At 50.6% G+C, this 72,089-nt stretch overlaps 1 protein-coding gene across 2 annotated transcripts; it reads left to right on the top strand.

The window, feature by feature from the left end:
- Nucleotides 1–12,563: 12,563 nt before the first annotated feature.
- LOC137333958 (hyaluronidase-4-like) lies at nt 12,564–43,353 on the top strand. 2 transcript variants are annotated; one of them, XM_067998322.1, is made up of 4 exons: nt 12,564–12,758; nt 28,108–29,122; nt 37,447–37,536; nt 42,228–43,353. In XM_067998322.1, exons 2-4 carry the CDS (start codon nt 28,124–28,126, stop codon nt 42,621–42,623), a joined length of 1,485 nt encoding a protein of 494 aa, XP_067854423.1. In that variant the 5' UTR covers nt 12,564–12,758; nt 28,108–28,123; the 3' UTR covers nt 42,624–43,353. The 2 variants fall into 2 exon arrangements, with proteins under 2 accessions (XP_067854423.1, XP_067854424.1); XM_067998323.1 differs by lacking the exon at nt 12,564–12,758 and adding an exon at nt 13,984–14,722.
- The last annotated feature ends 28,736 nt before the right edge of the window (nt 43,354–72,089 follow it).

Below are 72,089 nucleotides of genomic sequence, written 5' to 3' on the forward strand. Positions count from 1 at the left end.
AGGCTTGTATGAGGTCAGTAGATGAGCCAATCATCGCAGGGTACCCAGCCTGTGTCCTGCTCCTGTAGTCACGGTGTTGATATGGCTGGTCAGAAATGGGAGAGTTGGCCTCCTACTGCTCCTAGTTTCTATGTTACTATGTTTCTATGTTACTATGTTTCTATGTTACTATGTTACTATGTTTCTATGTTTCTATGTTACTATGTTACTATGTTTCTATGTTACTATGTTTCTATGTTACTATGTTTCTATGTTACTATGTTACTATGTTTCTATGTTACTATGTTTCTATGTTTCTATGTTACTATGTTACTATGTTTCTATGTTACTATGTTTCTATGTTACTATGTTTCTATGTTACTATGTTTCTATGTTACTATGTTTCTATGTTACTATGTGTCTATGTTACTATGTTACTATGTTTCTATGTTTCTATGTTACTATGTTTCTATGTTTCTATGTTACTATGTTTCTATGTTTCTATGTTACTATGTTTCTATGTTACTATGTTACTATGTTTCTATGTTTCTATGTTACTATGTTTCTATGTTACTATGTTTCTATGTTACTATGTTACTATGTTACTATGTTTCTATGTTACTATGTTTCTATGTTACTATGTTTCTATGTTACTATGTTACTATGTTTCTATGTTACTATGTTTCTTTGTTTCTATGTTACTATGTTTCTATGTTACTATGTTTCTATGTTTCTATGTTTCTATGTTACTATGTTTCTATGTTACTATGTTACTATGTTTCTATGTTACTATGTTACTATGTTTCTATGTTTCTATGTTTCTATGTTACTATGTTACTATGTTACTATGTTTCTATGTTACTATGTTTCTATGTTTCTATGTTTCTATGTTACTATGTTTCTATGTTACTATGTTTCTATGTTACTATGTTACTATGTTACTATGTTTCTATGTTACTATGTTTCTATGTTACTATGTTTCTATGTTACTATGTTACTATGTTTCTATGTTACTATGTTTCTTTGTTTCTATGTTACTATGTTTCTATGTTACTATGTTTCTATGTTTCTATGTTTCTATGTTACTATGTTTCTATGTTACTATGTTACTATGTTTCTATGTTACTATGTTACTATGTTTCTATGTTTCTATGTTTCTATGTTTCTATGTTACTATGTTTCTATGTTACTATGTTACTATGTTTCTATGTTTCTATGTTACTATGTTTCTATGTTACTATGTTTCTATGTTACTATGTTACTATGTTTCTATGTTACTATGTTTCTTTGTTTCTATGTTACTATGTTTCTATGTTTCTATGTTTCTATGTTACTATGTTTCTATGTTACTATGTTACTATGTTTCTATGTTTCTATGTTACTATGTTTCTATGTTTCTATGTTACTATGTTTCTATGTTACTATGTTACTATGTTTCTATGTTACTATGTTTCTATGTTACTATGTTTCTATGTTACTATGTTTCTATGTTTCTATGTTTCTATGTTACTATGTTTCTATGTTTCTATGTTACTATGTTACTATGTTTCTATGTTTCTATGTTACTATGTTTCTATGTTACTATGTTTCTATGTTACTATGTTTCTATGTTACTATGTTTCTATGTTTCTATGTTACTATGTTTCTATGTTACTATGTTTCTATGTTTCTATGTTACTATGTTACTATGTTTCTATGTTACTATGTTACTATGTTTCTATGTTACTATGTTACTATGTTTCTATGTTACTATGTTTCTATGTTACTATGTTTCTATGTTGCTATGTTTCTATGTTACTATGTTACTATGTTTCTATGTTACTATGTTACTATGTTTCTATGTTACTATGTTTCTTTGTTTCTATGTTACTATGTTTCTATGTTTCTATGTTTCTATGTTACTATGTTTCTATGTTACTATGTTACTATGTTTCTATGTTTCTATGTTACTATGTTTCTATGTTTCTATGTTACTATGTTTCTATGTTACTATGTTACTATGTTTCTATGTTACTATGTTTCTATGTTACTATGTTTCTATGTTACTATGTTTCTATGTTTCTATGTTTCTATGTTACTATGTTTCTATGTTTCTATGTTACTATGTTACTATGTTTCTATGTTTCTATGTTACTATGTTTCTATGTTACTATGTTTCTATGTTACTATGTTTCTATGTTACTATGTTTCTATGTTTCTATGTTACTATGTTTCTATGTTACTATGTTTCTATGTTTCTATGTTACTATGTTACTATGTTTCTATGTTACTATGTTACTATGTTTCTATGTTACTATGTTACTATGTTTCTATGTTACTATGTTTCTATGTTACTATGTTACTATGTTTCTATGTTGCTATGTTTCTATGTTACTATGTTACTATGTTTCTATGTTTCTATGGTCCAGCTCAGCTTCTAGTCAATGGTGACCCCAAGACGTTGATGGTCAGAGACTCAGCTATGGTGATTCTGGTGAAGGTCACATGGCGTTGGTTGGGCTTTATCTTGTTGGAGATGGTCCTTACCTGGCACTTGTCAATCCAAGTCTGGGTGTTATGCAGGGTCTTTATTGGAGGAGTTTTGAATGGAGCTTAACACTGAGGAATTGTCAGTGAACAGCCCCACTCCTGGTCTTACGCTGGAGGGAAGGTCTTTGATAAAGTAGCTGTGATGTTTGGGCTGAGAACACTCCCCTGAGGAACTCCTACAGTGATGTCCTGGGGCTGCAACAATTGACCATTAGATAACCACAACCATCTTCCTTCCAGGTACGACTCCAGCCACTGGAGGGATTTCGCTTTGACTCTCAATGACCTCAGTCTTGCTAGGTCTCCTTGGTGCCACACTCGGTCAGATGCTGCCTTGATGTCAAGGACAATCACTCTCACCTCACCTCTGGAATTCAGCTCTTGCTTCCATGTCTGGACCAAGGCTGTGACTGAATCTGGAACTTAGGTTTTTTTTATTCATTCATGGGATGTGGGCGTTGCTGGCGAGGCCGGCATTTATTGCCCATCCCTACTTGCCCTTGAGAAGGTGGTGGTGATCCGACTTCTTGAACCGCTGCAGTCCGTGTGGTGAAGGTTCTCCCACAGTACTTCTTAGGGAACCCAAACTGAGCATCAGTGAGCAGCTTATTAATGAGTAGGTTGATGCGACAATTGATAATTCCTTCCATCATTTTCCTATTGATTGGTTGAAGGCTGTTAAGGTGTTAATTCCTCCTGTTTTCTACGGATTGGATGTCCCTGAGCAACAACTTCTGGAACACGTTCTTCAGCTGGGATATTGTTGGTCCCATAGCCTTTGTTGTATCCAATTAACTCAGCCGCTTCTTAGTGTCATGGGGAGTGTAGCCAATGGCCAGACACTGGTATCTATGATGGTGGAGATCTCGGAGAAGACCGAGTAGAATTGTCCAATCAGCACTTTTGGCTGAAGACATTTGCAGTCTTCAGGCTTGTCTCTTGCTCTCATGGACTGGGCTGCACCATGCTTTGAGGATGGGGGTGTTCACGGTTCCTCCTCCCCTTAGTTGCCTGGTTGTCCTCCACCATTTTTGACCGTGCATGTTCGGGCTCCAGAGCTTTGCTCTAATTGGCTGGTTGTGGGATCCCTTAGCTCTGTTTATAGCCTGCTGCTTTAGGTATTTAGCATACAGATAGGCCTGTGTTGGTACCTCATTCTAAGGGATGCCTGGTGCTGCTCCAGGCACATCCCCCTGCATTGGACCAGGGTTGGTCTCCTTGCTTGATGACGATGGAGGAGCGAGGGATACGTCGGGTCACAATGTTACAGATCGGTGATATACAATTCTGCTGCTGATGGATTGCGAGGTCTCTCCCACTTTGCACGATGGTAGTGCCACATTATACGAGGGAGGGTGTCCTCATGGTGGAGACAAGACTTTGCCTTGTGTGGTGTTCATTCCTCTCAATTCTATCGTGGACAACGCTGTAGATTGATGAGGACAAAGTCAAGTAGGTTAGTCCCTCATGTTGGTTCTTTCACCTCCTGCCACAAGCCCGGTCTGGTATTTGTGTCCATCAGGCCTCGGCCAGCTCGGCCAGTGGTGGTGCTACCGAGTCACTCTTAGTGATGGGCTTTGAAGTCCCCCCTCAGAGTACATTCTGTGCCCTCGATACCCTCAGTGCTTCCTCCAAGTGATGGTCAACATGGTAGATTACTAACATGTCCAGTTGACTGGGGAGGGTGGTAGGTGGTAATCAGCAGGAGGTTTCCTTGCCCATGTTTGACCTAAAGCCACGAGACTTCATGGGGTCCGAAGTCAATGTTAAGGACTCCCAGGGCCACTCACTCCTGACTGTATATCACTGTACCGCCACCTGTGGTGGGTCTGTCCTACAAGTGGGACAGGACTCTCCCTGGGGTACAATTCCACTGGTGCCAACTCTCACTGGGGCACATTCCGGGGAGGAGGGGTCCCAGGAGAAAGGGGGTCATGGGGAGAGGGACTCCCAGGGAGAGGGGTTCCTGGGGAGAGGGAGTCCCGGGGAGAGGGGGTCCTGGGGAGAGGGAGTCCTGGGGAGAGGGACTCCAGGGAGAGGGGGTCCGGGGGAGAGGGAGTCCTAGGGGAGTGGGGCTCTCGGAGAGGGGGTTCCTGGCGAGAGGTGGACCTGTGGAGAGGGGGTCCCTGGGGAAGCAGTCCTTGGGGGAGGGGACGAGGGAAGAGGGGAACCTGGGGGGAGGGAGTCCCGGGGGGGGCAGGGTCCCAGGGGAAGGTGTTTCTGGGGGGATTGGGACCTGGAGGAAGGGGGTCCCAGGAGGAGGTGGGTCCTGTGGGAGGTGGTCCTGGGGGGAGGGGGACCCAGGGGGAGGGAGGGGGTCCCTGTGGAGTTGGCCACAAGGGGGGGGAGTCCCAGGGGGAGGGCATCTCAATGGGAGGTGGTCCCAAGTGGGGGGGTCCCAGGCGAAGGGGGTCCCAGTGGAGGAAGTCCCGGGGAAGTGGGTCCCGGGGGGTGGGGGCCTGGGGGATGGGGGTCCTAGGGGGAGGAGGTTCCAAGGGGAGGGGTACCCAGTTGGAGGTGGTCCGAGGGGAGGAGGTCCCAGGAGGGGGGTCCCTGGGGAGGAGGCCTGGGGAGAGGGGGTCCTGGGGGGTGGGGGTCCCAGGGGGAGGGAGTCCCAGGGGAGGGAATCTCTGGGGAGGGGGTCCTAGGGGAATGGAGTCCCAGGGGAGGGAGTTTCAGTGGAGAGGGTCCCGGGGAGAGGGTCCCAGGGGAGAGGGTCCAGTCAATATTCACTTTCTTTAACCTTGTAGGTAAGTCCCAGGAATAACTGAAGCTGTTCAGCGGGTATTTACACTGAGTGGGTCATGGGGAGATCACGAATGAGCACATTCCATCCTCAGCCTGTCGCAGTCTCCAAGGGCGGTGCCTGGCAGGCTCCGGGGTGGAGGGCAGTGAGAGGTGACGCAGGTACAGGTATCTCTGATGGATTACAGCGGTTTAAATGTGGTCACAGAATCCAGGAACAGAGTCAGACAGCCAGGTGTGTCGTGCAGGTTTGACAACTCGCTGCAGATCAGAAGAGGCATCGCCCTGTGCCCCGTATTCTCTGTGTGAGCCTCGATTGTCGAGCACAAACTCGCAGTGTGTTCCGATTACTCCCGCCAAAGGCTGTCGGCCAGTCTCCAACAAATTTAAAAGTAAATTGGAAACCAAACATCTGCTTTAAAATAAGGCAAACTTTTTGACTTTCTTTACACCATTTCATCCCTCCACCCCTCAAGACACTGACTCTCACCGGGGGACAGTTCCACAGACACTGACTCTCACTGGGGGACAGTCCCACAGACACTGACTCTCACTGGGGGACAGTTCCACAGACACTGACTCTCACTGGGGGACAGTCCCACAGACACTGACTCTCACTGGGGGACAGTTCCACAGTATCACCTCCAGACAGGGAATGTGAGCAGACTATTTTACCATGGAGGGCATCACAGGAGGCCAATCTTCCCCTCATCTAATACCCACACTACACACAGCTGTAGAATGTTACAGCACAGAAAGAGGCCATTTGGCCTGTGAGAAACTCCTGCCCAATAATTAATGGAGTATGAAGGGCTTTTGGCTTTTTGGAGGTGATACAATGTGTGACTCAGACACAACAGGGTCACTATCCAGTGATCATAATCTGCATAATCTCCCCCTCCCAAACCCAGAAATACCGAAGCCCCAAAGACTGATCCGTGGGGACAGCCCGAGGCAGCAGAGAGTGGGCATTGACCCCGGGACCTGCTGCTGAACAGGGGTGGGATTAGCAGCCTTGGAGAGGGCTCTTGTATTCACAGGGTTAATGTGCACTGGGGCACTTTTATAAAGTTTCTTTGTGCTGCTGGAAACACTCCACATTCTGCACAATCACTGTGACAAACGTTCAGCTCACATTTCCATCATTCATGGGCAACACAAAGGTAACATGAGGCTGTCCGTGAAGCAGATGGCAGATGGCTGATGGCTGGGGATCTGTCAGCAGATGGGCCCCAGTGAGGGAGGAGCAAAAGGGACAGGGGAGGAGAGCTCGCTGATGGGATGAGGGAGAGGTTCAATTCTCCGGACAAGCCGTTGATTGAATGATGTGGGATTCAGAGGACGGGTCAGTGCAGGACACGTTTGACAAACGGTCAGGGAGAGCATTGACTTAAATTAAAGGGACAGTTTGTCCACGACAATGAAACCCAATCATTCTTGGGATTTCGCCAAATCAAAGTCATTCTTGCTCACTCAAAATAATTCTCCCAGCTGCCTGAACACATTTCATGCGTTGCTCCCTCTGTATCTGAATGTATTTCCTCTCTGTAACTCGACACGCTTGATTTGGGATCCCAAAGCCTCCCTGTTCTTGGCTCCTCTGATCAATTGCTCTCCACCTACAGATCTCAGTGCCTCAGGTCAGTTATAGCCCATTCACTCACCCTCTCACTCAGATATAACTCAAACTCTCACTCAGATATAACTCAAACTCTCACTCAGATATAACTCAAACTCTCACTCAGATATAACTCAAATTCTCACTCAGATATAACTCAAACTCTCACTCAGATATAACTCAAATTCTCACTCAGAGAAAACTCAAACTCTCACTCAGATATAACTCAAACTCTCACTCAGATATAGCTCACCCTCTCACTCAAATATAACTCAAACTCTCACTCAGATATAACTCACCCTCTCACTCAGATATAACTCACCCTCTCACTCAGTTATAGTCTATTCACTTACCTTGTTCAAAAAAGGGTGTAAGGATAAACCCAGCAACTACAGGCCAGTCAGTTTAACCTCGGTGGTGGAGAAACTTTTAGAAACGATAATCCGGGACAGAATTAACAGTCACTTGGACAAGTGTGAATTAATAAAGGAAAGCCAGCACGGATTTGTTAAAGGCAAATTGTGTTTAACCTGATTGAGTTTTGTGATGAGGTAACAGAGAGGGTAGATGAGGGCAGTGCAGTTGATGTGGTGTATATGGACTTTCAAAAGGCGTTTGATAAAGTGCCGCATGGTAGGCTTGTCATCAAAGTTGAAGCCCATGGAATAAAAGGGGGCAGTGGCAGCATGGATACGAAACAGGAAACAGAGAGTAGTGGTGATCGGTTGTTTTTTGGACTGGAGGGAGGTGTACAGTGGTGTTCCCCAGGGGTCAGTGCTGGGACCATTGCTTTTCTTGATCTATATTAATGACTTGGACTTGCAGATGAAACAAAACTTGGGAGTGTAGTGAACAGTGAGGAGGATAGTGATAGACTTCAAGAGGATATAGACAGGCTGGTGGAATGGGCGGACACGTGGCAGATGAAATTTAATGCAGAGAATTGTGAAGTGATACATTTCGGTAGGAAGAACAAGGAGAGGCAATATAAACTAAAGGGTACAATTCTAATTTGGGGAGGGCAAACAAGGCAAGGGAGTTCACAATAAATGGGAGGATACTGAGAGGTGTAGAGGAAGTGAGAGACCTTGGAGTGCATGTCCACAGATCCCTGAAGGTAGCAGGACAGGTAGATAAGGTGGTTAAGAAGGCATACGGGATACTTTCCTTTATTAGCCGAGGCACAGAATATAAGAGCAGGGAGGTTATGCTGGAACTGTATAAAACATTGGTTTGGCCACAGCTTGAGTACTGTGTACAGTTCTGGTCACCACATTACAGGAAAGATGTGATTGCACTAGAGAGGGTTCAGAGGAGATTTACGAGGATGTTGCCAGGACTGGAGAATTTTAGCTTTGAGAAAAGATTGGATAGGCTGTGGTTGCTTTCCTTGGAATAAAGGAGGCTGAGGGGAGATTTAATTGAGGTGTATAAAATTATGAGGGGCCTAGATAGAGTGGATTGAATTTTTTGAGGGGGTGACTAGGCGTGTGGATGAGGGTAACGCAGTGGATGTGGTATACATGGATTTCAGTAAGGCCTTCGATAAAGTCCCCCACAGGAGACTGGTCAAGAAGGTACGAGCCCATGGAGTCCAGGGTGCCTTGGCACTTTGGATACAAAACTGGCTTAGTGGCAGAAGGCAGAGGGTGATGGTCGAAGGTTGTTTTTGTGACTGGAAGCCTGTGGCCAGTGGGGTACCACAGGGATCGGTGCTGGGTCCCTTGCTGTTTGTGGTCTACATTAATGACTTGGATATGAATGTAAAAGGTATGATCAGTAAGTTCGCTGATGATACAAAAATTGGTAGGGTGGTAAATAGCGAGGAGGATAGCCTCAGTCTGCAGGACGATATAGATGGGTTGGTCAGATGGGCGGAACAGTGGCAAATGGAATTTAACCCGGAAAAGTGCGAGGTGATGCACTTTGGAGGGACTAACAAGGCAAGGGAATACACAATGAATGGGAGGACCCTAGGCAAGACAGAGGGTCAGAGGGATCTTGGTGTGCAAGTTCACAGATCCCTGAAGGCGGCGGAACAGGTAGATAAGGTGGTAAAGAAGGCATATGGGATACTTGCCTTTATTAGCCGAGGCATAGAATATAAGAGCAAGGAGGTTATGATGGAGCTGTATAAAACACTGGTTAGGCCACAGCTGGAGTACTGTGTGCAGTTCTGGTCGCCACACTACAGGAAGGATGTGATCGCTTTGGAGAGGGTGCAGAGGAGATTCACCAGGATGTTACCATGGCTGGAGCGCTTCAGCTATGAAGAGAGACTGGGAAGATTGGGTTTGTTTTCCTTGGAGCAGAGGAGGCTGAGGGGGGACATGATTGAGGTGTACAAAATTATGAGGGGCACAGATAGGATGGATACTAAGGAGCTTTTTCCCTTCGTTGAGGGTTCTATAACAAGGGGACATAGATTCAAGATAAAAGGCGGGAGGTTTAGAGGGGATTTGAGAAAGAACTTTTTCACCCAGAGGGTGGTTGGAGTCTGGAACTCACTGCCTGAAAGGGTTGTGGAGGCAGGAACCCTCACAACATTCAAGAAGCATTTGGATGAGCACTTGAAATGCCATAGCATACAAGGCTATGGACCAAATGCTGGAATATGGGATTAGAGTAGACAGGGCTTGATGGCCGGCGCGGACACGATGGGCCGAAGGGCCTCTATCCGTGCTGTATAACTCTATGACTCTATGACTCTATGACCTATTTCCCTTAGCAGAGGGATCAGTGACCAGGGGGCATAGATTTAAAGTGATTGGTAGAAGGATTAGAGGGGAGCTGAGGAGAATACATTTTCACCCAGAGTGTGGTGGGGGTCTGGAACTCAATGCCCGAGGGGGCGGTGGAGGCAGGTTCAATCGTGGCTTTCAAAAGGGAATTGGATAAATACTTGAAGGGAAAAAATATGCAGGGCTACAGGGAAAGAGTGGGGGAATGGGACTAACTGGATTGCTCTTACAGAGAGCCTGCACGGGCTCGACAGGCCGAATGGACTTCTGTGCTGTAACCATTCTATGATTCGATTCACTTACCCTCTCACTCAGTTATAGTCCATTCACTTACTCACTGAGGGAGTGCTGCACTGTCGGAGGGTCAGTACTGAGGGAGCGCTGCACTGTCGGAGGGTCAGTACTGAGGGAGCGCCGCACTGTGGAGAGTCAGTACTGAGGGAGCGCTGCACTGTGGAGAGTCAATACTGAGGGAGCGCTGCACTGTGGAGAGTCAGTACTGAGGGAGCGCTGCACTGTCGGAGGGTCAGTACTGAGGGAGCGCTGCACTGTCGGAGGGTCAGTACTGAGGGAGCGCTGCACTGTCGGAGGGTCAGTACTGAGGGAGTGCTGCACTGTTGGAGGTGTCGTCTTTCGGATGGGATGTTAAACTAAGGCCCTGTCTTCCCCCTCAGATGGATGTAAAAAATCCCACAGCCACTATTCAAAGAGCAGGGGAGTTCTCCCCGGTGTCCTGGGCCAATATTTATCCCTCAACCAACATCACTGAAAAACAGATTATCTGGTCATTTATCTCATTGCTGTTTGTGGGATCTTGCTGTGCAAAAATTAGCTGCCGTGCTTTCTACATTACAACAGTGACTACACTGCAAAGCATTTCATTGGCTGTGAGGAATTTGGGACGTCCTGAGGTTGTGAAAGGTGCTGTAGAAATGGGAGTTGATTTTGTGGGGATGAGAATGGAACTAGGAAAAATAAACTGGAAAAAGGATATCGAGGCACTGGAGAAGGTGCAAAAAAGATTCACTCGGATGATACCAGAATGAGAGGTTCTCACCATCGAGAAAGATTGAACAGGCTGGGGCTCTTTTCTCTAGAAAAGAGAAGGCCGAGGGGTGACCTGATTGAGGTCTTTAAGATAATGAAAGGGTTTGATTGGGTAGACGTAGAGAAAATGTTTCCACTTGTGGGGGAGACCAAAACTAGGGGTCATAAATATAAAATAGTCACTAATAAATCCAATCAGGAATTCAGGAGAAACTTCTTTACCCAGAGAGTGGAGGGAGGAGGCTCGTGTGGAGCATAAACACCGGCATAGACCAGTTGGGCCGAATGGCCTGTTTCTGTGCTGTACATTCGATGTAATTCTTTTAACTCTTTCTTTCCCTTTCCAAATCCCAGAGTGGGTCTGGAATTCCCAACCTTCTGACTAAGAAACGAGATGATCCCAACGGCTCCATCGAAAGCCTATTGAGAGTGAATGTGAGGATATGTTTGATGCAGTTAATAAAAGTTATAAAAGGAAAAAGCAGTTTTCAGTGAGTTGAGTGCTGCAGTGTAATCAGGGCAGTTAACAGAGAGTCTAAAGCTCACAGACTCAGACAGATTTCAAATCTATTTAAACACAGAGTGAGTTTATTTTTGAGACATATTAACGCAAATATGTGGGTGTGACAGTCACTCCCAGCGAGAGCAACTGTACTATTCTGGACAAGATATTGAAAGGACAGGGAGGGGTGAGGATGAGGCAATGGAATCGACCTGTTCCGGGCTCCTGTTTCACACTGAACAGTTTATTTATAAACGTTTGCTGGCTGCCTCTTCCCTCCCCCTAGCCCCTGTCGCTTGCCCCTACCCCTGGTACCTGCCCCTGGTCCCGGCCCCCGTCCCCTACACCCAGTCCCCTTGCCCCACCTCCTGTCCCCTATCCCTATCGCCTGCCCCCTATCCCCTGTTCGTTACCCCCTATCCCCTTGTCCCTGTCCCCCTGTCCCTATCCCCAGTCCCCATCCCCCTATCCCCAGTCCCCTTGTCCCAGTTCCCTATCCCCTGTCCCCTATCCCCAGTCCCCTTTACCCCCTGCCCCGGGGGGCTGCCCCTTTACCCCCTGCCCCGGGGGGCTGCCCCTTTACCCCCCTGCCCCGGGGGGCTGCCCCTTTACCCCCCTGCCCCGGGGGGCTGCCCCTTTACCCCCCTGCCCCGGGGGGCTGCCCCTTTACCCCCCTGCCCCGGGGGGCTGCCCCTTTACCCCCCTGCCCCGGGGGGCTGCCCCTTTACCCCCCTGCCCCGGGGGGCTGCCCCTTTACCCCCCTGCCCCGGGGGGCTGCCCCTTTACCCCCCTGCCCCGGGGGGCTGCCCCTTTACCCCCCTGCCCCGGGGGGCTGCCCCTTTACCCCCCTGCCCCGGGGGGCTGCCCCTTTACCCCCCTGCCCCGGGGGGCTGCCCCTTTACCCCCCTGCCCCGGGGGGCTGCCCCTTTACCCCCCTGCCCCGGGGGGCTGCCCCTTTACCCCCCTGCCCCGGGGGGCTGCCCCTTTACCCCCTGCCCCGGGGGGCTGCCCCTTTACCCCCCTGCCCCGGGGGGCTGCCCCTTTACCCCCTGCCCCGGGGGGCTGTCCCTTTACCCCCTGCCCCGGGGGGCTGCCCCTTTACCCCCCGGCCGCTGTGCCGGGTCCCCGGGCGGGGCCTCATTATAATACGAGAATGGGATGTACCACTTTCTCAAGGTGAGCTGCGAGTTTATTAAGTTGGTGACCCCCCTTGTTGTGGTGATGGAGGCGGGTGCTGGGATCTCCCTGTGCCCAGAGCCCAGTGTGAGGGTGGGGGGAGGCGGGTCAGTGCGGGGTGGGGGTCGGGGGTGGGGGTTTGGGGTGTTTTTGGGGGGAGGGTTTCCCCGCGGGGAGCGGGTTGTTTGGCGGCCCCGGGTCCGGGTATGAATGAGGGGCGGGAGGAGGCGCCGAGTCCGCCCGCTCCCCGGGGCAAACTTTCAGTGGCGGGCGGGACATGAGGACGGAGCTCGGACTCTCCCGGTGAACGGCTCAAAGTCCCCGAGGATCCGACCCGAGCACCAGCCGCAGCTTCACATAAACCCACAGCCGCGGCTCAGCGAACTCAGCCCGGCACCTGTAGCGGAGGCGGCGAGAGCAGGTACCGGGCACCGGGGGACTGGGGGACTGGGCACCGGGGGACTGGGCACCGGGGACCGGGCACCGGGGGACTGGGGGACTGGGCACCGGGGGACTGGGCACCGGGGGACCGGGCACCGGGGGACCGGGCACCGGGGGACTGGGCACTGGGCACCGGGGGACCGGGCACCGGGGGACCGGGCACCGGGGGACTGGGCACCGGGGACTGGGCACTGGGGGACTGGGCACCGGGCACTGGGGGACTGGGCACCGGGGGACTGGGCACCGGGGGACCGGGCACCGGGGGACTGGGCACTGGGCACCGGGGGACTGGGCACCGGGGGACTGGGCACTGGGCACTGGGGGACTGGGGGACTGGGCACCGGGGGACCGGGCACCGGGGGACCGGGCACTGGGCACTGGGGGACTGGGCACCGGGCACTGGGGGACTGGGCACCGGGCACTGGGGGACTGGGCACCGGGGGACTGGGCACCGGGGGACTGGGGGACTGGGGACCGGGCACTGGGGGACTGGGCACCGGGGACTGGGGACCGGGCACCGGGGGACTGGGGGACTGGGCACCGGGGGACTGGGCACCGGGGGACTGGGCACCGGGGACTGGGGACCGGGCACCGGGGCACCGGGGGACTGGGCACCGGGGGACTGGGCACCGGGGGACTGGGCACTGGGGGACTGGGCACCGGGCACCAGGGGACTGGGGGACTGGGCACCGGGGGACTGGGGGACTGGGCACCGGGGGACTGGGCACCGGGGGACTGGGCACCGGGGGACTGGGCACTGGGGACTGGGCACCGGGCACCGGGGGACTGGGCACCTGTAGCGGAGGTGGCGAGAGCAGGTACCGGGCACCGGGGGACTGGGCAGCGGGGACTGGGCAGAGGCAGCGAGAGTGGGCACCAGGCACTGGGGTACCGGGTTACTGGCACCATGTTACCGGGTTATTGGGGCTCTGGGTACGGAGGGCTGTAAATCCAGATGTTTCTCCCCACTTGTTGTGGGTGTTTATTCCGGTTATTCCTTTGCTTCGGGTCTTTCGATGGTCCCGGGGCTGAGGTGGGGGGGAGTGAGTTGTGGGGGCTCTGCCCCCTCCTCTCTGCCCCCCCCCCCCTCTGCCCCTCAGGGTCGGGAGTTTGCACAAAGACACCGGGCTCCCGGGGCCGGTTTCCATGGAGACAGTTCAAAGGTTCATTGGGATCCTGGCTGAAAGATTCGCTGCTCCAGGTGCGGGATGTGGATTCTCTCACTCCGGGATTCGGACTAGCCGCTCACTCCCAATGTCTTAACGCTCCTGTCCCACATGAACACCCCATAAATCCCAGAGACTCCCCATAAATCCCAGAGACACCCCATAAATCCCAGAGACAACACGGGCACTGACTACTATCTGGTACCCCACACTTGATGTATGAACCCAGATCCTGAGTGTCAGGCTATTCAACTGCAGGGGCACAACACAGTGAGTCTGACCCCGTCCTCTCCCAACATCAACACAGAGTTTCAGCAGGGGTCACTGGACAGTGATCAGGAGCAGGAACCCTGGCTGATTTCCCCTCTCTCTAACCCAGGGGTCACTGGACAGTGATCAGGAGCAGGAACCCTGGCTGATTTCCCCTCTCTCTAACCCAGGGGTCACTGGACAGTGATCAGGAGCAGGAACCCTGGCTGATTTCCCCTCTCTCTAACCCAGGGGTCACTGGACAGTGATCGGGAGCAGGAACCCTGGCTGATTGATTTGATCTCTGACTAGCCCAGAATTGGCCCTGTTTAGATTCCAGAGTTTGGGATTATTTTTTCGATATGTTGGGTTTTACATGGAGTCACGGAATTCCTCTGGAGTGGAATCTCATGGTGACCTCACCGTTAAATACAGTCATTCACTGGGTGGAGACTCGATCCGAACTGTGAGAAATTCTATCTGATCATCGCTGCTGTGAAGCACCTTGGGATGATTTGCTGTGTTAAAGGTACTGTATAAGTTGTTGTTGAAGTCTCTCACTATCCTCCTCACTGATTATTACATTTCCAAGTTTCGTGTCATCTGCAAACTTTGAAACCATGCCCTCTAAATGCAACTCCAGGTCATTAATATATATCAAGACTATCAGTGGTCCTCATACCGACCCCTGGGGAACACCACTGTACACCTCCCCCCCAGTCTGAAAAACAACCGTTCACCACTACTCTCTGCATTCTGTCCCCGAGCCAATTTTATATCCAGAATCTGCCACACAGAGAGAGAGAGACAGGGACAAAGAGAGAGACAGGGACATGGGATTCAATTTTACTAATGAGTCTATTATGTGGTATTTTATCAAACGCCTTTGAAAGTCCAGAAACACAACATCAACCGCACGACCCCTGTCGACCCTCTGATACCTCATCAAAAAACTCAATCAAGTTAGTGAGACAAAATTTGTCTTTAACATCTGTGCTGACTGTAAGAATTCTGTCTCCATTTGGAAAAAGTCGCCACTTCATTCGTAAAAACCCTTTCAGTTCAGCCTTTTAAGCAGTGGGGTAAAAGTAAACTGTCTGTGTTCTGGAAGCTGAGTAGAATTGTCACAGAGGAAGTGTTTAATACAACTTGTGTGTGGGATCCTGTGAGAACAAGTTATCGAGCATCACAGTCCAGATTCTGAACATACCTTGGCTCTGAATTACTTCACTCAGAGGGTGGTGAACCTGTGGAATTCGCTACCACAGAAGGCAGTGGAGGCCAAGTCATTAAATATATTCAAGAAGGAGATAGATAGATTTCTTAATGCTAAAGGGATCAAGGGATATGGGGAAAAAGCGGGAACAGGGTACTGAGTTAGACGATCAGCCATGATCATTTAGAATGGCGGAGCAGGCCCGAAGGGCCGAATGGCCTACTCTTGCTCACAGTCACACAGCTCGAGTGAACAAAAACAGAACTGCAGTCACAGGAAGAGTTGAGGCTTCACCTTCAGAGCAGACGCCAGTCACCTGTTAGAATATCGGAGCCCCGCCCCCAATCTCACACGATGCTGGACACAAGGTCTAACTGGGTACATGGATCCCACCGACACACTCGCACGCTCTCTGTCTCACGCTCTCTCTGTCTCACGCTCTCTGTCTCACTCTCTCTCTGTCTCACGCTCTCTCTGTCTCACGCTCTCTGTCTCACGCTCTCTCTGTCTCACGCTCTCTGTCTCACGCTCTCTCTGTCTCACGCTCTCTGTCTCACGCTCTCTCTGTCTCACGCTCTCTCTGTCTCACGCTCTCTCTGTCTCACGCTCTCTCTGTCTCACGCTCTCTCTGTCTCACGCTCTCTCTGTCTCACGCTCTCTCTGTCTCACTCTCTCTCTGTCTCACGCTCTCTCTGTCTCACGCTCTCTCTGTCTCACTCTCTCTCTGTCTCACTCTCTCTCTGTCTCACTCTCTCTCTGTCTCACTCTCTCTCTGTCTCACGCTCTCTCTGTCTCACGCTCTCTGTCTCACGCTCTCTCTGTCTCACGCTCTCTCTGTCTCACGCTCTCTCTGTCTCACGCTCTCTCTGTCTCACGCTCTCTCTGTCTCACGCTCTCTCTGTCTCACGCTCTCTCTGTCTCACGCTCTCTCTGTCTCACGCTCTCTCTGTCTCACGCTCTCTCTGTCTCACGCTCTCTCTGTCTCACTCTCTCTCTGTCTCACTCTCTCTCTGTCTCACTCTCTCTCTGTCTCACGCTCTCTCTGTCTCACGCTCTCTCTGTCTCACGCTCTCTCTGTCTCACGCTCTCTCTGTCTCACTCTCTCTCTGTCTCACTCTCTCTCTGTCTCACTCTCTCTCTGTCTCACTCTCTCTCTGTCTCACTCTCTCTCTGTCTCACTCTCTCTCTGTCTCACGCTCTCTCTGTCTCACGCTCTCTCTGTCTCACGCTCTCTCTGTCTCACGCTCTCTCTGTCTCACGCTCTCTCTGTCTCACGCTCTCTCTGTCTCACGCTCTCTCTGTCTCACGCTCTCTCTGTCTCACGCTCTCTCTGTCTCACTCTCTCTCTGTCTCACTCTCTCTCTCCCTCCCTCTGTGTGTCTCTCTCTCTCTCCCTCAGTGTCTCTCTCTCCCTCTCCCTCAGTGTCTCTCTCTCCCTCCCTCTGTGTCCCTCCATGTCTCTGTCTCTCTCTTTGTCCCTGTCTCTCTCTCTCTGTGTCTCTCTCTCTCTCTATCTCTCTCTCTGTGTCTCCCCCTCTCGCTGTCCACTCTCTCTGTCTCTATCTCACTCTGTCTGACTCTCTCTCACTCTCCCATACTCTCTCTCTCTCTCCCACTCTCTCACTCTCTCTCTGTTTCACTCTACCACAGACCAGGAAAGCACCACCTGGTACTGACTCTCACTGGGGTACACGTCCACACACACTGACTCTCACTGGGGGACAGTTCCACAGACACTGACTCTCTCTGGGGGACAGTTCCACAGACACTGACTCTCTCTGGGGGACAGTTCCACAGACACTGACTCTCACTGGGGGACAGTCCCACAGACACTGACTCTCACTGGGGGACAGTCCCACAGGCACTGACTCTCACTGTGGGACAGTTCCACAGACACTGACTCTCACTGGGGGACAGTCCCACAGGCACTGACTCTCACTGGGGGACAGTCCCACAGACACTGACTCTCACTGGGGGACAGTCCCACAGACACTGACTCTCACTGGGGGACAGTCCCACAGACACTGACTCTCACTGGGGGACAGTCCCACAGGCACTGACTCTCACTGGGGGACAGTCCCACAGGCACTGACTCTCACTGGGGGACAGTCCCACAGGCACTGACTCTCACTGGGGGACAGTCCCACAGGCACTGACTCTCTCTGGGGAACGTGTTGGTTCGCTCACCACCTGCCGCAGGCCCAGTTTGGCGGCTATGTCCTTCAGGACTCGGCCAGCTCGGTCAGTAGTGGTGCTACCGAGCCACTCTTGGTGATGGACATTGAAGTTCCCCACCCAGAGTACATTTTGTGCCCTTGCTACCCTCAGTGCTTCCTCCAAGTGGTGCTCAACATGGAGGAGGACTGATTCATCAGCTGAGGGAGGGCGGTAGGTGGTAATCAGCAGGAGGTTTCCTTGCCCATGTTTGACCTGATGCCATGAGATTTCATGGGGTCCGGAGTGAATGTTGAGGACTCCCAGGGCCACTCCCTCCTGACTGGTGGGTCTGTCCTGCTGGTGGGACAGGACATACCCAGGGATGGTGATGGAAGAGTCTGGGACGTTGGCTGAAAGATATGATTCTGTGAGTATGGATATGTCAGGCTGTTGCTTGACTAGTCTGTGGGACAGCTCTCCCAATTTTGGCACAAGTCCCCAGATGTTAGTGAGGAGGACTTTGCAGGGTCGACTGGGGTTGGTTTGCCTTTGTTGTGTCCGGTGCCTTGTGGTCCGTCCGGTTTTATTCTTATTGTGACGTTTTTTAGCGAGATTGTACAACTGAGTGGCTTGCTTGGCCATTTCAGAGGACGATTAAGAATCAACCACATTGCTGTGGGTCTGGAGTCACATTTAGGCCCAGACTGGGTAAGGACGGCAGGTTTCCTTCCCTCAAGGACATTCGTGAACCAGATGGGTTTTTACAACAATCCGGTAGTTTCATGGCCACCATTACTGATACTAGTATTTTAATTCCGGATTTTTATTTAATTAATTGAATTTAAATTCCCCAGCAGCCGTGGCGGGATTTGAACTCATGACTCCGGATTATTAGTCCAGGCCTCTTGATTATTAGTCCTGTAAAATAACCACTATGCTACTGTACCCATATGGAAGTGGTAACAGGGCACTTAGAAAATCATATGATTAGGCAGAGTCAACATGGTTTTATGAAAGGGAAATCGTGTTTGACAAATTTATTAGAGTTTTTTGAGGATGTAACTAGCAGGGTAGATAAAGGGGAACCAGTGGATGTCATATATTTTGGATTTTCAAAAGGCATTTGATAAGGTGCCACATAAAAGGTTGTTACACAAGATAAGGGCTCATGGGGTTGGGGGTAATATATTAGCATGGATAGAGGATTGGTTAACGGACAGAAAACAGAGAGTAGGAATAAACGGGTCATTCTCAGGTTGTCAGGCTGTAACTAGTGGGGTACCGCAGGGATCAGTGCTTGGGCCTCAGCTATTTACAATCTACATTAATGACTTAGATGAAGGGACCGAGTGTAATGTATCCAAGTTTGCTGATGATACAAAGCTAGGTGGGAAAGTAAGCTGTGAGGAGGACACAGAGTCTGCAAAGGGATATAGACAGGTTAAGTGAGTGGGCAAGAAGGTGGCAGATGGAGTATAATGTGGGGAAATGTGAGGTTATTCACTTTGATAGGAAGTATGGAAAAACAGAATATTTTTAAAATGATGAGAATCTATTAAATGTTGGGGTTCAGAGGGATTTGGGTGTCCTTGTACACGGAACACAGAAAGTTAACATGCAGGTGCAGCAAGCAATTAGGAAGGCAAATGGTATGTTGGCCTTAATTGCAGGGGGTTTGGAGTACAAGAGTAAGGAAGTCTTACTACAATTGCACTGGGCTTTGGTGAGACCTCACCTGGAGTACTGTGTACAGTTTTGGTCTCCTTATCTAAGGAAGGATATACTTGCCTTAGAGGCGGTGCAATGAAGGTTCACTAGATTAATTCCTGGGATGAGAGGGTTGTCCCTTGAGGAGAGATTGAGTGGAATGGGCCGATACTCTCTGGAGTTTAGAAGAATGAGAAGTGATCTCATTGAAACATATAAGATTCTGAGGGGGCTCGACAGGGTAGATGCTGAGAGGTTGTTTTCCCTGGCTGGAGAGTCTAGAACTAGGGGGCATAATCTCAGGATAAGGGGTCGGACACTTAGGACTGAGATGAGGAGGAATTTCTTCATTCAGGGTTGTGAACCTTTGGAATTCTCTACCCCAGAGGGCTGTTGGTGCTGAGTCGTTGAGTCTATTCAAAGCTGAGATGGATAGATTTTTGGACTCGGGGGGGGGGGGGGGGAATCAAGGGATATGGGGATCGGGCGGGAAAGTGGAGTTGAGGTTGAAGATCAGCCATGATCTGATTGAATGGTGGAGCAGGCTCGAGGGGCCGAATGGCCGACTCCTGCTCCTATTTCTTATTTTCTTATGTACAATATCACAGACACTGACTTTCACTGGGGGACAGTCCCACAGACACTGACTTTCACTGGGGGACAGTTCCACAGACACTGACTCTCACTGGGGGACAGTCCCACAGACACTGACTCTCACTGGGGGACAGTCCCACAGACACTGACTCTCTCTGGGGGACAGTCCCACAGACACTGACTCTCACTGGGGGACAATCCCACAGACACTGACTCTCACTGGGGGACAGTCCCACAGACACTGACCCTCACTGGGGGACAGTCCCACAGACACTGACTCTCACTGGGGGACAGTCCCACAGACACTGACTCTCTCTGGGGGACAGTCCCACAGACACTGACTCTCACTGGGGGACAGTCCCACAGACACTGACTCTCTCTGGGGGACAGTCCCACAGACACTGACTCTCACTGGGGGACAGTCCCACAGACACTGACTCTCTCTGGGGGACAGTCCCACAGACACTGACTCTCTCTGGGGGACAGTCCCACAGACACTGACTCTCACTGGGGGACAGTCCCACAGACACTGACTCTCACTGGGGGACAGTCCCACAGACACTGACCCTCACTGGGGGACAGTCCCACAGACACTGACTCTCACTGGGGGACAGTCCCACAGACACTGACTCTCACTGGGGGACAATCCCACAGACACTGACTCTCACTGGGGGACAGTCCCACAGACACTGACCCTCACTGGGGGACAGTCCCACAGACACTGACTCTCACTGGGGGACAGTTCCACAGACACTGACTCTCACTGGGGGACAGTTCCACAGACACTGACTCTCACTGGGGGACAGTCCCACAGACACTGACTCTCACTGGGGGACAGTCCCACAGACACTGACTCTCACTGGGGGACAGTTCCACAGACACTGACTCTCACTGGGGGACAGTTCCACAGACACTGACTCTCACTGGGGGACAATCCCACAGACACTGACTCTCACTGGGGGACAGTCCCACAGACACTGACCCTCACTGGGGGACAGTCCCACAGACACTGACTCTCACTGGGGGACAGTTCCACAGACACTGACTCTCACTGGGGGACAGTTCCACAGACACTGACTCTCACTGGGGGACAGTCCCACAGACACTGACTCTCACTGGGGGACAGTCCCACAGACACTGACTCTCACTGGGGGACAGTTCCACAGACACTGACTCTCACTGGGGGACAGTCCCACAGACACTGACTCTCACTGGGGGACAGTCCCACAGACACTGACTCTCACCGGGGGACAGTTCCACAGACACTGACTCTCACCGGGGGACAGTTCCACAGACACTGACTCTCACCGGGGGACAGTTCCACAGACACTGACTCTCACTGGGGGACAGTTCCACAGACACTGACTCTCACCGGGGGACAGTCCCACAGACACTGACTCTCACTGGGGGACAGTTCCACGGCCACCGACTCTCACTGGCTGCTAGTTTACCCTGTTTTTCTTGTGTGACCCTCGATGGTGTATTTGAGCATGGGGGCCCTATCCTGTGCTCACTTGATGTCCTTACTTACACTTTCCAGCAGGAGTCACTGGAGCAGGAAATCTGGTTACATTTTTTCACCCCTGCCCCAGCCCAGGGCACTGAGGCCAATGACAGAACCCTTCCCCCGCCTGAGCTGCGATCAGCTGGCTCTCCCTCGACTTGGTTGTGCTGGTCAGAGTCGGCCAGTTATGTGCTCTGCCCCTTTAAGTGTCTTTGTGTAGATTAAAGCTGGATTAGCAGTCCTGGTGCAGACGCTGGAATATCTGGGCGTGTGGGAACAATGACCTTTTATCCGATCATTTACCAACATCCGAAATTTCATCACTAAATGTTACAGTCGTGTGATTGAGTCCCAAAGCTGGGCTTTGGTTCCGGACTTTCGGGGATTGCCTGTATTCCACTGATCCTGAGAGTGTGGGAGCACATGGAAACCCGCAGATTAATCCAATCCCTTACAATCAGGCTCTGTATTCTCTCTGAGTGATTTCAGTCACGGTGGGTGGGAGACACAGAGCTGACGAAGCCAGCGGGTAGTAGGGAGGCCGATCATTGTGAGGCTCTTTGTGTTCAGGTGACCCCCTGTCCTCAGGTGACCCCCTGTCCTCAGGTGACCCCCTGTCCTCAGGTGACCCCCTGTCCTCAGGTGACCCCCTGTCCTCAGGTGACCCCCTGTCCTCAGGTGACCCCCTGTCCTCAGGTGACCCCCTGTCCTCAGGTGACCCCCTGTCCTCAGGTGACCCCCTGTCCTCAGGTGACCCCCTGTCCTCAGGTGACTCTCTGCGTTCAGGTGACTCTCTGCGTTCAGGTGACTCTCTGCATTCAGGTGACTCTCTGCATTCAGGTGACCCCCTGTCTTCAGGTGACTCTCTGTCCTCGGGTGACTCTGTATTCAGATGACTCTCTGTAAGCTCTGCAGTTCTGCCACATCCAGTCGTGAATGTTGGTGGACAATTAAACAACTAATGGGGGGAGGAGGCTCTGTAAACGTCCCCATCCTCAATGATGACAGAGTCCAGAATGTGAGTGCAAAAGACAAGGCTGAAGCGTTTGCAACCATCTTCAGCCAGAAGTGCCGAGTGGATGATCCATCTCGGCCTCCTCCCGATATCCCCACCATCACAGAAGCCAGTCTTCAGCGAATTCGATTCACTACACGTGATATCAAGAAATGGCTGAGTGCACTGGATACAGCAAAGGCTATGGGCCCCGACAACATCCCGGCTGTAGTGCTGAAGACTTGTGCTCCAGAACTAGCTGCGCCTCTAGCCAAGCTGTTCCAGTACAGCTACAACACTGGCATCTACCCAACAATGTGGAAAATTGCCCAGGTATGTCCTGTCCACAAAAAGCAGGACAAATCCAATCCGGCCAATTACCGCCCCATCAGTCTACTCTCAATCATCAGCAAAGTGATGGAAGGTGTCGTCGACAGTGCTATCAAGCGGCACTTACTCACCAATAACCTGCTCACCGATGCTCAGTTTGGGTTCTGCCAAGACCACCCGGCTCCAGACCTCGTTACAGCCTTGGTCCAAACATGGACAAAAGAGCTGAATTCCAGAAGTGAGGTGAGAGTGACTGCCCTTGACATCAAGGCAGCATTTGACTGAGTGTGGCACCAAGGAGCCCGAGTAAAATTGAAGTCAATGGGAATCAGGGGGAAAACTCTCCAGTGGCTGGAGTCATACCTAGCACAAAGGAAGATGGTAGTGGCTGTTGGAGGCCAATCATCTCAGCCCCAGGACATTGCTGCAGGAGTTCCTCAGGGCAGTGTCCTAGGCCCAACCATCTTCAGCTGCTTCGTCAATGACCTTCCCTCCATCATAAGGTCAGAAATGGGGATGTTCACTGATGATTGCACAGTGTTCAGTTCCATTCGCAACCCCTCAGATAATGAAGCAGTCCGTGCCCGCATGCAGCAAGACCTGGACAACATCCAGGCTTGGGCTCATAAGTGGCAAGTAACATTCGCGCCAGACAAGTGCCAGGCAATGACCATCTCCAACAAGAGAGAGTCTAACCACCTCCCCTTGACATTCAACGGCATTACCATCGCCGAATCCCCCACCATCAACATCCTGGGGGTCACCATTGACCAGAAACTTAACTGGACCAGCCACAAATACTGTGGCTACAAGAGCAGGTCAAAGGCTGGGTATTCTGCAGCGAGTGACTCACCTCCTGACTCCCCAAAACCTTTCCACCATCTACAAGGCACAAGTCAGGAGTGTGATGGAATACTCTCCACTTGCCTGGATGAGTGCAGTTCCAACAACACTCAAGAAGCTCGACACCATCCAGGACGAAGCAGCCCGCTTGATTGGCACCCCATCCACCACCCTAAACATTCACTCCCTTCACCACCGGCGCACAGTGGCTGCAGTGTGTACCATTCACAGGATGCACTGCAGCAACTCGCCAAGGCTTCTTCGACAGCACCTCCCAAACCCGCGACCTCTACCACCTAGAAGGACAAGGGCAGCAGGTACATGGGAAGAACACCACCTGCACGTTCCCCTCCAAGTCACACACCATCCCGACTTGGAAATATATCGCCGTTCCTTCATTGTCGCTGGGTCAAAATCCTGGAACTCCCTTCCTAACAGCACTGTGGGAGAACCTTCACCACACGGACTGCAGCGGTTCAAGAAGGTGGCTCACCACCACCTTCTCAAGGTGCAATTAGGGATGGGCAATAAATGCCGGCCTCGCCAGCGACGCCCACATCCCATGAACGAATAAAAAAATATTCATTTGATTCTCTGTCCTCGGGCGTCTCCGGGCTCCCCGGCCCGCGGGGTCCGCCTCCGGGCTCCCCGGCCCGCGGGGTCCGCCTCCGGGCTCCCCGGCCCGCGGGGTCCGCCTCCGGGCTCCCCGGCCCGCGGGGTCCGCCTCCGGGCTCCCCGGCCCGCGGGGTCCGCCTCCGGGCTCCCCGGCCCGCGGGTTCCGCCTCCGGGCTCCCCGACTCACTGCTATTCATGGGACTTCCTCTTCCTCACCATCACCATTCTCAATTAAATCAATTCTCGACTCAATGTGATCGAGCTGCAGAGCTTTACTCTGATCACTGTTGTGGGATTGCTTAGTTGTGTTTATAACATGTTGCTTTTGGTGTTTAGCAGGGAGGTCAGTCCCAGATTGATACCTTGTTGTAAAGTGTGCTGGTGCTGCTCCCTGCTATTCTACAACCCTCACTCAGCCAGGTCTCCCCACTCGATGGAGATCAGCAGCAGGTTTCCTCAACCTTATTTGACCTAAAGTTTTGAGATTTCATGGGGTCCGGAATCAATGATGAGGATTCCCAGCGCCAAGCTCTCCGAGTGTGTCCCACTGTACCACCACCTCTGGTGGGTCTGTCCTGCCGGTGGGACAGGACATATCCGAGGATGGTGACGGAGGATCCTGGGATGTTGGCTATTTCAGGCTGTTGCTTAACTAGCCTGTGGGCAGCTCCCCCAATGTGGGCACCAGTACCCAAGTGTTGGTGAGAAGGACTTTGCAGGGTCGACCAGACTGAGTTTGCCTGAATCTTATCCTGATCCAATGCCTGGGTCATAACCGAGCAATCTGACTGATAGTCTCCTCCAATTTTGTTCTGTAACAATTGTTTACAGTTGAGTGGCATCGGAGCTCATTAAAACTCAACCACACATGGAGAGTGGGGGTGAAGGTATCTCCTCCCTGGAGGACATCAGTGAACTCATTAATCCGGCAAATTCATCATAACTTTCCTGGAGCAAATCCATGAATTACCAGATTTATTGAATTCAATTTGACGACCATGCTGGGATTAGAACTTGTTATCTCTGGGTTATTAAACCAGTACCCAAACCACCACATCACCCCAACCCACCCCGCCCTACCCCACCCTGCCCTACCCCACCCCACCCCACCCCACCCTGCCCTACCCCACCCCACCCTGCCCTACCCCACCCCACCCCACCCCACCCCACCCCACTCCACCCCACTCCACCCCACCCCACCCCACCCCACCCCACTCCACCCCACCCCACCCCACCCCACTCCACTCCACCCCACCCCACTCCACCCCACTCCACCCCACTCCACCCCACCCCACTCCACCCCACCCCACCCCACCCCACCCCACTCCACTCCACCCCACCCCACCCCACCCCACCCCACCCCACCCCACTCCACCCCACTCCACTCCACCCCACTCCACCCCACTCCACCCCACCCCACTCCACCCCACTCCACCCCACCCCACTCCACCCCACTCCACTCCACCCCACCCCACCCCACTCCACTCCACCCCACCCCACTCCACCCCACTCCACCCCACTCCACCCCACTCCACCCCACTCCACCCCACCCCACTCCACCCCACTCCACCCCACTCCACTCCACCCCACCCCACTCCACTCCACCCCACCCCACTCCACCCCACTCCACCCCACTCCACTCCACTCCACCCCACCCCAACCCACTCCACCCCACTCCACCCCACTCCACCCCACTCCACTCCACCCCACCCCACTCCACCCCACCCCACTCCACCCCACTCCACCCCACCCCACTCCACCCCACTCCACCCCACTCCACCCCACTCCACCCCACTCCACTCCACCCCACCCCACTCCACCCCACTCCACCCCACCCCACTCCACCCCACTCCACCCCACCCCACTCCACCCCACTCCACTCCACCCCACCCCACTCCACCCCACTCCACCCCACTCCACCCCACCCCACTCCACCCCACTCCACCCCACTCCACTCCACCCCACTCCACTCCACCCCACCCCACCCCACTCCACCCCACCCCACTCCACCCCACTCCACCCCACCCCACTCCACCCCACTCCACCCCACCCCACTCCACCCCACCCCACCCCACTCCACCCCACCCCACCCCACCCCACTCCACTCCACTCCACTCCACTCCACCCCACCCCACTCCACCCCACTCCACCCCACCCCACTCCACCCCACTCCACCCCACCCCACCCACCCCACCCACCCCACCCCACCCCACCCCACTCCACCCCACCCCACTCCACCCCACCCCACTCCACCCCACCCCACTCCACCCCACTCCACTCCACTCCACCCCACTCCACCCCACTCCACTCCACCCCACTCCACTCCACTCCACCCCACCCCACCCCACCCCACCCCACCCCACCCACCCCACCCCACCCCACCCCACTCCACCCCACCCCACCCTTCCCCACCCCACCCTACACTCTGCTACTCCACCCTATCCTGAATATCCTCACTCAACCACCTCACCAGAGGATAATCAGGAACTGGAAGCTGATAATTTATCTGGTTTGTGCACGTTAATCCCTGATGTGTGTTTTGGGTGTTTCCCCCATTAATCCCCTATCTCCACCCTCCTTGTTTTGCTGTGTTTGAGAGGTCCCAGTTCAACAGAATGCCTGTAAACTGGCTCAACACCTGCTTGGATTGATATAGCACCTTGGTTCTGTAACCCTCAATACCCAATAATCCATCAATCTCAGTCCTGAAAGCCCCAATTGACCCCCAGCATCAAATGCTTTTTGGGGGAGAGAGTTCCAGATTTCCACTCCCCTTTGTGTGAAGAAGTGCTTCCTGACATCACCCCTGAACGGCCTGGCTCTAATTTTAAGGTTCTGCCCCCTTGTTCTGGACTCCCCCCACCAGAGGAAATAGTTTCTCTCTATCGACCCTATCAAATCCTTTAATCATCTTTTACACGTCAATTGAATCACCCCTTAACATTCTTTATTCGAGGGAATACAAGCCTAGTCTCTGCAACCAGTCCTCGTAATTTAACCCTTTTAACCCCGGTATCATTCTGGTGAATCTGTGCTGCACCCCCTCCAAGGCCAATATATCCTTCCTGAGGGGCGGGGCCCAGAACTGAACCCAGTCTCCAGATGTGGTCTGACCAGAGCTCTGTACAACTGGAACATCACTGCCTCCCCTTTATATTCCAGCTCTTTTGAGATAAAGGCCAACATTCCATTAGACTTTTAAATTATTTTTTGTACCTGTCCACTAGTTTTTAGTGGGTGAGGTGGGGGTGAGTGAGGTGAGGGTGGGAGTGATGTGGGGGTGAAGGTGAGGTGAGGGTGGGAGTGAGGTGAGGGTGGGAGTGAGGTGGGGGTGGGAGTGAGGTGGGGGTGGGAGTGAGGTGGGGGTGGGAGTGAGGTGGGGGTGGGAGTGAGGTGGGGGTGGGAGTGAGGTGGGGGTGGGAGTGAGGTGGGGGTGGGAGTGATGTGAGGGTGGGAGTGATGTGGGGGTGGGAGTGAGATGGGGGTGGGATTGATGTGAGGGTGGGGGTGAGGTGGGAGTGGGAGTGAGGTGGGAGTGGGGTGAGGTGGGGGTGGGAGTGAGGTGGGAGTGGGGTGAGGTGACTGGTCACCACTCCTGGAGAGCATTTGGGAAACTGCATCGCTTTAGGGAAATCCAATAATGGGATCAGACGGTTTAAAGAATTCGTTCCAAAGGTTTGGAAGCTCAGAGTCTTTGGGAATGCTCCCCAGGAGCTGATTGGTCGACCTGGGTCACTCCTGCTCAGCGTCTGATCAAGTTTTATTTTCGATATTCTGGTGAAAATCTCAAGACCTGTGGAGAACAAATCCTGCTCACAATCCAGATATTGAGAGCTCCACTCTGCGTAACCATAGTAACAGAAGGATTAGTACAGTCGCAGGTGATTACTTGGTTACTTGTCACTAGTTGCTTGTTGCCTAGACACAAACTAACAAATTTGCTGGTTGTCCCAGGTAGGCCGAGTGACCGATGGACGTTAGCTGGTATGGACCGGATTGCCAGTGTCATCAGACCAGTTCATCTCCAAGCCGGACATTTCCCGGTTCAGTCGCCTCCTTCACCCTCGTCACGGCGCTCTGCCTTGTGCTGACACTCGACACGGTCCAGTGTAACCCCAGCAAACAAGCAGTGCCCCCTTTTATACAGAACCAGCCTTTCCTGGTTATCTGGAACGTACCAACTGAGAAATGCAGGACTCATCGAGGGGTGGATCTGCATCTAGACAACTTTCAAATAATAACCAATAAAAAGGAAGCTTTTATGGGAGGGAATGTCACAATATTTTACATCGATCAGCTGGGCAAATATCCCTTTTATGAAGATGGCATCGCAGTTAACGGAGGCTGCCCTCAAAATGCAAGCCTCATCGAGCACAGCAACAAGATGGCGGCCGACATCCAGAGGTACATGACCTCCAAATTCTACAAGGGCCTGGCAGTCATCGACTGGGAGGAGTGGAGGCCGCAGTGGGTGCGTAACTGGGGCAATAAAGCAATCTACCGCCAGAAGTCCCAGGAGCTGGTCCAGGCCAGGTATCCCAACTGGCTGCCACAGAGAGTCCTGAAGCAGGCTCAGTGGGAGTTTGATACTACTGCCAAAAAATTCATGACCCAGACTCTGAGAGTGGGCCAGACGATGAGGCCCACAGCCTGGTGGGGTTTCTACCTCTTCCCAGACTGCTACAATTACGATTACAATTCCAACTTCTCCACGTACACCGGGCAGTGTCCTGCCATTGAGATTGAACGCAATAATGAGCTACTGTGGCTGTGGTCTCACAGCAAGGCTCTGTACCCATCCATTTACATGGAGGAAATCTTAAAATCTTCCGAGCAAGGCAAGAACTTTGTGCGGGCACGAGTGCAAGAGGCCATGCGAGTGGCATTGATGACCAACTCCAAGTACGCACTGCCCGTGTTTGTGTACTCCCGCTCACACTACGCCTACACGTTCACACCTATGACACAGGTAGGTGGACACTGAAACAAAGCATCTCCACTCTTCAACTAATGGTTCTTTTATATTGGAAAACTGCATCCGCCCGTTCCACAGCTGCTGGGAGCACGGAGGAGGCAGATTAGTGACGAGAACCAGTCAAGGATAAACAACATAGAATGTGATTTAGACAAAGAGTCTGGGATTTTACTTGATTTACTTTGCAGAATCTCTGCTTCTGCAGGGTCCACGATGTTTCCTTGAGTAAAGGGTCTGCGGCCTGTAGCATTCAGTCTCACAGAGTCAATGGCAGTCTCGTCTGAAATCTGATCTCAGTCAGAAGGTCGTGGGTTTGACTCCCATTCCAGAGACTTGAGCACGAACTCCAGACCAATACTCCCACAGTGCAGTACTGAGAGAGTGTTGCACTGTCGGAGGGTCAGTACTGGGAGTGCTGCACTGTCGGAGGGTCAGTACTGAGGGAGCGCTGCACTGTCGGAGGGTCAGTACTGAGGGAGCGCTGCACTGTTGGAGGGTCAGTACTGAGGGAGCGCTGCACTGTCGGAGGGTCAGTACTGAGGGAGCGCCGCACTGTCGGAGGGTCAGTACTGAGGGAGTGCCGCACTGTCGGAGGGTCAGTACTGAGGGAGTGCCGCACTGTCGGAGGGTCAGTACTGAGGGAGTGCCGCACTGTCGGAGGGTCAGTACTGAGGGAGTGCCGCACTGTCGGAGGGTCAGTACTGAGGGAGCGCCGCACTGTCGGAGGGTCAGTACTGAGGGAGTGCCGCACTGTCGGAGGGTCAGTACTGAGGGAGTGCCGCACTGTCGGAGGGTCAGTACTGAGGGAGTGCTGCACTGTCTGAGGTGCTGTCATTCAGACGAGACGTTAAACCGAGGCCCCGTCTGCCCCTCTCAGGTGGATGTAAAAAATTCCCGCGGCCACTATTGGAAGAAGAGCCGGGGGGAGTTCTCCCCGGGGTCCTGGCCAACATTTATCCCTCAACCAACATCATTAAAACAGATTATCTGGGTCATTTATCACATTGCTGTTTGTGGGATCTTGCTGTGCACAAATTGGCTGCCACATTTTCTACATTATAACAGTGACTACACTTCAAATGTCCTTCATTGCTGTGCGGTGCTTCGGGGTGTCCTGAGGTGGTGAAAGGCGTTGTAAGTTTCTTCTTTATGTAGAAATACATAAAAATTGCAACACCGACACAGGCCATTCGGCCCAACCAGTCCGTGCCAGCATTTACCCTCCACACGGGAAACAAGTTCGAATCACATTTACCTGACCTGTTCCCATGTGCCTTTAACCCTTTTTCCTTCATTCAATTATCTAAAATAATTTTGAATATCGACATCGTTCCTGCCTCAACCACTGGGAGTGAATTCCACGGCCTCACAACTCTCTGTGTGAAGTTTCTCCTGCTCTCAGTCCTGAATCTCTTCTATTTAATCGTGTATCTCCGGCCCCTCGCCCTAGACCCTCAACGACTGGAAACAGTCTCCTTCTATCTACTCTGTCCCATCCTATTATAACTTTGAACACTATCAAATCGACCCGTAAACTGTCTTGTTCCAATGAAAAAAAGACCCAATTTTCAAGCCTTTCTGTATATTTGTATTCCCACACACCAGGCAGCACCCCAGCGAATCTGGGCTCTCCCCTCTCTAAAGCCTCAATATCCCTCCTATAGTGTGGAGCCCAACACTGCACACAGTCCCCTAACTGGGGGATTATTAAGATTTTATCATAATATCGTAGAATCACACAGAAGGAGGCCGTTTGGCCCATCGTGCCTGTGCCAACTCTTTCAAAGAGCTATCCAATTAGTTCCATTCCCCAGCTCTTCCCCTGCAAATTTTTTCGCTTCAAGTATTTGTCCAATTCTCTCTTAAAAGTTATTATTGAATCTGCTTCCAACTCTCTGTGTAAAAAATGTTTCCTCATGTCGCCTCTGGTTCTTTTGCCGATCACCTTAAATCCGTGTCCTCTGGTTACCGACCCTCCTGCCACTGGAAACAGTTTCTCCTTATTTACTCTATCGGAACCCTTCATGATTTTGAACACCTCGATTAAATCTCCCCTTAACCTTCTCTGCTCTAAGGAGAACAATCCCAGCTTCTCCAGTCTCTCCACATAACTGAAGACCCTCATCCCTGGGACCATTCTAGTAAATCTCCTCTGCACCCTCTCCAAGGCCTTCACATCCTTCCTAAAGTGCGGTGCCCAGAATTGGACACAATACTCCAGCTGAGGCCTAACCAGTGTTTTATAAAGGTTTAGCATAACTTCCTTGCTTTTGTACTCTGTGCCTCTATTAATAAAGCCCAGGATCCCATATGCTTTTTAATAGCCTTCTCAACTTGTCCTGCACACCTTGAAAGATTTGTGCACATACACCCCCAGGTCTCTCTCTTCCTGCACCCCCTTTAAAATTGTACCATTTAGTTTATATTGCCTCTCCTCATTCTTCCTACCAAATGTATCACTTCACATTTCTCTGTTAAATTTCATCTGCCATGTGTCTGCCCATTTCACCAGTCTGTCTCTGTCCTCCTGAAGTCTGTTACTATCCTCCACATTGTTTACTACATTTCCAAGTTTCATGTCATCTGCAAACTTTGAAATTATGCCCTTTATACCCAAGTCCAGGTCATTAATATATATCAAAAAGAGCAGTGGTCCTAATACTGACCCCTGGGGAACACCACTGTAAACTTCCCTCCAGTCTGAAAAACAACCATTCACCACTACTTTTTTACATTATAATCCTGAGGTACTGTGAACCTGTTCCCCCCCAAATCCCTCTGCTCCCCCACACCCCAAGCCTGCTCCCATTCATAGTATCATTACTGCTCATCACCTCACACTCACTAACATTGAATTCCATCTGACACTTTTTAGCCCCATTCCCTCATCTTATAAATATCCCTTTGATCTTCTAAAGAATTAACTGTACCTCCTAGTTTGGTATCACCTTCAAATCTAGACCTATACCCAAATCATTGATATACACAGTGACCAGAAGTGGCCCCAGAACTGAACCCTGTGGGACACCACTGCCCACTTACAACCACTGAGAAAATGCCCTCAACTTCTAATCTCTTTTTTTCTCCCTTCTAACCAATTTTTAATCCAGTTTGCTCTCCTCCGCCTCATCCTATACCCCTTAATCTTCTCTAATAATCTTCCGTGTCAAAGGCTTTCCTATAGTCCATGAACACTCCATCCACTGCATTTCCCATCTACCCTGTTTGTTACCTCCTCAAAGAATTTTATCAGGTTTGTCGAGCACAAGGTCCCTGTGATTACCCAGATTAGATCAGTCTCACTTTTTAATAATGGGTATTATACTGGCCATTCTCCAGTCCTCTGGCACACATCCTCACTCAATCAATCCTGGAATTATCATTTCCCTCAGAACCCTGGGATGTATCCCATCAGGCCCTAGCACTCTGCCAGCTAATATCCAAAAAATTATTGCTCATCTCTCTCTCTCAGATTCATCCCCTCTCCAACATCTTTCTCTTCAGTAAAGACCGGTGCAAAGTAATTATGAAATCCCTCTGCAATTTATTATCATCTACGAATTGACCTTCCTCCCCTCTCAGAGGTCCCACCTCACTTTTAAACAACCAGTGGAAAATCAGCCAAGGTCTCTGCTCCAAATCGCTCTCCCCTGTAGAAAGCGTGTGTGCGTGGCGTGTCTGTGTGCTTACATGTATGTTGTAAATCTCTGCCACACTCATTGTCTGGGCCCAATGATAAATGGGGTGCTGGGTGAGAGACTGACCAGGAGCTGGACCCCAGGCCCATCAGCAGTAGAGAGAGAGGGGAGGGGTGAGAATCAGACACAGTGTAAGCCGCACTGTCTGGAGTGCAATCTGTAGAATCCATGTGTTCAGGGTCAGACTGGAGCAGTCACTCTGATATCTTACTGGGTCATGGAGTTATTTCAGAGTTTTAGCATCTTAAAGGAACCTTGTTTATATTCAGCCCCCATTTACATTCAAAAGTGTTTAACAGCTGCCAGTGAGTGAAGGTCATGTCAAGTGCCCTCACTCTGCTTTTATTTATTATACTGGCCCACACCTCACTTTTAACCAATTCAGGACTGCAATCCTCTCCAGCATCTTTCTCTCTTGTACTTTCCACATTCACCTGAGGAAGGAGGAAGCCTCCGAAAGCTTGTGGATTTTAAAATAAAATTGTTGTCTCTCACCCAGCCCCCCACCCCGACATTACTCCTCTAACCAGTAATGCTTGTTTTACTCCTCACCATTCCCAGGGTTTACAGCTTTGAGTTTAATTCATAAAATGTGGATTTTTATCAAAAGCCTTTTGGAATTTGAGGAAATGTGATTCCCACAATCCACTTGGGTAATCACTGCCTTGAAGGAATTGAGGAGACGGGCCAATCAGGATCTTCCCCTTCTGAATCCCTGTTGACTGGGATTTATGTTCCGGATACTCGAGTCTGCGCTAAATTGAAGAGTAAGACCAGAAGACACTGAATTTACCTGTGCTGTTTGGTCCCCTTTTTGAATGTGGGCGTCACATTAACCTGTTTCCAATCTGCTGGGACCTCCCCAGTGCCTATTGCCTATCTCTTATTAATCGTCAGTGCCTCACAAATCTTCACCCTAGTCTCTCAGTATTCTGGCCTAAATACCATCTATTCCCGGTGATCTGTTTGTTTGGCCTGTCTAGAGCTTTTATCTCATTGAAATCAAAGTCATTGATTCCTGGGCTGGAATCTTCAGTCTCAAAGAAAGTGTTAGAGGTGAAGAGAATACTTAAAGGGATAGAGATTGTCGGCCCAGATAGAGTACAGTGCAATGGTACAATCATAGCACATAGAGCCATGGAATGGTTACAGTACAGGAGGAGGCCATTCGACCCGTCGAGTCCATGCCGACTCTTTTTGTAAGAGCAATCCAGTTAGTCCCATTCCCCTTCTCTTTCCCTGCAAATTTTTTCCCTTCAAGTATTTATCCAATTCCTTTTGGAAAGCTACGATTGAATCTGCCTCCATCACCCTTTCAGGCAGTGCATTCCAGATCATAACTACTCGCTGCGTAAAAATGTTTATCCTCATGTTGCCTTTGGTTCTTTTGCAAATCACCTTAAATCTGTGATCTCTGGTTCTCAACTCTTCCACCAATGGGAACAGTTTCTCTTTATTTACTTTATCTTAGCCCGACATGATTTTGAACTCTTCGGTCAAATCTCCTCCCAACTGTCTCTGTTCCAAGGAGAACAACCCCAGCTTCTCCAGTCTATCCACGGAACTAAAGTCCCTCATCCCTGGAATCATTCTAGTAAATCTCTTCTGTATCCTCTCTAAGGCCTTTACATCTTTCCTAAAGTGTAGTGCCCAGATTTGGCCAAACCAATGTTTTATGAAGGTTCAACATAATTTTCTTGCTTTTGTACTCTATGCCTCTATGCCTCTATTTATAAAGCCCAGGATCCCGTATGCTTTTTTAACCACTTTCTCAACCTGCCCTCCCACCTTCAAAGATTTGTGCACATAAACCCTCAGATCTGTTCCTGTACCCCCCCCCCCCACTTTAGAATTGTGCCTTTTAGTTTATATTGCATTTTACCAAACGCCTTTTGAAAGTCCATATACACCACATCAACTGTGTGGTCTCATCGACCCTCTCTGTTACCTCATCAACAAACTCGATCAAGTTAGTTAAACACGATTTGCCTTTAATGAATCCGTGCTGGCTTTCCTTTATTAATCAAAGCTTGTCCATGTGACTATTAATTTTGTCCTGGATTATCATTTCTAAAAGCTTCCCCACCACCGAGGTTAAACTGACTGGCCTGTAGTTGCTGGGTTTATCCTTACACCCTTTTTTGAACAAGGGTGCAGAGCTGAAGCACGGAGCACATTGTGAACAGAGTGGATTGTGAACCTAGTGGGAACTTGAGAATCAGGTGACAGTGGAATTAGGTGTAGAGGGGAAGGACAGTAAACAGAGAGGAGGAGATCTGAGAGACCCGGAATAAAAGGGTAGGTTATCGGGGTAAGTAAATAATAAGCAAATTAATAATAATCGAGTAAAGGGAGTTTAGAAAGAAAATGTTTGTAAATATAATGGACGGGCAACTGAGGCCCATTGCCTGCAATTCCTGCACCTTGTGGGAACTTCAGGACGCTTGCGTGTCCGGGAGGGCCACATGTGCAGGAAATGCCTCCAGTTGCTCGAGCTCAAGCTGAGGGTTTCTGAGCTTGAGGGGCAGCTGGAGTCACTGCAGAGCATGAGGGAGGCTGAAGGTTTCCTGGATCGTGTGTTCCAGGAGGTGGTCACCCCACAGCCACAGAGAGTTCAGGATAGGGTGGCCATCCGAAATGGTAGGAAGAGGCGGACAGTGCAGGAATCAGTCTGGGTGTGTGACACTCTCAAACCGGTATTCAGCACTGAATTACCAGTGAGGGCAACGACACCTCGAAGGAGTGCAGTCCTGAGCATGGCACCATGGGGCAAAGGACTGCACAGGGGGCACAGTGAAATGTGGAAATGCAGTACTCATAGAGGATTCGATAGTCAGGGGGACAGGTAGGCGTTTCTGTAACCGTCGAGGTGTGTCCCACATGGTGTGTTGCCTCCCTGGTGCCAGGGTAAAGGACATCACAGAGAGGGTGCTGAACATTCTGCGGGGGGAGGGGGAACAGCCAGAAGTCGTGGTCCATGTGGGAACCAACAACATAGGAAAGGGATGAGGTCCTGCGGTCAGAGTTTCAGGAGCGAGGGAGGAAGTTAAAAAGCAGGACCTCAAGGGTAGTAATCTCTGGATTACTTCCAGTGCCTCATGCTAGTGAGTACAGGAATAGGAAGATAAGGCAGGTTAATGCATGGCTAGTGATATAGTGCAGGAGGGCTGGCTTCAGATTCTTGGGGCATTGCGACCAGTTCTGGGGCAGGAGGGATCTGTTCAAGACAGACAGGTTGCACCTCAACAGAGCTGGGACCAAAGTCCTCGCAGGGAGGTTCGCGAGTGCTGTGGGGGTTGGGGGGGTTTTTAAACTAATTTGGCAGGGGGATGGGCACCAGGATGTAGCATTAAAAAGGGGAAACAAGGGACACAAAGGGTCAGGAGAGAAGGATAGCACTAGATTATGAAATAGTGCAGTATTAGGAGGGATCAGACTAAGAGAGAGTACAAGAAAGTCTAAGATTGGTTTACAGTGCATGTGTGTAAACGCACAAAGTGCGGTAAACAAGGTCGGTGAGCTGCAGGCGCAAATAGTCACATGGGAATATGATGTCATGGCGATAACGGAGACCTGGCTCAAAAAAGGGCAGGATTGGGTACTAAATATTCCTGGATACAAGGTGTTCAGGAAAGATAGGGAAGGAAAGAAAGGAGGGGATGTCCTGGAAGGATCAAGGACAGAATCTATTTGTTAGAGTTGAGAAACAATAGAGGTGCCATTAAACTACTGGGTGTATTCTATAGGCCACCAACTAGTGGGAAGGAGATAGAGGAGCAAATTTGTAAGGAAATTACAAAGGGCCATTTTCAGTGGGATGAGAACGGATCTGGCCCGGGTAAATTGGAATCAAAGATTGGCAGGCAAAACTGTAATCGAACAGTGGGTGGCCTTTAAGGAGGAGAGGTTTTGGGTACAGTCTGGGTACATTCCCACGAGGGAGAAAGGTAGGGCAACTAAAGCCAGAGCTCCCTGGATGACAAAAGATCGAGAGTAAGATGAAATGGAAGAAAGGGGCATATGACAGATGTCAGGTTGATAACACAAGTGAGAACCAGGCTGAATATAGAAAGTTCAGAGAGGAAGTGAAAAAGGAAATAAGAGGGGCAAAGAGAGAGTATGAGAATAGACTGGCGGCCAACATTAAAGGGAATCCAAAAGTCTTCTATAGGCATATAAAGAGTAAACGGGTAGTAAGAGGAGAGGTGGGGCCGATTAGGGACCTAAAAGGAGATCTACTCATGGAGGCAGAGGGCATGGCTGAGGTACTATGAGCACTTTGCATCTGTCTTTACCAAGGAAGAAGATGCTGCCAAAGTCACAGCAAAAGAGGAGGTAGTTGAGACACTGGATGGGCTAAAAATTGATAAAGAAGAGGTACTAGAAAGGCTGGCTGTACTTAAACTAGATAAGTCACCCGGTCCGGATGGGATGCATCCTAGGTTGCTGAGGGAAGTAAGGGTGGAAATTGCAGTATATAAATCACTGAGGACAACATCATTAAACCACCCGAACAGGACCAGCAGGCCTGGGTTGTTGGGTCACAAATCTACCCCTCACCCCCGGAGCTGGGTCAGATATAACCTGTTCCTTTACTTATCAACTGCCCTTGTGTTTCAGAACGATCTAATCCACACCATTGGGGAAAGTGCTGCCCTGGGAGCCAGTGCAGTCATTCTGTGGGGAGGCATCGAATTCTCTCATACCAAGGTAAGGCACACCCACTGGTCACAGTCACATTCAGTCGGCTTAATCATAGAATCGTACAGCACAGGAGGAGGCCAGTCGGCCCATCGTGCCTGTGCTGGCTCTTTGAAAGAGCTGTCCAATCAGTCCCACTCCCCTGCTCTTTCCCCATAGCCCTGCAAATTTCTCCTTTACAAATATTTATCCAATTCCCATTTGAAAGTTATTATTGAATCTGCTTCCACCGCCCTTTCAGGCAGCGCATTCCGGATCAGAACAACTCGCTGCTTAAAAACCAATTCTTCTCCTCGTCTCCCCTCTGGCTCTTGTGACAGGAGAAAGGTGTGGACATCTGTGCTTTATCGCAGGGAGGATCGAGTAAAGAATCATAGAATTCCTTTTTATCCAATTTCTTTTTGAAAGTTGTGACGGAATCTGCCTCCACCACCCCCTCGGGCAGTGCATTCCAGATCATAACCACTCGCTGTGTAAAAAAGTTTCTCCTCATGTTGCCTTTGGTACTTTTGTCAATCACCTTAAATCTGTGTCCTCTGGTTCTCAACCCTTCCACCAATGGGAACAGTTTCTCTTTATTTACTTTATCTAAAACCGACATGATTTTGAACATTTCTATCAAATCTCCTCTCGACCTTCTCTGTTCTAAGGAGAACAACCCCAGCTTCTCCAGTCTATCCACATAACTGAAGTCCCTCATCCCTGGAATCATTCTAGTAAATATTTTCTGCACCCTCTCTAAGGCTTTCACATCTTTCCTAAAGTGCAGTGTCCAGAATTGGACACAATACACCAGTTGTGGCCGAACTTACTTGAATGATTCCAGGGATGAGGGACTTTAGTAACGTGGATAGACTGGAGAAGCTGGGATTGTTCTCCTTGGAACAGAGAAGGTTGTGAGGAGATTTGATCGAGGTATTCAAAATCATGAAGGTTCTCGACAGAGTAGATAGAGAGAAACTGTTCCCATTGGTGGAAGGGTCAAGGACCAGAGGACACAGATTTAAGGTAATTGGTAAAAGTACCAAAGGTGACATGAGGAAAAAAGTTTTTACACAGCGAGTGGTTAGGATCTGGAATGCACTGCCCGAGGGGGTGGTGGAGGCAGATTCAATCATGGCCTTCAAAAGGGAATTGGATAAGTACTTGAAAGGAAAAAATTTGCAGGGCTACTGGGAAAGGGCGGGGGAGTGGGACTAGCTGGATTGCTCTTGCATAGAGCCGGCACGGACTCGATGGGCCGAATGGCCTCCTTCCATGCTGTAACCTTTCTATGATTCTATGAACCAGTGTTTTATAAAGGTTCAACATAACTTCCTTGCTTTTGTACTCTATGCCTCTATTTATAAAGCCCAGGATCCCGTATACTTTTTTAACCACTTTCTCAACCTATCCTGTCACCTTCAAAGATTTCTGCACATATACCCCCAGGTCTCTCTGTTCCTGCACCCACTTTAGAATTTGCCTTTTAGTTTATATTGCCTCTCCTCGTTCTCCCTGCCAAAATGTATCACTTCGCACTTCTCTGTGTTAAATTTCATCTGCCACGTGTCCGCCCATTCCACCAGCCTGTCTATATCCTCTTGAAGTCTATCACTATCCTCCTCACTGTTCACTACACTTCCAAGTTTTGTGTCATCTGCAAATTTTGAAATTGTGCCCTGTACTCCCAAGTCCAAGTCATTAATATATATCAAGAAAAGCAGTGGTCCCAGCACCGACCCCTGGGGAACACCACTGTACACCTCCCTCCAGTCCGAAAAACAACCGTTCACCACTACTCTCTGCTTCCTGTTACTTAGCTAATTCTGTATCCATTCTGTCACTGCCCCTTTTATTCCATGGGCTTCAATTTTGATGACAAGCCTATTATGTGGCACTTTATCAAACGCCTTTTGGAAGTCCATATACACCACATCAACCACATTGCCCTCATCGACCCTCTCTGTTACCTCATCAAAAAACTCAATCAAGTTAGTTATACACGATTTGCCTTTAACAAATCCGTGCTGGCTTTCCCGAACCATCTCCTCTTTAAAGACCGCCCATTGTTCGATTCCAGTTTTGCCTGCCAATCTTTGATTCCAGTTTACCTCGGGCCAGATTCGTTCTCAAACCACTGAAATTAAGTATTTTTACTCTCGATTGCTTCTTGTCATTTTCCATAATTAATCTAAACCTTATGATATTATGATCGCTGTTCCCTAAATGTTCCCCCACTTACACTTGCTCCACTTGATCTGCCTCATTCCCAGGAACCAGATCTGGTAAAACCTCCTTCCTCATTTGTCTGGAAACGTACTGGTCAAGAAAGTTCCCTTGAACACACTTCAAAAATTCCTCCCCCTCTTTGCGCCTTTACACTGTTACTATCCCAAAGCCTCTCAGGATTATAGAATCATAGAATCGAACAAGGTTACAGCATGGAAGGAGGCCATTCAGCCCATCGAGTCTGTGCCGGCTCTATGCAAGAGCAATCCAGCTAGTCCCACTCCCCTGCCCTATCCCCGTAGCCCTGCAAATTTTAGTAACGGTTTTAAGAGGGTGAATAGTGAAAGCTTATTCCATTGGTTGGTGAATCAGACAACAGGAGAACTTGCAATTCTAGAGCACCTTTCACAAAGCGATTTACAACCAATTAATGATTCTGAAGTGTAATCTGTTCTTTTGTAGGAAAAACATAACAGCCAATTTGCACACAGCAAGATCCCAGCAATGAGATAAATGACCGGTTAAACTCTTTTAGTGATGTTGGTTGAGGAATTAATATTGGCCCAGGATACCAGGGGGATCTTCCCTGCTCTTCTTTGAATAGTGGCCGTGGGATCTTTTATATCCACCTGAGAGGGCAGATGGGGCCTCAGTCTAACATCTCATCCGAAAGACGGCAACTCCGACAGTGCGGCGCTCCCTCAGTACCGACCCTCCGACAGTGCGGCGCTCCCTCAGTACCGACCCTCCGACAGTGCGGCGCTCCCTCAGTACCGACCCTCCGACAGTGCGGCGCTCCCTCAGTACCGACCCTCCGACAGTGCGGCGCTCCCTCAGTACCGACCCTCCGACAGTGCGGCGCTCCCTCAGTACCGACCCTCCGACAGTGCGGCGCTCCCTCAGTACCGACCCTCCGACAGTGTGGCGCTCCCTCAGTACCGACCCTCCGACAGTGCGGCGCTCCCTCAGTACCGACCCTCCGACAGTGCGGCGCTCCCTCAGTACCGACCCTCCGACAGTGCGGCGCTCCCTCAGTACCGACCCTCCGACAGTGCAGGGCTCCCTCAGTACTGACCCTCCGACAGTGCGGCGCTCCCTCAGTACTGACCCTCCGACAGTGCGGCGCTCCCTCAGTACCGACCCTCCGACAGTGCGGCGCTCCCTCAGTACCGACCCTCCGACAGTGCGGCGCTCCCTCAGTACTGACCCTCCGACAGTGCGGCGCTCCCTCAGTACTGACCCTCCGACAGTGCGGCGCTCCCTCAGTACTGACCCTCCGACAGTGCGGCGCTCCCTCAGTACTGACCCTTCGACAGTGCGGCGCTCCCTCAGTACTGACCCTCCGACAGTGCGGCGCTCCCTCAGTACCGACCCTCCGACAGTGCGGCGCTCCCTCAGTACTGACCCTCCGACAGTGCGGCGCTCCCTCAGTACTGACCCTCCGACAGTGCGGCGCTCCCTCAGTACTGACCCTCCGACAGTGCGGCGCTCCCTCAGTACTGACCCTCCGACAGTGCGGCGCTCCCTCAGTACTGACCCTCCGACAGTGCGGCGCTCCCTCAGTACTGACCCTCCGACAGTGCGGCGCTCCCTCAGTACTGACCCTCCGACAGTGCGGCGCTCCCTCAGTACTGCACTGAAGTGCCTGTCTGGATTTTGTGCTCACTTCTCTGGGGTGGGACTTGAACCCACGACCTTCTGACTCAGAGACCAAAGTTCCAAATGAGCCATGGCTGACAATTGAAGAGCAACAAAGTTCTGGGAACAGCCAGGTTTACCCGAAAGGGTTAAATTATGAGGCCAGTTTGCATAGACTGGGCTTGTATTCCCTTGTGTTTAGGAGATTAAGGGATGATCTAATTGGGGTGTTCAAGATGATTAAAGGATTTGATCGGGTCGGTAGGGAACCAAAGCGGCTAGATGGAATCAAGATACAGATCAGCCAAAGGAACATAAGAAATAGGAGCAGCTGTAGGCCATTCGGCCCCTCAAACCTGCTCCGCCATTCAATCAGATCATGGCTGATCTTCAACCTAAACTCCACTTTCCTGCCCGATCCCCATATCCCTTGATTCCCCTCGAGTCGAAAAATCTATCGATCTCAGCCTTGAATAAATTCAATGACTGAGCATCCACAGCCCTCTGGGGTAGAGAATTCCAAAGATTCACAACCCTCTGAGTGAAGAAATTCCTCCTCATCTCAGTCTTAAATGGCCGACCCCTTATCCTGAGACTATGCCCTCTAGTTCTAGACTCTCCAGCCAGGGGAAACAGCCTCTCAGCATCTACCCTGTCAAACCCCCTCATAATCGTATATGTTTCAATGAGATCAACTCTCATTCTTTCAAACTCCAGAGAGGATAGGCCCATGATCTAATTGAATGGCAGAACAGGCTGGTGGGGCTGAATGGTCTCCTCCTGTTCCAACGGATCGCTGGGGCCTTCACCCGCACTGTAAATAATGCGTATATTTCTTTCTCTCTCTGCAGGCTCGTTGCCAGCACGTGCAGAACTACGTGAGGCAAATGCTGGGGCCTTATGTTCTGAACGTCACTATTGCTGCCCAGGTTTGCAGCCACTTTCTGTGCAGTAAACATGGCCGGTGTCGCCGCCGGGACCCTGAGGGCAACACTTACTTACACTTGAACAAAAGGTCCTTTCAGATAATCGAACAGACTGACCACAGCTCGCTGAGGGTTTACACCAAAGGCGAATTAAGCTCTGCAGACAAGCGCCAATTGAAACAAGAATTTATATGTCACTGCTACAAGGGCTGGAAGGGCAAATACTGCGGTCGGCCGAAGAGCCCTGGCCTGAGGTGTCATGGAGGAAGCCCTCTGTTCATTGCTGCTCTGTCTTTGCTGATGATGTGGTTCCTCCCCTGACATATTCACCTTTTACACAATGAAGTGCAATTTCCTGAAACTTGAAAAATTTACCCTGACGTTAACTGTGCCTTAGTGTGTCGGCAGACAGACACACACACACACAGATAGACACACACACACACACACACACAGATAGACACACAGACACACACACACACACAGATAGACACACACACACACACACACACACATAGACACACAGACACACACAGACAGACACACACACATACATACACACACATACATACACAGACACACGCACACAGACAGACACACATACATAGACACAGACACACACACAGATACACACACAGACACATACAGACAGACATACACACAGATACACAAACAGACACACACACAGACACACTAACACAGACATACACACACACAGGCACATAGACACAGACACATACACACACAGACACATACACGCATATACACACACACACAGATACACATAAACACACACAGCAGCAAGTGGTAGATTGAGAGTGACTGATAACCATGCAAATGGTGTGAGTGGAGATGTGATCATGTCGGGTTTCACCTGGATTCAGTTTCTGCCTCTACGCCCGGATAATCTGATTGGAAATTGGATAGAACGAGTCGGGTTTTAAGTAGCTGCGTTTTAAACGTGATTGTGTGTGACTGAGCTGTTGCTTTAAAAACAAATGCCAGAAACAAGTGGATTAAATACCAGGTGGACACCTGGACAAGATCAAAATTTTCCTCGTGTTTGATGGTAATGTAATTCCATGAATTAAAAATGTAAATGAATTGCAGTGGGTAAAGGGAGATGGGCAGTGAGTTACAGAGAGGGTAGTTCACAGATAGCCACAGGTAATGGTGAATATAGTGCACAGTGTAAATCAGATACAGATAATAGTGAACATAGTCCAGAGTATAAATCAGATACGGGTAATGGTAAATTAGTCCACAATGTAAATCAGATACAGATAATGGTGAATATCGTACACAGTGTAAATCAGATACAGATAATGGTTTATTAGTCCACAGTGTAAATCAGATACGGATAATGGTGAATATAGTACGCAGTGTAAATCAGATACAGATAATGGTGAATATCGTACACGGTGTAAATCAGATACAGATAATGGTGAATATAGTACGCAGTGTAAATCAGATACAGATAATGGTGAATATAGTACGCAGTGTAAATCAGATACAGATAATGGTGAATATAGTACGCAGTGTAAATCAGATACAGATAATAGTGAATATAGTCCTCACTGTTAATCAGATACAGGTAATGGTAAATATAGTACGCAGTGTAAATCAGATACAGATAATGGTGAATATAGTAAACAGAGTAAATCAGATACAGGTAATGGTGAATATAGTCCACAGTGTTAATCGGATACGCAAAGAATTGGCGAATATCGTGCACAGTGTAAATCAGATACACAAATTATTGGTGAATATAGTATAAAGTGTAAATCAGGCACAGAATGTATTGCTGAATACAGTACACAGTGACAATCAGATCCAGAATGTATTGGTGAATATAGTACACAGTGTAAATCATATACAGATGATGGTGAACAGAGTAAACAGTGTAAATCAGATACAGATAATGGTGCATATCGTACACAGTGTAAATCAGATACATATAATAGTGAATATAGCGCACAGTGTAAATCAGATACAGAAATATTGGTGAATATAGTGCACAGTGTAAATCAGATACAGAAAGTATTGGTGAATATAGAACATAGTGTAAATCAGATACACATAATGGTGAATATAGCATACAGTGTAAATCAGATACAGAAAGTATTGGTGATTATAGTACATACCGTAAATGAGATACAGATAATGGTGAATATACAGCCCACAGTGTAAATCAGATACAGAAAGTATTACTGAATATAGTACACTGTAAATCAGATACACATAATGGTGTATATAGTACACAGTTTAAATCAGATACAGAAAGTATTGGTGAATATAGTACACTGTAAATCAGATACACATAATGGTGTATATAGTACACAGTTTAAATCAGATACAGAAAGTATTGGTGAATATAGTACGGAGTGTAAATCAGATACAGATAATGGTGTACATAGTACACAGTTTAAATCAGATACAGATAATGGTGACTGTAGCACACAGTGTAAATCAGATACAGAAAGTATTGGTGAATATAGAACACAGTGTAAATAAGATAGAGTAAGTATTGGTGAGTATAGTGCACAGTTTAAATCAGATAAAGTTAAAGGTAAATATAGTACACAGTGTAAATCATGTCCTATAGCACACTGTGTGAATCAGAAACAGAAATTATTGGTAAATTTATTACATACTGTTAAATCAGATACGGATAATGGTGAATATAGTACACAGTGTAAATCGGATACAGAAAGTATTGGTGAATATAGTACACAGTGTAAATCAGATACATATAATGGTGAACAGAGTACACAGTGTAAATCAGATACGGATAATGGTGCATATCATACACAGTGTAAATCAGGTACAAATAATGGTGAATGTAGTACACAGTGTAAATCAGATACAGATAATGGTAAATATAGTACACAGTGTAAATCAGATACAGAAATATTGGTGAATATAGTGCACACTGCAAATAAGATACAGAAATATTGGTGAATAGAGTGCACACTGCAAATAAGATACAGAAATATTGGTGAATATAGTGCACACTGTAAATAAGATACAGAAATATTGGTGAATATAGCGCACACTGTAAATAAGATACAAGAAGTATTGGTTAATAATGTACACAGTGTAAATCAAATACAGAAAGTGTTGGTGAACATAGTACACAGTGTAAATCAGATACATATAATGGTGAGTATAGCACACAGTGTTAATCAGATACAGAAGGTGTTGGTGAATATGAAACACAGTGAAAATCAGATACAGATAATGGTGAATATAGTAAAAAGTGTAAAACAGATACACAAAGTGTTGCTGAACATAGAACACAGTGTATTTCAGATATAGATAATTGTGAATGATAATAGATTGTTGACCAATCACAGCAATCAATCTCCATCGATGATCGACAACAGACCCAGACATAAGGTGATGAAAACCCCCAGTGGGGGAGAGCTTTGGGAACCAGAGGTCCAAAGTCACCTGTTCCTCCCGAGCCTGTTACACTCAACACATTTAGTACGAAAGCAATGGACCTGAGGCTTTCCAGAAGCTGATTGGGTAAATCAGCTGTCATGTGATACCTCGGCACTTGGGTCACGAGTCCCAGGTTCAAGTCCCATCCTGGGCTGCGTTACCAGGTGGACAGGACAGGTAGATGGGACAGGTAGAAGGGACAGATAGATGGGACAGGTAGAAGGGACAGGTAGATGGGACAGATAGATGGGACAGATAGAAGGGACAGATAGAAGGGACAGATAGAAGGGACAGGTAGATGGGACAGGGAGAAGGGACAGATAGATGGGACAGGTAGATGGGACAGGTAGATGGGAGAGATAGAAGGGACAGGTAGATGGGACAGGTAGAAGGGACAGATAGAAGGGACAGGTAGATGGGACAGGTAGATGGGACAGGTCGATGGGACAGATAGATGGGACAGGTAGAAGGGACAGGTAGAAGGGACAGATAGAAGGGACAGGTAGATGGGACAGGTAGAAGGGACAGGTAGATGAGACAGGTAGATGGGACAGATACATGGGACAGGTAGAAGGGACAGGTAGAAGGGACAGGTAGATGGGACAGATAGATGGGACAGGTAGAAGGGACAGGTAGAAGGGACAGGTAGATGGGACAGATAGATGGGACAGGTAGAAGGGACAGATAGAAGTGACAGGTAGAAGGGACAGATAGAAGGGACAGATAGAAGGGACAGGTAGATGGGACAGGTAGATGGGACAGGTAGATGGGACAGATAGATGGGACAGGTAGAAGGGACAGGTAGATGGGACAGATAGATGAGACAGGTAGAAGGGACAGGTAGAAGGGACAGATAGATGGGACAGGTAGAAGGGACAGGTCGATGGGACAGATAGAAGGGACAGGTAGAAGGGACAGGTAGAAGGGACAGGTAGAAGGGACAGATAGATGGGACAGGTAGAAGGGACAGAGAGATGGGACAGGTAGATGGGACAGGTAGATGGGACAGATAGATGGGACAGGTAGAAGGGACAGGTAGATGGGACAGGTAGATGGGACAGGTGGAAGGGAGAGGTAGATGGGACATATAGAAGGGACAGGTAGATGGGACAGGTAGAAGGGACAGATAGAAGGGACAGATAGAAGGGACAGGTAGATGGGACAGGTAGAAGGGACAGATAGAAGGGACAGGTAGATGGGACAGGTAGAAGGGACAGGTAGATGGGACAGGTAGATGGGACAGGTAGATGGGACAGGTAGAAGGGACAGGTAGATGGGACAGGTAGATGGGACAGGTAGAAGGGACAGGTAGATGGGACAGATAGAAGGGACAGGTAGATGGGACAGGTAGAAGGGACAGAGAGATGGGACAGGTAGATGGGACAGGTAGATGGGACAGATAGATGGGACAGGTAGAAGGGACAGGTAGATGGGACAGGTAGATGGGACAGGTGGAAGGGAGAGGTAGATGGGACATATAGAAGGGACAGGTAGATGGGACAGGTAGAAGGGACAGATAGAAGGGACAGATAGAAGGGACAGGTAGATGGGACAGGTAGAAGGGACAGATAGAAGGGACAGGTAGATGGGACAGGTAGAAGGGACAGGTAGATGGGACAGGTAGATGGGACAGGTAGATGGGACAGGTAGAAGGGACAGGTAGATGGGACAGGTAGATGGGACAGGTAGAAGGGACAGGTAGATGGGACAGATAGAAGGGACAGGTAGATGGGACAGGTAGAAGGGACAGGTAGATGGGACAGGTAGAAGGGACAGGTAGAAGGGACAGGTAGATGGGACAGATAGATGGGACAGGTAGAAGGGACAGGTAGATGGGACAGGTAGATGGGACAGGTAGACGGGACAGGTAGATGGGACAGGTAGATGGGACAGATAGAAGGGACAGGTAGATGGGACAGGTAGAAGGGACAGATAGAAGGGACAGGTAGATGGGACAGGTAGAAGGGACAGATAGAAGGGACAGGTAGATGGGACAGATAGAAGGGACAGGTAGTTGGGACAGGTAGATGGGACAGGTAGATGGGACAGGTAGAAGGGACAGGTAGATGGGACAGGTGGAAGGGACAGGTGGAAGGGACAGGTAGATGGGAGAGGTAGATGGGACAGGTAGAAGGGACAGGTAGAAGGGACAGGTAGATGGGACAGATAGAAGGGACAGGTAGATGGGACAGGTAGATGGGACAGGTAGATGGGACAGGTAGATGGGACAGGTAGAAGGGACAGATAGAAGGGACAGGTAGAAGTGACAGGCAGAAGTGACAGGTAGATGGGACAGATAGAAGGGACAGGTAGATCGGACAGGTAGAAGGGACAGGTAGAAGGGACAGGTAGATGGGACAGGTCGATGGGACAGGTAGAAGGGACAGGAAGATGGGACAGGTAGAAGGGACAGATAGAAGCGACAGATAGAAGGGACAGGTAGATGGGACAGGTAGATGGGACAGGTAGAAGGGACAGGAAGATGGGACAGGTAGAAGGGACAGATAGAAGCGACAGATAGAAGGGACAGGTAGATGGGACAGGTAGAAGGGACAGGTAGATGGGACAGGTAGAAGTGACAGGCAGAAGTGACAGATAGAAGGGACAGGTAGATGGGACAGGTAGATGGGACAGGTAGAAGGGACAGGAAGATGGGACAGGTAGAAGGGACAGATAGAAGCGACAGATAGAAGGGACAGGTAGATGGGACAGGTAGAAGGGACAGGTAGATGGGACAGGTAGAAGTGACAGGCAGAAGTGACAGGTAGATGGGACAGATAGAAGGGACAGGTAGATGGGACAGGTAGAAGGGACAGGTAGATGGGACAGGTAGATGGAACAGGTAGAAGGGACAGGTAGAAGGGACAGGTAGATGGGACAGGTAGAAGGGACAGATAGAAGCGACAGATAGAAGGGACAGGTGGATGGGACAGGTCGAAGGGACGGGTAGATGGGACAGGTAGATGGGACAGATAGAAGGGACAGGTAGATGGGAAAGGTAGAAGGGACAGATAGAAGCGACAGATAGAAGGGACAGGTAGATGGGACAGGTAGAAGGGACAGGTAGATGGGACAGGTAGATGGGACAGATAGAAGGGACAGGTGGAAGGGACAGGTAGATGGGACAGATAGATACAGGTAGAAGGGACAGGTAGAAGGGACAGGTCGATGGGACAGATAGATGGGACAGGTAGATGGGACAGGTAGAAGGGATAGGTAGATGGGACAGGTAGAAGGGACAGGTAGATGGGACAGGTAGATGGGACAGATCGATGGGACAGGTAGAAGGGACAGGTAGATGGGACAGGTAGATGGGACAGGTAGAAGGGACAGGTAGATGGGACAGGTAGATGGGACAGGTAGAAGGGACAGGTAGATGGGACAGATAGATGGGACAGGTAGAAGGGACAGGTAGATGGGACAGGTAGAAGGGACAGGTAGATGGGACAGGTAGATGGGACAGGTAGAAGGGACAGGTAGAAGGGACAGGTGGAAGGGACAGATGGAAGGGACAGGTAGATGGGACAGGTAGATGGGACAGGGAGACGGGACAGGTAGAAGGGACAGATAGATGGGACAGGTAGAAGGGACAGGTAGATGGGACAGGTAGATGGGACAGGTAGAAGGGACAGGTAGAAGGGACAGGTAGATGGGACAGATAGATGGGACAGGTAGAAGGGACAGGTAGAAGGGACAGCTCGATGGGACAGATAGAAGGGACAGGTAGATGGGACAGATAGAAGGGACAGATAGAAGGGACAGGTAGATGGGACAGGTAGATGGGACAGGTAGATGGGACAGGTAGAAGGGACAGATGGAAGGGACAGGGAGATGGGACAGGGAGATGGGACAGGTAGATGGGACAGATAGAAGGGACAGCTAGATGGGACAGATAGAAGGGACAGTTAGATGGGACAGATAGAAGGGACAGATAGAAGGGACAGGTAGATGGGACAGGTAGATGGGACAGGTAGATGGGACAGGTAGAAGGGACAGATGGAAGGGACAGGGAGATGGGACAGGGAGATGGGACAGATAGATGGGACAGATAGAAGGGACAGGTAGATGGGACAGGTAGAAGGGACAGGTAGAAGTGACAGGCAGAAGTGACAGGTAGATGGGACAGGTAGAAGGGACAGGTAGATGGGACAGGTAGAAGGGACAGGTAGAAGGGACAGGTAGAAGGGACAGATAGAAGCGACAGATAGAAGCGACAGATAGAAGGGACAGGTAGATGGGACAGGTAGAAGGGACAGGTTGATGGGACAGGTAGATGGGACAGATAGAAGGGACAGGTAGATGGGACAGGTAGATGGGACAGGTAGAAGGGACAGATAGAAGGGACAGGTAGATGGGACAGGTAGAAGGGACAGGTAGATGGGACAGGTAGATGGGACAGGTAGATGGGACAGATAGAAGGGACAGGTGGAAGGGACAGGTAGATGGGACAGATAGATACAGGTAGAAGGGACAGGTAGAAGGGACAGGTAGATGGGACAGATAGATGGGACAGGTAGATGGGACAGGTAGAAGGGACAGGTAGATGGGACAGGTCGAAGGGACAGGTAGATGGGACAGGTAGAAGGGACAGGTAGATGGGACAGGTAGATGGGACAGGTAGAAGGGACAGGTAGATGGGACAGGTAGAAGGGACAGATAGATGGGACAGGTAGAAGGGACAGGTAGATGGGACAGGTAGAAGGGACAGGTAGATGGGACAGATAGAAGGGACAGGTAGATGGGACAGGTAGAAGGGACAGGTAGAAGGGTCAGGTAGAAGGGACAGATGGAAGGGACAGGTAGATGGGACAGGTAGATGGGACAGGTAGACGGGACAAGTAGAAGGGACAGATAGATGGGACAGGTAGAAGGGACAGGTAGATGGGACAGGTAGATGGGACAGGTAGAAGGGACAGGTAGAAGGGACAGGTAGATGGGACAGGTAGAAGGGACAGGTAGATGGGACAGGTAGAAGGGACAGGTAGATGGGACAGATAGAAGGGACAGGTAGATGGGACAGGTAGAAGGGGCAGATAGAAGGGACAGGTAGATCGGACAGGTAGATGGGACAGGTAGAAGGGACAGATGGAAGGGACAGGGAGATGGGACAGGGAGATGGGACAGGTCGATGGGACAGGTAGATGGGACAGATAGAAGGGACAGGTAGATGGGACAGGTGGATGGGACAGGTAGATGGGACAGGTAGAAGGGACAGGGAGAAGGGATAGGTAGAAGGGACAGGTAGATGGGACAGATAGAAGGGACAGGTAGATGGGACAGGTAGAAGGGACAGATGGAAGGGACAGGGAGATGGGACAGGGAGATGGGACAGGTAGATGGGACAGGTAGATGGGACAGATAGAAGGGACAGGTAGATGGGACAGGTAGAAGGGACAGGTAGATGGGACAGGTAGATGGGACAGGTAGAAGGGATTGGTAGAAGGGACAGGTAGATGGGACAGATAGAAGGGACAGGTAGATGGGACAGGTAGATGGGACAGGTAGAAGGGACAGATAGAAGGGACAGGTAGATGGGACAGGTAGAAGGGACAGGTAGATGGGACAGGTAGAAGGGACAGGGAGAAGGGACAGGTAGATGGGACAGGTAGAAGGGACAGATAGAAGGGACAGGTAGTTGGGACAGGTAGAACGGACAGGTAGATGGGACAGGTAGAAGGGACAGGTAGAAGGGACAGATAGAAGTGACAGGTAGATGGGACAGATAGAAGGGACAGGTAGATGGGACAGGTAGAACGGACAGCTGGATGGGACAGGTAGATGGGACAGGTAGATGGGACAGGTGGAAGGGACAGGTAGATGGGACAGGTAGATGGGACAGGTAGATGGGACAGATAGAAGGGACAGGTAGAAGGGACAGATAGATGGGACAGGTAGAAGGGACAGATGGAAGGGACAGGTAGAAGGGACAGGTAGATGGGACAGGTAGAAGGGACAGATAGAAGGGACAGGTAGAAGGGACAGATAGAAGGGACAGGTAGATGGGACAGGTAGAAGGGACAGGTAGAAGTGACATGCAGAAGTGACAGGTAGATGGGACAGATAGAAGGGACAGGTAGATGGGACAGGTAGAAGGGACAGGTAGAAGGGACAGGTAGATGGGACAGGTAGATGGGACAGGTAGAAGGGACAGGTTGAAGGGACAGGTAGATGGGACAGGTAGAAGGGACAGATAGAAGCGACAGATAGAAGCGACAGATAGATGGGACAAGTAGAAGGGACAGATAGAAGCGACAGATAGAAGGGACAGGTAGATGGGACAGGTAGAAGGGACAGGTGGATGGGACAGGTAGATGGGACAGATAGAAGGGACAGGTGGAAGGGACAGGTAGATGGGACAGATAGATACAGGTATAAGGGACAGGTAGAAGGGACAGGTAGATGGGACAGATAGATGGGACAGGTTGATGGGACAGGTAGAAGGGACAGGTAGATGGGACAGGTCAAAGGGACAGGTAGATGGGACAGGTAGAAGGGACAGGTAGATGGGACAGGTAGATGGGACAGGTAGAAGGGACAGGTAGATGGGACAGGTAGAAGGGACAGATAGATGGGACAGGTAGAAGGGACAGGTAGATGGGACAGGTAGAAGGGACAGGTAGATGGGACAGATAGAAGGGACAGGTAGATGGGACAGGTAGAAGGGACAGGCAGAAGGGACAGGTAGAAGGGACAAGTAGAAGGGACAGATAGATGGGACAGGTAGAAGGGACAGGTAGATGGGACAGGTAGACGGGACAAGTAGAAGGGACAGATAGATGGGACAGGTAGAAGGGACAGGTAGATGGGACAGGTAGATGGGACAGGTAGAAGGGACAGGTAGATGGGACAGGTAGAAGGGACAGGTAGAAGGGACAGGTAGATGGGACAGGTAGATGGGACAGGTAGAAGGGACAGATAGAAGTGACAGGTAGATGGGACAGATAGAAGGGACAGGTCGAAGGGACAGGTAGAAGGGACAGATAGAAGGGACAGGTAGATGGGACAGGTGGATGGGACAGGTAGAAGGGACAGATAGAAGTGACAGGTAGAAGGGACAGATAGAAGGGACAGGTAGATGGGACAGGTAGAAGGGACAGGTAGAAGGGACAGGTAGAAGGGACAGGTAGATGGGACAGGAAGATGGGACAGGTAGAAGGGACAGGTAGATGGGACAGGTAGAAGGGACAGATAGAAGGGACAGGTAGATGGGACAGGTAGAAGGGACAGGTAGATGGGACAGATAGAAGGGACAGATAGAAGGGACAGGTAGATGGGACAGGTAGAAGGGACAGGTAGAAGGGACAGGTAGATGGGACAGGTAGAAGGGACAGATAGAAGTGACAGGTAGATGGGACAGATAGAAGGGACAGATAGAAGGGACAGATAGATGGGACAGATAGAAGGGACAGGTAGATGGGACAGGTAGATGGGACAGGTAGATGGGACAGGTAGAAGGGACAGAAAAAAATGGACAGATAGAAGGGACAGGTAGAAGGGACAGGTCGATGGGACAGGTAGAAGGGACAGATGGAAGGGACAGGTAGATGGGACAGGTAGAAGGGACAGGTAGAAGGGACAGATAGAAGGGACAGGTAGATGGGACAGATAGAAGGGACAGGTAGGCGGGACAGGTAGGCGGGACAGATAGAAGGGACAGGTAGATGGGACAGGTAGATGGGACAGGTAGATGGGACAGGTAGATGGGAGTGGTGGAAGGGACAGTTGGAAGGGACAGGTGGAAGGGACAGGTGGAAGGGACAGATAGATGGGACAGGTAGATGGGACAGATGGATGGGACAGGTAGATGGGACAGGTGGAAGGGACAGGTAGATGGGACGGATAGAAGGGACAGGTAGAAGGGACTGGTGGAAGGGACTAGTGGAAGGGACTGGTGGAAGGGACTGGTGGAAGGGACAGGTAGAAGGGACAGGTAGATGGGACAGGTAGATGGGACAGGTAGATGGGACAGGTAGATGGGACGAATAGATGGGACAGGTACAAGGGACAGGTAGATGGGACAGATGGAAGGGACAGGTAGAAGGGACAGGTAGATGGGACGAATAGATGGGACAGGTAGAAGGGACAGGTAGAAGGGACAGGTAGATGGGACAGATAGATGGGACAGGTAGATGGGACAGATGGAAGGGACAGGTAGAAGGGACAGGTAGATGGGACGAATAGATGGGACAGGTAGAAGGGACAGGTAGATGGGACAGATGGAAGGGACAGGTGGAAGGGACAGGTCGATGGGACAGGTGGATGGGACAGGTGGAAGGGACAGGTGGAAGGGACAGGTCGATGGGACAGGTGGATGGGACAGGTGGAAGGGGCCGGCTGGAAGGGGCCGGCTGGAAGGGACAGGTGGAAGGGACAGGTGGAAGGGACAGGTGGAAGGGACAGGTGGAAGGGACAGATAGAAGGGACAGGTAGAAGGGACAGGCAGGGACCCAAGTGAAGGCAGTCCGTGTGGGGTAAACAGCACAGGGTCAGTAACCCAGGGGCCTACAAGGCACATACAGAAGAATTGCCCCCAAAGTGGAAGTGGGGCGATGCAGTGATGCTCTCTGGGATACTCCCGCTGTTTGGGAAAATTAAAGAAGTTCACGGATGGCTGGCAGGACATCAAATCAACAAGGCAAGCTTCATAAACAAATAAGCAGGAACATTCGCACAACAAACGGACTGGGGTCAGAGGATAGGCTGCACCTCAACCGAGGGAACATGGAGAAAGAAAGACGTGCATTCCTGTCACACCTTCCACAACCTCAGGATGTCCCAAAGTGCTTTACAGCCAATGAAGTACTTCTGAAATGTCGTCACTGTTGTAATGTAGGAAACATGGCAGCCAATTTGCGCACAGCAAGATCCCACAAACAGCAATGCGATAATGAGCAGATAATCTGTTTTTAGTGATGTTGGTTGAGGGATAAACATTGACCCCCAGGACACCAGGAGAACTCCCCTGCTCTTCTTCAAATAGTGGCCGTGGGATCTTTTACAACAACCTGAGAGGGGCAGACGGGGCCTTGGTTTAATGTCTCATCCGAAAGACGGCACCTCCGACAGTGCAGTGCTCCCTCAGTACCGACCCTCCGACAGTGCAGCGCTCCCTCAGTACCGACCCTCCGACAGTGCAGCGCTCCCTCAGTACTGACCCTCCGACAGTGCAGCGCCCCCTCAGTACTGACCCTCAGACAGTGCAGCGCTCCCTCAGTACTGACCCTCCGACAGTGCAGCACTCCCTCAGTACTGACCCTCCGACAGTGCAGCGCTCCCTCAGTACTGACCCTCCGACAGTGCAGCGCTCCCTCAGTACTGACCCTCCGACAGTGCAGCGCTCCCTCAGTACTGACCCTCCGACAGTGCAGCGCTCCCTCAGTACTGACCCTCCGACAGTGCAGCACTCCCTCAGTACTGACCCTCCGACAGTGCGGCGCTCCCTCAGTACCGACCCTCCGACAGTGCAGCGCTCCCTCAGTACCGACCCTCCGACAGTGCAGCGCTCCCTCAGTACTGACCCTCCGACAGTGCAGCGCCCCCTCAGTCCTGACCCTCCGACAGTGCAGCGCTCCCTCAGTACTGACCCTCCGACAGTGCAGCGCCCCCTCAGTACTGACCCTCCGACAGTGCAGCGCCCCCTCAGTACTGACCCTCCGACAGTGCAGCGCTCCCTCAGTACTGACCCTCCGACAGTGCGGCACTCCCTCAGTACCGACCCTCCGACAGTGCTGCACTCCCTCAGTACTGACCCTCCGACAGTGCGGCGCTCCCTCAGTACTGACCCTCCGACAGTGCTGCACTCCCTCACTACTGACCCTCCGACAGTGCAGCGCTCCCTCAGTACTGACCCTCCGACAGTGCGGCGCTCCCTCAGTACTGACCCTCCGACAGTGCAGCGCTCCCTCAGTACTGACCCTCCGACAGTGCAGCGCTCCCTCAGTACTGACCCTCCGACAGTGCGGCGCTCCCTCAGTACTGACCCTCCGACAGTGCTGCACTCCCTCAGTACTGACCCTCCGACAGTGCTGCACTCCCTCAGTACTGACCCTCCGACAGTGCTGCACTCCCTCAGTACTGCACCAGGAGTGTCAGCCTGGATTTTGTGCTTAAATCTCTGGAGTGGGACTTGAAGCCACGACCTTCTGACTCAGAGGCGAGAGAGATCCCCACTGAGTCACAGCTGGCCCTACCAGTGCAGTACTGAGGGAGATATATTGAGAGGTATGTACACGGATGGTAAAAGGATTATGAGTAAGATTCCAGAACTGGAGGCTGTTGTGGCAGTTGGGAACTATGGTGTACTGGGAATATCAGGAACACGGCTGAACCCAGGGAATAAAACATTCAGTATTCAGAAAAGACGGAGCGGAGAGAGCACAGCTGTAAATATCAGGGACATCTGGAATGCACTGCCCGAGGGGGTGGTGGAGGCAGATTCAATCATGGCCTTCAAAAGGGAACTGGATAAATACTTGAAGGGAAAAAACTTGCAGGGCTACAGGGAAAGGGCGGGGGAGTGGGACTAGCTGGATTGCTCTTGCAGAGAGCCAGCACAGACTCGACGGGCCGAATGGCCTCCTTCTGTGCTGTAACCTTTCTATAATCACACTGTCATAGGGCTGGAGAGAGGGAGGGGCGAGGCCACGGAGGGATTTGAACATGAGGATGAGACTCTTAACCAAAACAAAAATGTCGGAATTCTATATTTTAAATTGTCTTCTGCATTCGCAGTTTAGATAAAATTGTGCGAAAACGGGAGAAAATCCTCAATCCCGGAAGCGGGAAAAGCGGCCGGCTCATCCTGGCCTCCGCTGGTGGGAAATTATAACAGCAACAATCCTCGAACCGAGTTATCCAGACCCTCAGGAACGGAGGGTCTCCTGAAGCAGGTGAGGGGAGGGGGAGGTGAGGGAGGGGTGGGGGAGGGGTGAGGGAGGTGGGTGAGGTGGGGGAGTGGGTGAGGGGTGGGGGGGAGGGGTGTGGGAGGGGTGGGGGAGGTGGGTGGGGGGGTGGGGGAGGGGTGGGGGAGGTGGGTGTGGGAGGGGTGGGGGAGGTGGGTGGGGGGAGGGGTGGAGGGGTGGGGGAGGGGTGGGGGAGGTGGGTGGGGGAGGGGTGGAGGGGGGAGGGGTGGGGGAGGTGGGGGAGTGGGTGAGGGGAGGGGTGGGGGAGGTGGGGGGGAGGGGTGGAGGGTGGGTGTGGGAGGGGTGGGGCAGGGGTGGGGGAGGGGTGGAGGGGTGGGGGAGGTGGGTGGGGGAGGGGTGCTGCTCCGTGGTCGCTGGTCCCACCTGTTGTGCTGACGTCATGCCGTAAGATAAGGGTTTGTGTACTATCACAGCACTGCGGTCACTTCACACTCACACTCACACTCACACTCATATAGTCACAAACACTCACATGAACAGTTACATGCACACAGTCACACACACAGTGACACTCTCACACACACTCAGTCTCGCACACATAAGAACATAAGAAATAGGAGCAGGAGTCGGCCATTCGGCCCCTCGAACCTGCTCCGCCATTCAATCAGATCGTGGCTGATCTTTGACCTCAACTCCACTTTCCCGCCCGATCCCCGTATCCCTCGATTCCCCAGAGTCCAAAAATCCATCGATCTCAGCCTTGAATATATTCAACGACTCAGCATCCACAGCCCTCTGGGGTAGAGAATTCCACACACAGTCACACACACACGGTCATACACACAGTCACACACACACGGTCATACACACAGTCACACATGCCTATCAAGTCACCCCATGATCTCCTGGGGTGCTGGGCAGCTCGAATATTCATGGGGTCCAGACTAAATGCAGTCAAGAATCTGTAAGGAAATGGGAGCCAAAGAAACGGGTCACCGAGAAACAGCTCACGTTGTTCTAAATCTCTGACTAAATGTCAGAGCGTGGTCCTGGGAATTGTCACTTGGACCATTCTCCATCTGCAGTTGAGAAAAACTCTGGAGTCAGTTAAAAAGAAGAAATTCAAGAGCATGTTAAAGACATGACTTCAGGCCCAGGGGCAGAGTCCAGGCCCAGGCCCAGGCCCAGAGTCCAGGGGCAGAGTCCAGGCCCAGGGGCAGAGTCCAGGGGCAGAGGGGCAGAGTCCAGGTCCAGTCCCAGAGTCCAGAGTCCAGGTCCAGGCCCAGGGGCAGAGCCCAGGTCCAGAGTCTAGGCCCAGGCCCAGAGTCCAGGCCCAGGGGCAGAGTCCAGGCCCAGGGGCAGAGTCCAGGCCCAGGGGCAGAGTCCAGGTCCAGGCTCAGGGGCAGAGTCCAGGCCCAGGGGCAGAGTCCAGGTCCAGAGTCCAGGCCCAGGCCAAGGGGCAGAGTCCAGGTCCAGGCCCAGGGGCAGAGTCCAGGCCCAGGGGCAGAGTCCAGGTCCAGGCCCAGGGGCAGAGTCCAGGCCCAGAGTCCAGGTCCAGGTCCAGAGTCCAGAGTCCAGAGTCCAGGTCCAGGGGCAGAGTCCAGGTCCAGGCCCAGGGGCAGAGGGGCAGAGTCCAGGCCCAGGTCCAGAGTCCAGGCCCAGGTCCAGAGTCCAGGTCCAGGCCCAGAGTCCAGGCCCAGGGGCAGAGTCCAGGTCCAGGCTCAGGGGCAGAGTCCAGGCCCAGGGGCAGAGTCCAGGCCCAGAGTCCAGGCCCAGAGTCCAGGCCCAGGCCGAGGGGCAGAGTCCAGGTCCAGGCCCAGTGGCAGAGTCCAGGCCCAGTGGCAGAGTCCAGGCCCAGTGGCAGAGTCCAGGCCCAGGCCCAGGCCCAGGCCCAGAGTCTAGGCCCAGGGGCAGAGTCCAGGGGCAGAGTCCAGGCCCAGGGGGACAATCCCGGTACAGATATCTGCACAGACACTGCCAGTACCAGTACATTTTGGTAGGAACAATAAGGAGGTCACGCACTGCTTGGATAATAATAGTCTAAATGGGAACAGAGGGATCTGGGGGTAGAGATACACAAATCACTAAAAGTAGCGACGCAGGTTAATAAGGCCATAAAAAACAAACCAAGCATTGGGGTTCATTTCTAGAGAGATAGAATTGAAAAGCAGAGAAGTTATGTTAAACTTTTATAGAACCTTGGATAGACCACACTTGGAGCACTGTGCACAGTTCTGGTCTCCATATTATAGAAAGGATGTAGAGACACTGGAGAAGGTGCAAAAAAAATTCACAAGAATGATACCAGAACTGAGAGGATATCCTTATCAGGACAGGCTGAACAGGCTGGGACTCTTTTCTCCAGAAAAGAGAAGGCCGAGGGGTGACCTGATCGAGGCCTTTAAGATAATGAAAGGGTTTGATCGGGTAGACGTAGAGAAAATGTTTCCACTTGTGGGGGAGACCAAAACTAGAGGTCATAAATATAAAATAGTCACTAATAAATCCAATCAGGAATTCAGGAGAAACTTCTTTACCCAGAGAGTGGTGAGAATGTGGAACTCACTCCCACAAGGAGTAGTTGAGGCGAATAGCGGAGATGGATTTCATAGAATCATAGAAGAATCATAGAAGTTTACAACATGGAAACAGGCCCTTCGGCCCAACATGTCCATGTCGCCCAGTTTATACCACTAAGCTAGTCCCAATTGCCTGCACTTGGCCCATATCCCTCTATACCCATCTTACCCATGTAACTGTCCAAATGCTTTTTAAAAGACAAAATTGTACCCGCCTCTACTACTGCCTCTGGCAGCTCGTTCCAGACACTCACCACCCTTTGAGTGAAAAAATTGCCCCTCTGGACCCTTTTGTATCTCTCCCCTCTCACCTTAAATCTATGCCCCCTCGTTATAGACTCCCCTGCCTTTGGGAAAAGATTTAGACGATCTACCTTATCTATGCCCCTCATTATTTTATAGACTTCTATAAGATCACCCCTTAACCTCCTACTCTCCAGGGAAAAAAGTCCCAGTCTGTCTAACCTCTCCCTATAAGTCAAACCATCAAGTCCCGGTAGCATCCTAGTAAATCTTTTCTGCACTCTTTCTAGTTTAATAATATCCTTTCTATAATAGGGTGACCAGAACTGTACACAGTATTCCAAGTGTGGCCTCACCAATGCCCTGTACAACTTCAACAAGACATCCCAACTCCTGCATTCAGTGTTCTGACCAATGAAACCAAGCATGCTGAATGCCTTCTTCACCACCCTATCCACATGTGACTCAACTCTCAAGGAGCTATGAACCTGTACTCCTAGATCTCTTTGTTCTATAACTCTCCCCAACGCCCTACCATTAACGGAGTAGGTCCTGGCCCGATTCGATCTACCAAAATGCATCACCTCACATTTATCTAAATTAAACTCCATCTGCCATTCATCGGCCCACTGGCCCAATTTATCAAGATCCCGTTACAATCCTAGATAACCTTCTTCACTGTCCACAATGCCACCAATCTTGGTGTCATCTGCAAACTTACTAACCATGCCTCCTAAATTCTCATCCAAATCATTAATATAAATAACAAATAACAGCGGACCCAGCACCGATCCCTGAGGCACACCGCTGGTCACAGGCATCCAGTTTGAAAAACAACCCTCGACAACCACCCTCTGTCTTCTGTCGTCAATCCAATTTTGTATCCAATTGGCTACCTCACCTTGGATCCCATGAGATTTAACCTTATGTAACAACCTACCATGCGGTACCTTGTCAAAGGCTTTGCTAAAGTCCATGTAGACCACGTCTACTGCACAGCCCTCATCTATCTTCTTGGTTACCCCTTCAAAAAACTCAATCAAATTCGTGAGACATGATTTTCCACTCACAAAACCATGCTGACTGTTCCTAATTAGTCCCTGCCTCTCCAAATGCCTGTAGATCCTGTCCCTCAGAATACCCTCTAACAACTTACCCACTACAGATGTCAGGCTCACCGGTCTGTCGTTCCCAGGCTTTTCCCTGCCACCCTTCTTAAACAAAGGCACAACATTTGCTACCCTCCAATCTTCAGGCACCTCACCTGTAGCGGTGGATGATTCAAATATCTCTGCTAGGGGACCCGCAATTTCCTCCCTAACCTCCCATAACGTCCTGGGATACATTTCATCAGGTCCCGGAGATTTATCTACCTTGATGCGCGTTAAGACTTCCAGCACCTCCCTCTCTGTAATATGTACACTCCTCAAGACATCACTATTTATTTCCCCAAGTTCCCTAACATCCATGCCTTTCTCAACCGTAAATACTGATGTGAAATATTCATTCAGGATCTCACCCATCTCTTGTGGTTCCGCACATAGATGACCTTGTTGATCCTTAAGAGGCCCTACTCTCTCCCTAGTTACTCTTTTGCCCTTTATGTATTTGTAGAAGCTCTTTGGATTCTCCTTTGCCTTATCTGCCAAAGCAATCTCATGTCCCCTTTTTTCCCCCCTGATTTCTCTCTTAACTCTACTCCGGCAATCTCTATACTCTTCAAGGGATCCACTTGATCCCAGCTGCCTATGCATGTCATATGCCTCCTTCTTCTTTTGGACTAGGGCCTCAATCTCCCGAGTCATCCAAGGTTCCTTACTTCTACCAGCCTTGCCCTTCACTTTATAAGGAATGTGCTTACCCTGAACCCTGGTTAACACACTTTTGAAAGCCTCCCACTTACCAGACATCCCTTTGCCTGCCAACAGACTCTCCCAATCAACTTCTGAAAGTTCCTGTCTAATACCATCAAAATTGGCCTTTCCCCAATTTAGAATTTTAACTTTTGGGCCAGACCTATCATTCTCCATAGCTATCTTAAAACTAATGGAATTATGATCACTGGTCCCAAAGTGATCCCTCACTAACACTTCTGTCACCTGCCCTTCCTTATTTCCCAAGAGGAGGTCAAGTTTTGCCCCCTCTCTAGTCGGGCCATCCACATACTGAATGAGAAATTCCTCCTGAATACACTCAACAAATTTCTCTCCATCCAAGCCCCTAATGCTATGGCTGTCCCAGTCAATGTTGGGAAAGTTAAAGTCCCCTACTATTACCACCCTATTTTTCTTACAGCTGTCTGTAATCTCCTTACATATTTGCTCCTCAATTTCCCATTGACTATTTGGGGGTCTGTAGTACAATCTTATCAAAGTGATCTCTCCCTTCTTATTTTTCAGTTCTACCCATATAGACTCAGTGGGCGAACCCTCGGATATATCCCCTCTCACTACTGCCGTGATGTTCTCCCTAATCAAGAACGCAACTCCCCCTCCTCTCTTACTTCCTGCTCTATCTTTCCTATAGCATCTGTACCCTGGAACATTGAGCTGCCAGTCCTGCCCCTCCCTTAGCCATGTTTCAGTAATAGCTATAACATCCCAGTCCCATGTACCCATCCATGCCCTGAGTTCATCTGCCTTGCCCATCAGACTTCTTGCATTGAAATAAATGCAGTTTAATCTAGACTTCCCTTGGTCTTTGCCCTGCTTTCTCAGACCATCTGTCCGGTCATGTTCTGTACACTCTCCCTTACTGCCTTTTGTTTCTGTCACCACTTTATTTCCCACTGACTTCCTGCATCGGTTCCCATCCCCCTGCCACATTAGTTTAAACCCTCCCCAACAGCACTGGCAAACACTCCCCCTAGGACATTGGTTCCAGTCCTGCCCAGATGCAGACCGTCCAATTTGTACTGGTCCCACCTCCCCCAGAACCGGTTCCAATGGCCCAGGAATTTGAATCCCTCCCTCTTGCACCATCTCTCAAGCCACGTATTCATCTTAGCTATCCTGTCATTCCTACTCTGACTAGCCCGTGGCACTGGTAGCAATCCTGAGATTACTACCTTTGAGGTCCTACTCTTTAGTTTAACTCCTAACTCCCTAAATTCAGCTTGTAGGACCTCATCCTGTTTTTTACCTATATCGTTGGTGCCTATATGCACCACGACAACTGGCTGTTCACCCTCCCCCTCCAGAATGTCCTGCAGCCGCTCCGAGACATCCTTGACCCTTGCACCAGGGAGGCAACATACCATCCTGGAGTCTCGGTTGCGTCCGCAGAAACGCCTGTCTATTCCCCTTACAATCGAGTCCCCTATCACTATAGCTCTGCCACTCTTTTTCCTGCCCTCCTGTGCAGCAGAGCCAGCCACGGTGCCATGAACCTGGCCACTGCCACCTTCCCCTGGTGAGCCATCTCCCCCAACAGTATCCAAAGCGGTATACCTGTTTTGGAGGGAGATGACCGCAGGGGACCCCTGCACTGCCTTCCTACTCTTCCTCTGTCTGTTGGTCACCCATTCACTATCTCCCTCAGTAATTTTTATCTGCGGTGTGACCAACTCACTGAACGTGCTATCCACGACTTTCTCAGCATCGCGGATGCTCCAAAATGAGTCCATCCGCAGCTCCAGAGCCGTCAAGCGGTCAAACAATAGCTGCAGCTGGACACACTTCCCGCAGGTGAAGGAATCAGGGATACAGGGGAAGCTGGATAAACACATGAGGGAGAAAGGAATAGAAGGATATGCTGATAGGGTGAGATGAAGTAGGGAGGGAGGAGGCTCGTGTGGAGCATAAACACCGGGATAGACCAGTTGGGCCGAATGGCCTGTTTCTGTGCTGTACATTCGATGTAATTCTTCAGGTTCTGCTCATTCGCACCGTGTACAAGACCGGCTGAAACCACAGGCTGAAGGGGTTTGGATCAAACAGCTGACAGGACGTCGTGCTGGATGGATCGGGGCCTTTAGCTGGAATCCCTTTGGGTGGGCCCTTCATTTACACGTCCTCTCTTGGTGCCGCCCACAGACCTTTGTTTGGGCTCAACTTTCTTCAATTGGAACATTTTTTCTATTTCAGTGAATCATTAATATCCTTGGTCTGTTTAGCAGTGTTCATTACTGCTCCTTCCTCTGTCCCACCCCCTCCCCCCCAACTCCTTCCTCCTCCCCCCCCCACTCCCTCCTGTGTCCTTGGAAAATCTCTGTAATGTGACAGATGGTAACTCCTTTAATCTGATGGAAATTAGGAAACGGAACTGAGCTCATTCCTGCTACTGCTCCAGGTACCTGGTCTCTGCAGCCAGTTCTATACAACCATCACTGATTCCCACTAACCTGCTCTAACCATCACTGATTCCCACTAACCTGCTCTAACCATCACTGATTCCCACTAACCTGCTCTAACCATCACCGATTCCCACTAACCTGCTCTAACCATCACCGAATCCCACTAACCTGCTCTAACCATCACCGATTCCCACTAACCTGCTCTAACCATCACCGATTCTCACTAACCTGCTCTAACCATCACCGATTCCCACTAACCTGCTCTAACCATCACCGTATCCCACTAACCTGCTCTAACCATCACCGAATCCCACTAACCTGCTCTAACCATCACCGATTCCCACTAACCTGCTCTAACCATCACTGATTCCCACTAACCTGCTCTAACCATCACTGATTCCCACTAACCTGCTCTAACCATCACCAATTCCTACTAACCTGCTCTAACCATCACTGATTCCCACTAACCTGCTCTAACCATCACTGATTCCCACTAACCTGCTCTAACCATCACCAAATCCCACTAACCTGCTGTAACCATCACCAAATCCCACTAACCAGCTCCCAGCCTGCTGACTACCCCTTCTCACCTGGAAAGAGAAAAAAGAGCAGGTGAATGGGACGAATTCCTTCAAAGAGCCGGCACAGGCACGATGGGCCAAATGGCCTCCTCCTGTACTGTACGGTTTTATGATTAATCAGAGCCTTTTATTGGAGCCACGTTGACCACTTCAACCTTCCCTTAAACCAACAGCTACAAATATATTTGCCCAAAAACCATTCTGACGACTTGTCTCAGTTCATTTTATTTGACGGAATTCTGTTAATTTTAACAACGTGGCCCCACAAACCCAGAAATGGACATTAGTCACCAGGCGTCCGACCTCCGACCCCCGACCTCCCCTCACTCTCCCGACCCCCGACCTCCATCACTCTCCCGACCCCCGACCTCCCCTCACTCTCCCGACCCCCGACCTCCCCTCACTCTCCCGACCCCCGACCTCCCCTCACTCTCCCGACCCCCGACCTCCATCACTCTCCCGACCTCCGACCTCCATCACTCTCCCGACCCCCGACCTCCATCACTCTCCCGACCCCCGACCTCCATCACTCTCCCGACCCCCGACCTCCATCACTCTCCCGACCCCCGACCTCCCCTCACTCTCCCGACCCCTGACCTCCATCACTCTCCCGACCTCCGACCTCCATCACTCTCCCGACCCCCGACCTCCATCACTCTCCCGACCCTCGACCTCCATCACTCTCCCGACCCCCGACCTCCATCACTCTCCTGACCCCCGACCTCCATCACTCTCCCGACCCCCGACCTCCATCACTCTCCCGACCCTCGACCTCCCCTCACTCTCCCGACCCTCGACCTCCCCTCACTCTCCCGACCCCCGACCTCCCCTCACTCTCCCGACCCCCGACCTCCATCACTCTCCCGACCCCCGACCTCCATCACTCTCCCGACCCCCGACCTCCCCTCACTCTCCCGACCCCCGACCTCCATCACTCTCCCGACCTCCGACCTCCATCACTCTCCCGACCCCCGACCTCCATCACTCTCCCGACCCCCGACCTCCATCACTCTCCCGACCCCCGACCTCCATCACTCTCCCGACCCCCGACCTCCATCACTCTCCCGACCCCCGACCTCCATCACTCTCCCGACCCTCGACCTCCCCTCACTCTCCCGACCCCCGACCTCCCCTCACTCTCCCGACCCCCGACCTCCATCACTCTCCCGACCTCCGACCCCCATCACTCTCCCGACCTACGACCTCCCCTCCCTTTCCCTGGGGTGACTGCTCATGTGCCCGATTCTGTCCAGCGGGAGGCAGGTGTTTGATTGAATCCACACAAGACCAAAGGAACTTTCACGATTGGGCCTCACTTGAATAATCTCGGCGCGAGGCCGACACTGAGCGAGCGGTGAGAGGCAGCTCGTCGACCGAGGGGACGGGCTGGTGTTTCTGATGGAGAGAATATGGGATTGGAAGTGCAGCGTAAGGTTGAATAAGACACTGAGGGTGTGAACAGTCTGGTTCAGCCTGAAACAGTGTCCTGGCCAATATTTATCCCTCATCCAACATCACTAAAACAGATTATCTGGTCTTTTATCACATTGCTGTTTGTGGGATCTTGCTGTGCGCAAATTGGCTGCCGTGTTTCCTACATTACAACAGTGACTAACTTCAAAAGTACTTCATTGGTTGTAAAACGCTTTGGGACGTCCTGAGGTGGTGAAAGGTGCTATAGAAATACCTGTTGACCGATCTCTCTGTCCAGATGCTGATTGACCTATCTCTCTGTCCAGATGCTGATTGACCTATCTCTCTGTCCAGATGCTGATTGACCTATCTCTCTGTCCAGATGCTGATTGACCTATCTCTCTGTCCAGATGCTGATTGGCCTATCTCTCTGTCCAGATGCTGATTGGCCTATCTCTCTGTCCAGATGCTGATTGACCTATCTTTCTGTCCAGATGCTGATTGACCTATCTCTCTGTCCAGATGCTGATTGACCTATCTCTCTGTCCAGATGCTGATTGACCTATCTCTCTGTCCAGATGCTGATTGACCTATCTCTCTGTCCAGATGCTGATTGACCTATCTCTCTGTCCAGATGCTGATTGATCTATCTCTGTCCAGATGCTGATTGACCTATCTCTCTGTCCAGATGCTGATTGACCTATCTCTCTGTCCAGATGCTGATTGACCTATCCCTCTGTCCAGATGCTGATTGACCTATCTCTCTGTCCAGATGCTGATTGACCTATCTCTCTGTCCAGATGCTGATTGACCTATCTCTCTGTCCAGATGCTGATTGGCCTACCTCTCTGTCCAGATGCTGATTGACCTATCTCTCTGTCCAGATGCTGATTGACCTATCTCTCTGTCCAGATGCTGATTGACCTATCTCTCTGTCCAGGTGCTGATTGACCTAGCTCTCTGTCCAGATGCTGATTGACCTATCTCTCTGTCCAGATGCTGATTGATCTATCTCTGTCCAATAACCTGTCCAGGATGGCAGTGTCCTGTGAGTGTGACAGGGGCAAAGAGAGAGAAAAATAGAGAGAAAGAAATAGAGAGAAATAGAGAGAGGGAGAGAGAGAGGGGGGGAGAGAGAGAGAGGGAAAGAGGACTATATAGAATGAGGGGGAGAGCAGCAACAGGGAGAGATGAAGGAAAGCAGTAGGAAGAGATGTTGAAATCAGGGCAGGATTGGAGAGATCTGAGGGCCAGAGTTATAAAAAGAGACAGGAAAAGGGAGTGAAATAGGAAGATAGTGAGATACACAGATGGGAAAGATAGAAACAGAAATAGGGAGGGAAGTGGTGAGATACTGACAGAAAGGGAGAGATTTAGGAAGATGTCCTGGGAGATATGAAGAGACATTGAGAACAGATTAATAGACAGAGAGATGTTAGAGAAACAGAGACCAAACAGTGTAACGCTGAGGGGAAAAGAGGGAAATGGAGATATTCTGAGAGTTATAAACGTGGAGAAGTCGCCACACTACAGGAAGGATGTGATCGCTTTGGAGAGGGTGCAGAGGAGATTCACCAGGATGTTACCATGGCTGGAGCGCTTCAGCTATGAAGAGAGACTGGGAAGATTGGGTTTGTTTTCCTTGGAGCAGAGGAGGCTGAGGGGGGACATGATTGAGGTGTACAAAATTATGAGGGGCACAGATAGGATGGATACGAAGGAGCTTTTTCCCTTCGTTGAGGGTTCTATAACAAGGGGACATAGATTCAAGGTAAAAGGCGGGAGGTTTAGAGGGGATTTGAGAAAGAACTTTTTCACCCAGAGGGTGGTTGGAGTCTGGAACTCACTGCCTGAAAGGGTTGTGGAGGCAGGAACCCTCACAACATTCAAGAAGCATTTGGATGAGCACTTGAAATGCCATAGCATACAAGGCTACGGACCAAATGCTGGAATATGGGATTAGAGTAGACAGGGCTGATGGCCGGCGCGGACGCCGAAGGGCCGAAGGGCCTCTATCCGTGCTGTATAACTCTATGACTCTATGACCTATCTCTCTGTCCAGATGCTGATTGACCTATCTCTCTGTCCAGATGCTGATTGGCCTACCTCTCTGTCCAGATGCTGATTGGCCTACCTCTCTGTCCAGATGCTGATTGACCTATCTCTCTGTCCAGATGCTGATTGACCTATCTCTCTGTCCAGATGCTTATTGACCTATCTCTCTGTCCAGATGCTGATTGACCTATCTCTCTGTCCAGATGCTGATTGACCTATCTCTCTGTCCAGATGCTTATTGGCCTATCTCTCTGTCCAGATGCTGATTGACCTATCTCTCTGTCCAAATGCTGATTGGCCTGGTGTATTTACAGAATTCATGCTTTTCCTTTAGGTTTCTGATTTTTTTCTCCGAGTCTGGGGCTCTCTCAGAACACGCAGTGTGTGTATTTAATAGAACTCACCAACGAAACGGGGTTGTGAGGGGCAGGAGGGAAGGGCAGTACCAGGAAGCAGAGTGAGTGGAGACCCAGATATTACAGGTCAACTTCCTGCAGCCCTTAAATACAACGAGGGCAGTGGGATAGAGAGAGAAAAGGGCTCTTGCAGATCACTCGAGTCCTCAGGACAATGTGTGATAGAAGCTCTGACAGCACAATAACCTTCCATCAAACAGGAACAGGCTTTGTTCTGCCTAATGGGCTTTTCCTCTTCCTAAAAGTTTTTAACTTCTTAAATTTCAAGTGGGAAGAGAGATTCCAATAGGCACATCCTGACAGGGAGTAGATATGGAGCGGGCTCTCCATCAGGACAGCTAATAATTCAGGTCAATGTGTAGAGTTGGACAGGCCCTCCTCGAGTGACTTGTACAGAGAGCACACCTTGGCTTTGGAGAGGCTTTGTTGAAGCACAGACTGAGAGTTGATGGAACATGGAATACTTGGCCACAGGGAATGGCTCAGACAGAGACCATTCCATCTGTTAAGGGCAAACTGGATAAATATTTGAAGCAGAGGAAGATTCAGGGAGAGAGCGGGGCAGTGGGATTAGTTTGGGATTGATACAGGGCTATGGGGAGAGAGTGGGGCAGTGGGATTAGTTTGGGATTGATACAGGGCTATGGGGAGAGAGTGGGGCAGTGGGATTAGTTTGGGGATTGATACAGGGCTATGGGGAGAGAGTGGGGCAGTGGGATTAGTTTGGGATTGATACAGGGCTATGGGGAGAGAGCGGGTCAGTGGGATTAGTTTGGGATTGATACAGGACTATGGGGAGAGAGTGGGGCAGTGGGATTAGTTTGGGATTGATACAGGACTATGGGGAGAGAGCGGGTCAGTGGGATTAGTTTGGGATTGATACAGGACTATGGGGAGAGAGCAGGGCAGTGGGATTAGTTTGGGGATTGATACAGGGCTATGGGGAGAGAGTGGGGCAGTGGGATTAGTTTGGGATTGATACAGGACTATGGGGAGAGAGTGGGGCAGTGGGATTAGTTTGGGGATTGATACAGGGCTATGGGGAGAGTGGGGCAGTGGGATTAGTTTGGGATTGATACAGGACTATGGGGAGAGAGTGGGGCAGTGGGATTAGTTTGGGGATTGATACAGGGCTATGGGGAGAGAGTGGGGCAGTGGGATTGATACAGGACTATGGGGAGAGAGTGGGGCAGTGGGATTAGTTTGGGATTGATACAGGGCTATGGGGAGAGAGCAGGGCAGTGGGATTAGTTTGGGGATTGATACAGGGCTATGGGGAGAGAGCAGGGCAGTGGGATTAGTTTGGGATTGATACAGGGCTATGGGGAGAGAGCGGGGCAGTGGGATTAGTTTGGGATTGATACAGGACTATGGGGAGAGTGGGGCAGTGGGATTAGTTTGGGGATTGATACAGGGCTATGGGGAGAGAGTGGGGCAGTGGGATTAGTTTGGGGATTGATACAGGGCTATGGGGAGAGAGTGGGGCAGTGGGATTAGTTTGGGATTGATACAGGGCTATGGGGAGAGAGCGGGTCAGTGGGATTAGTTTGGGATTGATACAGGACTATGGGGGGAGAGTGGGGCAGTGGGATTAGTTTGGGATTGATACAGGACTATGGGGAGAGAGCGGGTCAGTGGGATTAGTTTGGGATTGATACAGGACTATGGGGAGAGAGCAGGGCAGTGGGATTAGTTTGGGGATTGATACAGGGCTATGGGGAGAGAGTGGGGCAGTGGGATTAGTTTGGGATTGATACAGGACTATGGGGAGAGAGTGGGGCAGTGGGATTAGTTTGGGATTGATACAGGACTATGGGGAGAGAGTGGGGCAGTGGGATTAGTTTGGGATTGATACAGGGCTATGGGGAGAGAGTGGGGCAGTGGGATTAGTTTGGGATTGATACAGGACTATGGGGAGAGAGTGGGGCAGTGGGATTAGTTTGGGGATTGATACAGGACTATGGGGAGAGAGTGGGGCAGTGGGATTAGTTGGGGATTGATACAGGACTATGGGGAGAGAGTGGGGCAGTGGGATTAGTTTGGGATTGATACAGGGCTATGGGGAGAGAGTGGGGCAGTGGGATTAGTTTGGGGATTGATACTGGGCTATGGGGAGAGAGCGGGGCAGTGGGATTAGTTTGGGGATTGATACAGGGCTATGGGGAGAGTGGGGCAGTGGGATTAGTTTGGGATTGATACAGGACTATGGGGAGAGAGTGGGGCAGTGGGATTAGTTTGGGATTGATACAGGACTATGGGGAGAGAGTGGGGCAGTGGGATTAGTTTGGGGATTGATACAGGGCTATGGGGAGAGAGTGGGGCAGTGGGATTAGTTTGGGATTGATACAGGGCTATGGGGAGAGAGCGGGGCAGTGGGATTAGTTTGGGGATTGATACAGGGCTATGGGGAGAGTGGGGCAGTGGGATTAGTTTGGGATTGATACAGGGCTATGGGGAGAGAGCGGGGCAGTGGGATTAGTTTGGGATTGATACAGGGCTATGGGGAGAGAGCAGGGCAGTGGGATTGATACAGGACTATGGGGAGAGAGTGGGGCAGTGGGATTAGTTTGGGATTGATACAGGGCTATGGGGAGAGAGTGGGGCAGTGGGAATAGTTTGGGATTGATACAGGGCTATGGGGAGAGAGCGGGGCAGTGGGATTAGTTTGGGATTGATACAGGGCTATGGGGAGAGAGCGGGGCAGTGGGATTAGTTTGGGATTGATACAGGGCTATGGGGAGAGAGCAGGGCAGTGGGATTGATACAGGACTATGGGGAGAGAGTGGGGCAGTGGGATTAGTTTGGGATTGATACAGGGCTATGGGGAGAGAGTGGGGCAGTGGGAATAGTTTGGGATTGATACAGGGCTATGGGGAGAGAGCGGGGCAGTGGGATTAGTTTGGGATTGATACAGGGCTATGGGGAGAGAGTGGGGCAGTGGGATTGATACAGGACTATGGGGAGAGAGTGGGGCAGTGGGATTAGTTTGGGGATTGATACAGGGCTATGGGGAGAGAGCGGGGCAGTGGGATTAGTTTGGGATTGATACAGGGCTATGGGGAGAGAGCGGGGCAGTGGGATTAGTTTGGGATTGATACGGGGCTATGGGGGGAGAGTGGGGCAGTGGGATTGATACAGGACTATGGGGAGAGAGTGGGGCAGTGGGATTAGTTTGGGATTGATACAGGGCTATGGGGAGACAGCGGGGCAGTGGGATTAGTTTGGGATTGATACAGGGCTATGGGGAGAGAGCGGGGCAGTGGGATTAGTTTGGGATTGATACAGGGCTATGGGGGGAGAGCGGGGCAGTGGGATTAGTTTGGGATTGATACAGGGCTATGGGGAGAGAGTGGGGCAGTGGGATTAGTTTGGGATTGATACAGGGCTATGGGGAGAGAGTGGGGCAGTGGGATTAGTTTGGGATTGATACAGGGCTATGGGGAGAGAGCGGGGCAGTGGGATTAGTTTGGGATTGATACAGGGCTATGGGGAGAGAGCGGGGCAGTGGGATTAGTTTGGGATTGATACAGGGCTATGGGGAGAGAGCAGGGCAGTGGGATTGATACAGGACTATGGGGAGAGAGTGGGGCAGTGGGATTAGTTTGGGATTGATACAGGGCTATGGGGAGAGAGTGGGGCAGTGGGAATAGTTTGGGATTGATACAGGGCTATGGGGAGAGAGCGGGGCAGTGGGATTAGTTTGGGATTGATACAGGGCTATGGGGAGAGAGTGGGGCAGTGGGATTGATACAGGACTATGGGGAGAGAGTGGGGCAGTGGGATTAGTTTGGGGATTGATACAGGGCTATGGGGAGAGAGCGGGGCAGTGGGATTAGTTTGGGATTGATACAGGGCTATGGGGAGAGAGCGGGGCAGTGGGATTAGTTTGGGATTGAT

This window comes from Heptranchias perlo, chromosome 17, assembly GCF_035084215.1.
Source record: "Heptranchias perlo isolate sHepPer1 chromosome 17, sHepPer1.hap1, whole genome shotgun sequence".
Lineage (NCBI taxonomy): Eukaryota > Metazoa > Chordata > Chondrichthyes > Hexanchiformes > Hexanchidae > Heptranchias > Heptranchias perlo.

Excerpts from the sequence above, each read along its gene's own strand:
- LOC137333958 (XM_067998322.1), top strand. The coding sequence starts at position 28,124 with ATGGACGTTAGCTGGTATGGACCGGATTGCCAGTGTCATCAGACCAGT. Across the intron at positions 29,123-37,446 it reads CGTTCACACCTATGACACAG|AACGATCTAATCCACACCAT; the intron begins GTAGGTGGACAC and ends CTTGTGTTTCAG. Across the intron at positions 37,537-42,227 it reads TCGAATTCTCTCATACCAAG|GCTCGTTGCCAGCACGTGCA; the intron begins GTAAGGCACACC and ends CTCTCTCTGCAG.